The sequence below is a fragment of the Lygodium microphyllum genome, chromosome 27 (assembly GCF_053477565.2).
Source record: "Lygodium microphyllum isolate KBCC chromosome 27, Lygodium_microphyllum_v1.1.10, whole genome shotgun sequence".
NCBI classification, from domain to species: domain Eukaryota; kingdom Viridiplantae; phylum Streptophyta; class Polypodiopsida; order Schizaeales; family Lygodiaceae; genus Lygodium; species Lygodium microphyllum.
The window spans coordinates 90,185,878-90,257,966 of record NC_141161.1 but is presented as its reverse complement, the minus strand read 5'-3'; positions in this window follow the sequence as shown (position 1 = coordinate 90,257,966).

The following is a 72,089-nucleotide window of genomic DNA, read 5'->3' as shown; positions in this document are numbered from 1 at the left end:
GCATCAAAAGACCTGTTTTAGAAGGGAGTTCTAGTGACCCTGTTCTGCTAAGCTTGCTAGGCAGCCGTTCTAGGAGTTCTTATTAGTTGTGAGGCAGTTAGAGAAGCCTGCCAGAAGCTAATAATGATGATGCCAAGAAACTCTGTACATCCTAAAAGATGAATATAAATACGAAGGTGTGTAAAAAGGGGTTCTAACCCCTATCCCAAGAAAAGAAAAGAAATGAAAATATATAAGCAGTTGATCATTGCCTTGCGAAGGCCTGGTAGGTTCCTGGGGAAGAATCAGACCCAGGGCCGATACCTTGTCTTCCTAGGGGTGGCTTCTTGCTGGAACAAAAAATGACAAAACAAGGAAGGTTGGAGCGAAAATAAAAGTGAGCGTTAGAAAAGGATTAAGTGTCGCCTTGCGAGGGCTTGGTAGGTTCTTGGGTGCCGAGACAGGTCCTGAGGCCGATGCCCTGTTCTCCTTGGGTCACTACGCTCAGCTCCCTCCTTTTTACATGCCCAAGTATGTTCATCCAATACAAACCCTAAAAGAAGACATGTACTGAAAGAAAATACTCTTTGATCAGGCTATAGGAGTCCTCGCCTTGTAGGAGCTCCTAGTTGTGTTGTCTTTAGTTGGTAAGTAGTGCAGACTACCACTTAGGGCAACCTCTTTGATAGGTTTTTTTTTAGTTTGGCTGTGTTGTAGCAGCTGGTTAGTGACTCACTTCGGATCTTCTATTAGATGATGCTAGGCCTACTCCTTGTGGATGTCATGCCTTGGTTCTGTCCAGGGGTAGGGGGAGCATTGTGCTAAGTTTTATTATATATTTGTTATGTGCAGATATGTTCGTGGATTCGACGGGCTGAGTCGCCCTATCCCGTGGTCGCCAATGAGAGCGGAATTTAGGTGCCGGAAGGGCTTAAAAATAGCTAAAAATTATGAATATCAAGGGAAAAATATTCAACGTCGAAGGCGGCGGCTCGATCTAGGACGATTTTAAGCGCCAAAGTGCTTTAAAGGTGCTCGAGCGACGCTTGTTGATTTTTCATAAATTTTCAGACTTTCCTACGGGTAAGCAAGAGTTATCGGCCAATGCGGGATGCTAAGCCGGACGCCCAAGATTTTTCAGAGCTCAATTCGGAGTCCGGACGGAAAAATGGCCACAAAATGGTCAAGATATGAAAAGGTGGACACTTGGGAGGCCAAATTTGAGCATGCCTTTTGAGTTTGGACCCCCCCCAAAAATTTTATGCACCTTATGAAGCAAAAAACGTGGAGAGAGAATGAAGAGGGATAGAAAAACGTGGAGGAAGATGGCGCCCGAAAAATGCGCCATGGAGGATGGAGAGGCCACTTGCCTGCTGCAAACAACCCCCCCAATGGATTATGGGGCTTCATTCCCTCCTGAATGCTGACTCTATCGCCGCCCTTCACCCGTCAATTGATGGTCTGAATGCTGAGATAGAAATCTAGTCTTTCTCTCTCCTCCCTCTCTCTCTTCTAAGGGGGAATTCATGTGGGAAGAGGAAGGAAGAAGAAAGAATGATAGAGGCTTGTCTGGCATGGATCGGATTGCTCCACGGGCTGGAAATGGTGATTTGTAATCGTCATGAGCATGAAGTGCTGCTGATTTTCAGATTTGCAGCCATGGACATGAAACCTGAAACACGCAAATAAGCGGTAATTCAATTTTTTCAAAGGAAATTTGAGATTTCATGGTTTTTGATTGATAAAATGTTGTTCATGTGGGCTAAAAATTGTTTATGTTGCTGTTTTCCATGAGTACTTGCTGTTCATAATCAAAAAATCAGAAAAATATGCATCTTGTGACTTAAAATAATACACTAAAACACGTAATATAAAAAATCAAGGAAAAATGATGTTTTTGGGTATAAAAATGGAAGAATGAATAGGAACACCAACTAAATTTTCATTTTTGCTGCAAGAAGGAACTAAGGGCCACAGTCCATAACGTATTTTGAATTTTTAGTAATTAAATAATGCAAAAAAAGGGAAAATACAAGGAAAATAGAGAAAAATCACTAAAAATAGGGGAAAATTGCATTTTGGGTGCGGAAAATTAATGAAAATTAAGAATAATGTTGTGAATGTTTGTGGGGAGTGAAGCATGCGGATTTGCCTCAGTTCAATCCCACCTTCTTGTTCTAGTGTGTTTTTCCCGCTTTCTACACATAAAATGATGGCAAAATGCCCTATAAATCTATACAGCAATACAACTTTTGATCGATGGGAGGGTAGAGTGGTTAAAATGTGTCTAAATGCGAAGTAAAATGATGAAAAGATTGCTGGTTTTTGTTTGCATGCCATATAGGTCGGTGAATAATTATAGAATGAGAGCCTAGTAGCACGAGGGTTTCCTTGGTGCTAGGTTCATGCAACGCCGCATAAGAACGGTAGTTGAAAATCATTGAAAGGATATTTTCCACATGTGCACAATATTGATTTCATATTTGTTTGAGCACTTGGCATCCACAATATGCATAAATCATGGAAATATTTAAAGGTATCAGAAATCCTGGATGCACAGCAATTGTTTTCATTAGGACATTGACCCACGTTGAGTGAGAGACAGGGCACCCTAAGCCATAGACTAGTCGTGGAATCTAGGGAAAAGAGAAGTAAGGACAATGGTACATTCCTGTATACGATTAAATGGTACCTTGAGTGGATTTTGTGCGAAATGTTTATATGTTGAGCGACGCATCGAGGGGCCAATCCCCAAGGTGTAGGAGAGTCGCAGAGGGGTGGCGGCACTCAGCCGTTGGAGGACCCCCTATGTCTGTGCTTTGTGCCATTAGGCAATGTGTAAGGGATTCCCTCTGAGGAGTAGTGGGTGAGAGAAGAGTGGACTACAAACGATGTAATACAAACGCAAGATGTCTAGGAAGGCAATGTATGTGTCATCAACGCTCCTGGCCGCGAGGCCGTGGGGTTGTTGAGCGCGTGAGATAGAGGTCCGGCTAGTGCACGAGCTAGTGCCGGCCCGTTCTAGGTTCCATCATGCATGCATAGATTAGGCCTACTATATATGTTATAGATGATGACTATTCCTATGTATTTATTTTTAATTATGAATATTTTATTGAGATTTATTATTTTGTGCTATATATTGAGGTGCATCAAGTTAAAATGATGCTTGGTTTTCTATGTGCAAGGAAGTAACTTGCTTATCATCTTTATATCTTTAGATATATTTGTGTGTTTTGTCTGTATATGCACAATTGTGCTTATATATGCTTGCTTGTCTATGTGTGGCTTTGTAAATGAATAGGGATCACAAATTCTTATAAAAAAAAGGCTTTAAAAATGTAACCATTTTATTAAGCACATGAAGGAAAGAAAGGAAGAAGGGTGGTGTTCCATGGAATAAGCTATAAGGGGAGTGTGGAAGTGGCCCATTGTGGGCAAAAAGAGAAAAAAAGCTTCAAAAGGGGAGAAGGAAGGTAAGAGTGGTGGGAAGGAGATAAATTGGGATCATACTTCTATAGATGATAGGAGGCCTTAGACTAATGGGGGAAGAGAGCTATAGTGAATTCTAACCACAGATTTATGCATGGGGGCCATATTTCAACGGCAACATCTGGTTCAATCTAGCCAAGGGCCCACCAGGATCCTTGAAGGTTTTTTTTTTTGTAATTGTAAATTGGTGAACCTAGATATGTATGCTCACATGCATGAGTGAAGTGGAAGTAGAATTCAAGTAGGAGCTTGCAAATAGAGTCAAAGGGTCGAGTACTAGAAGGCACAATATCTTTTTTTCCATATTGTGGCTTTATAGGCCTGTAATCAACAATGATCGACACATATGGAGGAACCCATGCCCTCCCATCTTGGCAATGATTGGCCGTATTCTGATCTACAGCGACACACAGAGAGAGAGAGAGAGAGAGAGAGAGAGAGAGAGAGAGAGAGAGAGAGAGAGAGAGAGAGAGAGAGAATCCTCTTGGGCCTGAGATGCCTCTATTCTTCACCCTCCATTGCAAGAATTTGATCAAGAATTGATGCACTGAGCAAAGAGATAAAAAACCAGTATTTCTCTCTTCTCCCTTTCTCTCCCTTGAAGAGGCACTTCATGTGGCAAGAATCAAGAAGAGATCTCCCTACACCCTTCTGTCTCTTACCCTATGATAGACATTTGACCCTACACATTCTGACACTAGTTGAACCCCTCCCCCAAATGACAAGACCCTTGGTGAAAATTATCCTTGGTGTACCATATTTCCAAGAGTTGAAGCCGTGAATTTCCAATGTTGGTACTTCGGTGACAATTTTTTTACGTCTATTGGTCTTTGAACACCACCTTGAAAACCATGGCCTCTTCTTTTCTTCATGAGTAGCCTCTCCTACTCATTCATTTCATATGGCTCAATAGAGGAAGCATACTTCAAGACAACTAATACAGCTCATAGATATGCCCAAGACAAAGGGATATACATATAATTGGGATGATCAGCCAACACAAATGAGACTATGGATCAATAGGCATGCTAATACAAGAATAATCTCTATGGAACATAATCCAAAAGCTATAGGTAACACCTTAAAATCTTCTGCATATATCAATCTACTGATGGTAGATGATAGGGAGTGTGTGTAAGAAGCAAGCTTTTGGAACAAGCTTTAGAGCAAGATTTTTTTAGCAACTCTCATATTTTTATTATGTAGTTCACTTATTCCACATGTTGTTGCTTCCACCCCTTTATAAGTACCTCCAGTTGCATCACCACTACCATCTCCTTCTCCTCCACTAGTACCACTACCATCACAACCACCCCCACCTCCACCTCTATCTCCATATTAGGGAAGATTTGGACTCAAGTTTGGACCTTTTAGTTTTAGAGAGAGGAAGTATCTCAACTAATAGGGAGAGCGCTATTGTTACGGTAAAGTCGGATTTTTCAATTTTGAAGCTTTTATCTCTTTTGTGTATGGAGAAAAAATTTGTGAAGGCACAAAAGACAAGAGGTATTGGTATAATTAAAGACACTAGATGGTGACATTTCTTGTTAGTTTTATAGTCTCCCAGAATTTTTTTTGAATTCTTGAATAATGTACCTATACATTTTCCTTCCATTGTACTATCACTTTCTTTTTCACAAAAATCTCAAATAGTTCGACAAAGTGCATGTTTTCCCTCCATTTTTGCCTAGGATTTGCTATTCTCTCTTTTCACTCAACGTCTTCTTTTGCTTCATCTTCCATCAGAGTAATGGAAGCTTCACATCCTTGACATCCTTCCTCTTCTTTCAAAGCAATCACAATGTATAACAATTTTGATCTTAACAACAATAGATGGATTCCTACTACTATATTTATTTCGATACTTGGGTTATGTTGCAAACAAAGAAGAGGAGAAGATGTGGAAATGAACTCATTGACACTTACAAGGGGTGAGTCAAGGATTGCAAGATCGAAGAATTAGGGAAAAAAGTCAAGGAGATGCTTAAACAAAATGCATATATACACTCAGAACTAGCAAAATTGGCCCATTGACATGCCATGCCATAAACCAATCTGTAAGTTCAAAAAATTTCCATAGCCTTCAAATGGGATTTTATGTTTTAGGAAATCATTGAAGTTTGTTTATGTTTGTAGATATATATCCAAGATTGACAACATATGGAAATGAGAGCAGAATTTAAAGCCCGATAAAGTGCGGGAAAGACGCAAAGAAGAGTAAATTTAAGGCCAGAATTGGACCTCGTCAAAAGCTGTAAACATGGATTCGTCAATTTTTACGAGCCACAGAAGATGCGATTTCAAAGAGGTTTGGAGGAGCACTTGTGGATTTTTTATAAAATTTTCAAATGCGAGATCAAGCTAGAGGGAGTGATCAGCAGTGTGGGACCCTAAGTTAGGCAGTTGGAAATTTTTGGAAGTCGAAACAGAGGTCGATGGGAAGTCAAAAGATGGGAGGCCGGAGAAGACAAAGCAAAAAAGGGTTAAAAATTTTAAAGGATTGGGCATGGACCTTTTGGGGGGGACGCCATTTTTGAAATGGCGTCGTGATATTGTCGCCTCCCTCCATTTGGTAGTGATTAGGATGTGAGGCCCATTGGGGGCTACAAAGAACAGATACAACAGATTACACTCATGATTTTTTGCATTTTCTCACTCCCAATGGCCTTTGACTCGTGCAATGACTGCCAAGTTATTGAGATCAAAACTTAATCTTCCTCTCTCCTCGTCCTCTCTCCTCTAAGGGGCTGATCACACATAGAAAATAAAGAAGAGGATGTGATGAAGGATGCTTATCTATCTAAAAATAAACATTATAGAGATATGTAAAAAGGGGTTCTAACCCCTCAATGAGAAAAAGGAAAAGAAAAAACAAGAAAGTTCCTATAAGCAGTTGCTTATCACCTTGTGAAGGCCTGGTATGTTCTTGGGGATGAGTCAACAGACCTAGGGCCGATGCCTTGTCTCCTAGGGGTGGCATCTAGCTGGAAAAGAAGGAAAGACAAGGAAAGTTGGAGGGAAAATAAAAGTGAGCATTAAAAAAATATTGAGTGTCGCCTCGTGAGAGCTTGTCAGGTTCTTGGGTACCGAATCAGGACCTGGAGACCGATGCCCTAATCTCCTTGGGTCACTCTACGCTCATTTAGCTCCCTCATTTTTACAAGCTGTGTATAAAACCTTGAATGGAAAATGTGTTACAAGAAAAATATGATGACTAGGCTATAGGAGTCCTCGCCTGGTAGGAGGTCTTAGTACTGTTGTCCTAAGTTAGGTAAGTAGTTCAGACAACCACTAGGATGATCTCTTCGATAGGCTTTTTAGCCAGTCCGTGTTAGAGTAGTTGGTTAGAGACTCGCTCTGGATCTATGTCAGATCATGCTAGGCCTATCCCTTGTGGATTTTCATACCTTGATTTTGTCAAGGGGTAGGGTGAGAGTTGTGGAATTTTTTTGTGTATTTTTTTTGTATCATCTTCATGCTCTTTATGGTTATGTATATGCATATTTGTTCGTGGGATTCGACGAGTTGAGTCGCCCGATCCTATGGTCGCCAAATGAGAGCGAAATTTAAAGCTTGGTAAAGTGCCAGAAAGACGCGAAGAAGAGCAAATTTAAGGTGGGAATTGGACCTCGTTGGAAGTGGTAAAGATGGATTTGGCAATTTTTACGAGCCGCGAAAGACGAGATTTCAAAGCGGTTTTGAGCACTTGTGGAGTTTTCATAAATTTTCCAGATGTTAGATCAAGCTAGAGCGAGTGATTGGCAGTGCGGAACCCCGATCGGGGGTAGGCAAACATTTTCAAAAGTCAAAACAGAGGTTGAGAAGCCGAAAGGTGGGAGGCCGGACAAGAGAAAGCAAAAAAGGGTAAAATGTTTTAAAGGATTGGGCACGGACCTTTTGGGGGGACCAAAGGTCCCCTAAAAAAAAAGATTTTTTGGGGGGGAGGAGGGGTGCCATTTTTGAAAGGGCACCGTGATGCTACCGCCCCCTCCATTTGGTGATGATACAACAGATTATACTCATGAATTTTTGCATTTTCTCGCTCCCGATTGCGGCCTTCGGCTCGTGCAATGGCTACTTGGTTGCTGAGATCAAAACTCAGTCTTCCTCTCTCCTCTAAGGGGTTGATCACACGTACAAAATAAAGAAGAGGATGGATGAAGGATGCTTGTCCAACGGGGAGCAGTATGCTCAGTTTTTACAAATAAAATTGCATTGTTTTGATGCTTAATGGCTTTAATGATGTGCACGTGGAAAGAAAATTTGTATGAATCATGTTTTAAGTATATTTGAGGGCTATACATGGAAAATTGTAGAACCTGTAGTCATACATAGTCGTAATTAATAATTTAGAACCCGAATTGCGTCTTTAATGAAGAAAAATGAGAATTTCTTCCATTTTGGGTTGGGAAATGGAATGCATATGGGATAAAAAAATGATAAAAATTAGTGTTGAGTCAACATGATCAGTCAAGTCACATAAGTTAGAAAATACCACATTTTTATGAAGACATAAATGGGGGAAAATAGAAAAAATCAGGGGAAAATTAGTTTTTGCACCTAAAAAAATAGGTGCAAAAAAATCAGGGGAAAATTAGTTTTTGCACCTAAAAAAATAGGTGCCAAAAAATCAGGGGAAAATTAGTTTTTGCACCTAAAAAATTAGGAAAAACTACATTTTATGTTTGTGAACGTATAATAAGGCTCGAGCATGAGGAGTAAGCCTCAATAAAGCCTTGTTTCTATGTTATGGTATGGTTTTATCGAATTTTATATGAAAAAACTGCATAAAAAGGAACCCTAAACCTATCCAACAATGCAAAACATAAACGGTAGGAGGAAAGAGGGTTTGTGAAAGTGGTTAGTTTCTTAAAATGATTCAAATTCTCATGTATTTGGCTATGCATAACATATAGGATGGATTATCATTGGAATTAAGGAGACTAGTATCACAAAGAAATTCGTTGCTAGTCTCTATCAATGCCGCACGTATGATTAGTTTGAAAATCATTGAAGGGTTGTCTTTGCACTTCACCTAGTTGGTTTTTGATGATAAAATGCTTGAGCACCATGGTCATCTGCACTTGCATTGAGCATAACATGGTATCAAACTTGGATGCATTGCAATTGCTTTCCAAGCATTGACCTATGTGGAGTTGTAAGGAAACCCGAGATGTAGAGTAGATGAACGATTTCTTGGGACAAGCTTGGTAAGGAAATATCAAATCTCATGGATGGTTCAAAATATATAAGAGCAGAGTGTGTTCATATGTGCTTTATGTTAGAGCAATGCATCGAGGGGCCAATCCTCTTGGTGTAGAAGAGCTGCAGTGGGGCCATAGCATTCAGTTGGAGGGGTCACCTCCTGTGATTGTGTTACATGGAATATTATACCAAGATGAATGGGATCTCCCTCTAAGGAGTAGGGAAGGGAAATGATTGGACTACATTTCACTACGAATGCGATATCTATAGTAGCAATTAGGGTAGTGTGTCCCTTGGATGCTCTTGGCCATGAGGCCATGTGGGGTTGTCTTGTGAGTGTTAAGAGCGGCCCGATTTTTTAGTGCCTATAGCCAGTATAGGGCCCATTTTTGGTCCCGATAGATGGTGCATTTTTCGGGAGCTGCCTACAAGTGGCAATTTTCGTGCCTTGGTTGATTGGGACCTATTCTTTAGTATATGCCAGAAATTAGTGAGCTAGACTCATAAGACCGACTGTCAAGTGGAGCTCCAAAAGCAAGAAAGGGCTGAATGAGCTAGACGGTGGAATGAGATAAATAAAAGATACTCTCCGCAAAGGAGTGGCCATATAACTTTATAAGGGCGGGGTCTTAATAACCCTAGCTTGACACACAGTCCATTAGGGGGAGGAAGCTCTAGCCCTTCCCCCCCTCCAATTAGTCCCTCCACTTTGAGTGGAGCTATGGTCTCAGTTGTTCGAACCCTTCTAGCAAATCTAGTTGTTACCATGGCGGCACAACCTATTCTATACGGTTGGAATGACAGATTTGCTAGACCTAGGTTTCCCCCTACCCATCTTTAATGGTTTAATGGAGGAAGATGCGGAGCTCTACATTAGAAAGTCTCAAAAGTTGATGTTCAACTGTTGTATCCAAGATGAAGGACATTAAATGATGCTCTTTAACATGACTCTCAAATGAGGAGCTACAATATGGTATCATGGCGTAGAGGCCGGAACCATAACCACTATTGATTTATTTTTCAAAGCCTTTCAAAGGGAGTTTTCCCCTAAAAGGGGTGGTCAATATTGGCTACATGTACTAAATGTGACACGTTAAGAGCCACATGAGGATATCCGAGCATATGCCAAGAAGTTAAAAGAGGTATTTCATAAATTGCAAGCCTCTATCCCTATTCTAGCGGCTGCCCAACTGCAATATTTTTTTCATGGTCTGGATTTCAACAGTCAGGTGCAATTGAGTAGTGTCAGTTTGTTGGATATAGACAGTGCCATTAGACAAGCACAAGAAGTAGAATCCCGACTATAAGTGGCCTATGTCTCTCGAACCAATTTGAACATGGGTCTAGTTTCAGGAAATAATTTGGCATTGATCAATGGCATTGGAAGTCAAGGGATAGCTATAACTAACTCGAACATGAGAGGAAGCATGGTCCACCAGAATGTGCATTTATTGCTAACTCCTCCTAGTGTGACTATGCCTATGGCTAGTCAAATGGCTCCACCAAATGTTGGAGGCCAAGCATTGAACCCTAACATTGTTCCTGTGCGTCAGTAACTAATGCCCAATCAAATTTTCAGGCCAATGGAACGATGGATAGATGATTGTGGCTATGAGTCAATTGCCTTGAATATCCTTGGCGAAGTTAAGGATATGATGAAGCACTATACTGATATGATTAGTGAAAAATATAGACAAATAGCCGTTGATATTAATTTCCTTAAAAAACAACAGAATCTGATAGGAAGTAGATGCCATGAAGAGGGTGCATCCTCAAGATTTAGTTGTAAATGGTGTGGTGGCCAGCACTACCCTAGAAATTGTCCAAATGTTAAATGTGATATTTGTGGGAAGTTTGGCTATTTGTCTACCACCTATTGGAGTAAGATTAGCTCTCTCCAACAAGGTAGTAGACAACTAGGTCCAGTTAACCATCATGTGCAAAGGAACAATCTTCAGCAAGATGATGGATTGAAGAAAATACTTCAAAGAGGTAAGTCTATTGTAGAAGAGGAGCTACCTAGTGGCAGTGGAGTTAGCCGCATTGAGGATGTATGGGTTTATGGCACTGAGGCTTTTGATTTGCGGGCCATTATGAGAGGTCAAAAGGGTAGAGAAGGCAACAAAGGTAATGTAAAACTTATCGATGGAAACCTTAAGCAAGACGAAAAGGGGACACAAGTCCTTGATTTCAACATGGAAGGGGGACCTCTAAAAGAGAGTAAAGTTGACACTAGTAAGGATAAGGAGTTGCCAAGGCAAAAGGAAAAAACTGAGAAGAAAGTACCAAAGCCGATTCAACAACCAAAAGAGAGAATGGTCTGGCGAGAGAAGAGAGCTCTAGCGAATTAACATGAATTCGATTTGGCAAGCTCTCTTTGTGAAGTTAAATGAGACGTGAATCTCTTGCAGCTAATTAAGCTATCTCCATGAGTATGCAAGGAATTTAAAAAGATCATGCGTACTGGGTATATCATGGAAACTTTGGGTATAGCATGAGTAGGAGATGATTGGTGGGAGCATGTTGAAAAGCATTGCCCAAGGGTTGCAGCCTACATTGATGGAATACTAGTGGATCATGCTATCATAGATATAGGATCATTTGTTAACATCATGAGTTCAAAATTGATGGAGAGGCTAGGTCTAGCAATACAAAAAGACACCTCCACAATTATGAAAATGGCTGATGACAATTTAAGACAACCTGAAGGCTGCATTACCAAAGTCCTTGTGACAATTGCTAGAATGGAATGCACTGTGGACTTTAGGGTTATTAGGTTCGTAGGGCAGCCAAGCTATCAAGTATTGTTAGGAAGGCCATTGATCTTGCGATCTGACTATCAGGCTGATATACCTACTAATCGTTTGATATTTGGTAGAGGTTCCAATCGTGTGGTACTAGATGCATATCCTGAGTCTCCTCAAAGTGAGAGAGCTCCTCTATCATCTATAGAATTAGAGACATTATAATATGTATCTACTAGTGACATGTCATCGAGTGATGAATCCAAAGAAGGGTCCACTACAGAGGACATCTATCAAATAACTTTGAATGAGTCAATAGAGCCTTAAGATTAAATAAGAGACACAGATGTGATTGAGCTAGATCTTGGTATGCCAAATGATCCACGACCATTTAAATTAGGATCCATGCTCGGTGTGGAAGAAAGGGAGGGCTATGTGTCCCTTATCCAAGAGTTCCATGACATCTTTTCCTGGAGTAATGACGAGTTGATAGGAATTCCTCCTAGCTTGGCTATTCATACCATTCCTCTAAAGGGAGGTAGTCGTCATGTGCATCAAAAAGTAAGGTGTATGCCTTTCGAAATGGGGGACGGGCTATTTGAGGAGTTACAGAAATTGCGACAAGCTGGCTTGATCTTCCTTGTTCAGTACACTGAATGGTGCTCACATGTTATCATCAAGAAGAAGAAAAATAAAATCACTAAGGTGAGTAAACATCAAAGTACCCTCTTTCATATGCAAATCCATTAGTTTCTTAAGCCAGTAGACTTTGCTTACAGCACTCTTCTGAGCATATGATTCTTCTAGTTGCTTCCAAATGTCATAAGAAGAATCCAACCCTTCAATGTTAAACAACAAGGCATTAGAAATCAATAGCTCAATGGTCAAGTGTGCAAGCTCATTCAGCTCATCCCAATCATCCTTCTCTACATCAGATGGTTTTGTTCCTTTACTTTAATCGGCTTTGCTTGCTTCTTCTGTAACAAGATATTATAGCACTACTTTCTCCAAACTGCAAAGTTGTGTGCTCCTCTTCAAGCTTCTTGATATGCATAAGATGATTGTTACTCTACTGCTAGCCATGATTCATAGCCAAGTAACTATATGATAGTAAATGACAGCTAATGCCAAGCAATGAAAGCTCCAAAATCCACTCCGTAGTATGTTAGGAACTATATGATAGTAAATGACAGCTAATGCCAAGCAATGAAAGCTCCAAACTCCACTCCGTAGTATGTTAGGAATATCCCCTAGTATGTACAGCAAGAACATACATTAGTTCATTGCCCAAAATGCCTCAAAATCATTCAATGATAGTAAACATACCAATTTCCTGACAAAAAAAGAGTGCAGTTCTAAAATTCCTAACACTATAGGTGGATGTCTTGCAATTTAGGAGTACAATCTAGAATTTCTTGACAATAGAGGTGGTTGCAATCCCCCAGAAATTAAGGAAAAATCTGTTCCGAAAATTCAAAACTAAAATAACCTCTTAGACTTGAGCTCCAAAGACCATGCAAAGTTTCTCACAATATCAAATTTCTTGACAGTGAGGTATGCTGTTCTATATATGCAGGAAACTGTCCTGAATGTACCGTACTAGACTTGTAAGTAAAATCTGATCCAAAAAATGACCTTTAATCATTGCTCAAATGTATTTCAAAATCAAATCCAAGCATGTAACATCAACAATAAGCATGAATACATGGTATAGAATGCCCAAGACCAAATTTAGAAGCAAGACATAATGCATATGTAGTCAAAATGTCATTCAGCCTTATTATTCCAACAAGCAAATCTCTATCAAAACTAAGTGAAATCTCAGTCAAAATCAACCCAAATGCACTTCAATACATAGGCATATCATTCCTTAGTGTCTTGACATCACTTGAGTATATATACGCATCAAGATGCATGTCCAAGGACCAATGCCATTAAGGGACACAGAGCTGCCTATAAATTGTAGGCTGTGGACTTGTCTTCTAGCCATAAGAACGTCTACAAACTGAGCCAAATCCTTGCCAAGATTAGCTCAAAATGGCCTCAAGACAATGCCACATGATTCCCAAATCATCCAGCATCAAGATATCCAATAGCCATGAAATGAGCATGATCTGTATGTGCAGACACATAAAGCTATGTGCTGCCCTCTTTATTTTAGATCTGAATACTGTGTATTTCAAACTTGAAGCTAAATGTACATTAGCCCCAAGTGTAATATTAGACTTCAATTCATTAGATGAAAAGTCTAGAGCACAACCATGATGCCAAATGAGGAGGAGCAGTTTTTGCTGTAGGCCCTCAGCATGTTGAAAACTAGATCTGCATACCCATGATGATGACTCCTTCAGCTGCCCTGAAGGGATTAGAATGCTAGTCCAAGTGTTGGAGATGATGGGGAGGGTCCCTAAGTGGCCAATGATGGCTATCAACAAGCTCAAATGAAGAGAAAATTTTCAAGCTTCTAAAAGAAGCTTCAAACCTTGCTGCCTTGCCTGCAGACTCTTCACAGTGAACTCTTCTTTAGCTTCAAGCTCGTGCACCTGAAGAAATGCCAAACTTCAAGCCAGGGGTCCCAACAAGAAAGGGAGTATAGGGGTAGTTATTAGAGATCCCCGATATAGATTCGTGATGAAATTAGCTATTTATCTTGGGGATGGTTTTACCAATAACATGGCCGAATACAAAGCTTTAATCATGGGTCTAAATATTGCTAAGCAGTGCGGTATCCATCAGTTGTTAGTAAAGGGGGATTCCCAATTGATATTTAACCAACTAAATGGGACTTACATAGTACGGAATCCTATTCTTTCTATGTATTATTGCACTGGTATAACCATGCTTGATGGGTTTGGGAGAGTGTCTCTTCAACTGGCTCAATGTTATTGGAATCAGTTTGCACACTCATTAGCAAACTTTGCTTATGAAGAAGACCTTTTCTTCAAGTGTGGTCATGGTTTGGATATCTCTATTAATGATGAGATAGGACCCGATCAATTATGGAACCTTTTATTAGAACATGCCCTATATGGTAGGCAATGGTTTAGTATAGGTGATGTAAAGAGTGGCGAAGATCCATTTGCCTTTGTTATCTTGGACCCATAAGTTGGTCAGATGACATGTTATGCATACACCTCTTGGTATTTATGCAGGAGGCGTAGGTCACAATCTAATGCATTTAACTTAGGGCATGAGGCCTATTTCCTCCTTGGGATGGAGCATCTTGTTGTACATTAGTAAGATTTTACAAGGGGGGATCTATACAAGCTGTTTTGTTTTATTTCATTAGGCCAAGGGGGTTGGTTATTTTTAGGTTTTTAATACTTTATTTCCTTAGGCCAAGAGGGCCTATTTTTGTCGAGTTTAAATGCTTTATTTCTTTTGGCCAAGAGGGCTAGTTTTGTTAGGTGTGCTCTGTGATATTTCCTTAAATCTAGAGGGCCATATGTCTATTTGGTGCATGTATGTTTTTTGGTTTTCTGCTTTAGTGATTGCATCACACAGGTTGAGGAAGTCACTGGAGGAAGCCTTTGCTACGGAGGAGCTTCTTGTAGCCATTCCAGGTGGTATGGTCCCCTTTCTGAGTGTTTCCCTTCAGCAGATAATGTTATATGTGTCTATGGGGGTTAATTTCTTTTCATTTGTTAGGGATCGGCAATCAAGGCATGAAGTCTTAGGGATTGGTTAGGTAAATCTGGGGGAGGTTTGAGTAGTTGTCTACCTCCTATTAGGACATTGTCGGTGGGCGATAAAGACCTGTGCTAGAGGGTAGTCCTTGTGACCCTATCCTTCATGCTTGCTAGGCAACTATCCTAGGAGTCCCTGCTAGTGTGAGGCAATTAGAGAAGCTTTCCTAAATATAAAGTGAAGAGCAAGTTCTGAATCTATCTAAAAATAAACATTATAGACGTGTGTAAAAAGGGGTTCTAACCCCTCAATAAGAAAAAGGAAAAGAAAAAACAAGAAAGTTCCTATAAGCTATTGATTATCGCCTTGTGAAGGCATGGTAGCTTCCTGGTAGACCTTCGATGCCTTGTCTTCTTGGAGGTGGCATCTATTCAGAAAAGAAGGAAAGACAAGGAAGGTTGGAGCAAAAATAAAAGTGAGCATTAGAAAGAGATTAAGTGTTGCCTCGCGAAAGCTTGGCAGGTTCTTGAATACTGAGTCGTCCAGGACCTGAGACCGATGCCCTATTCTCCTTGGGTCACTCTACACTTAGCTCCCTCCTTTTTACATGTCTGTGTATGAAATTTTAAATGGAAAATGTGTTACAAGAAAAATATGATGACCAGGCTATAGGAGTCCTTGCCTAGTAGGAGGTCCTGGTCCAGTTGTTCTAAGTTAGGTAGGTAGTTTAGACCACCACTAGGATGACCTCTTTGATAGGTTTTTTAGCCAGTCCGTGTTAGAGCAGTTGGTTAGAGACTCGCTCTAGATTTTGTTCAGATTATGTTGGGTCTATCCCTTGTGGATTTTCATACCTTGATTTTATCGGGGGGGTAGGGTGAGAGCTATGGAATTTTTTGTTGTGTATTTTTTTGTATAAGCTTGATGCTCTTTATGGTTATACATGCACAAATTTATTCATGGGATTTGACAAGTTGAGTGGCCCTATCCCATGGTCGCCAATGAGAGTGGAATTTAAAACTTGGTAAATTGATTCTTCATCTCTCCTCCTCCTCTCTCCTTTAAGGGGCTGATCACACACAAAAAATGAAGAAGAGGATGCGATGAAGGATGCTTGTTCGATGGATTGCTCCAAGATCGAAAGGAGGATGAGAGGCAATGTCCAGTGTGGTCACAGAACAAAGGATGGGTCTGTTGGCTGCCCAAAATCATTTCATAAAAACACGCAACATGCAAATAAGCGGTATGCTCAATTTTTACAAAGAAAATTACATTGTTTTGATGTTTGATGGCTTTAATGATGTACTCATGGAAAGAAATTTTGTATGAATCATGTTTAAACTATGTTTGAGGACTGTACATGGAAAAATACGGAACTTGTAGTTATATGTAGTCGTAGTTAATAATTTAGAGCCCAAAATGCGTCTTTAATGAAGGAAAATGAGAATTTCTTTCGTTTCGGGTTGGGAAATGGAATGCATATGGGATAAAAAACTAATAAAATCAGTATTCAGTCAACATGATTAGTCAAGACACATAAATTAAAAAATACTAGATTTTATGAAGAAATAAATGGAGAAAAATAGGAAAAATAAGGGAAAAATTAGTTTTTGTGCCTAAAAAATTGGAAAAAATACATTTTATGTTCATGAATGTATGACAAGACTAGAGCATGAGGATTAAGCCTCAATCAAGCCTTGTTTATATGTTATGGTATGGTTTTATCAAATTTTATATGAAAAGACTACATAAAAAGGAAAACTAAACCCATCTGCCGACAATGCAAAACATAAATGGTAGGAGGAAAGAGGGTTTGTGAAAGTGGTTAGTTGCTTGAAATGATTCAAATTTTGATATTTTTGGCTACGCATAACATGTAGGACGGATTATCATTTGAATTAAGGAGACTAGTAGCACGAAGAAATTTAGTGCTAGTCTCTATCAATGCCGCATGTATGATTAGTTAGAAAATAGGTTTTCTTTGCACTTCACCTAGCTGGTTTCTAATGATAAAATTCTTGAGAACCATGATCATCCACACTTACATTGAGTATAACATGGTATCAAACCTGGATGCATTGCAATTGCTTTCTAAGCATTGACTTACGTGGAGTTGTAAGGAAACCCTAGCTATAGGGTAGATGAACGATTTCTTGAGGCAAGCATGGTAAGGAAATATCAAATCTCTTGGATTGTTCAAAATATATAAGAGTGGAGTGTGTTCGTATGTGTTTTATGTTAGAATAGTGCATTGAGGGGCCAATCCTCTCGGTGTAGGAGAGCTGCAATGGGGCCACATCATTTAGTCGGAGGGGTTGCCTCCTATGGTTTTGTTATGTGGAATATTATACCAAGGTGTCTGGGATCTCTCTCTGAGAAGTAGGGAAGGGCAATTGTTGGATTATGTTTCACTACAAATGCGATAGCTACAGTAGCAATTAGGGCAGTGTGTCCCTTGGATGCTCTAGGCCGCGAGGCTGTGTGGGGTTGTCTTATGAGTGTTAAGAGAGGTCCGGCTAGTGCCTATAGCCAGTGTCAAGCCCATTTTTGGTCTCGACAATAGGAAAGCATAGTTGGAATCTTTGATACATTTCATGGCTCTGTTGGTGAGAAATTGCACAAAGAAACCTCAAATAGATCATTGGGTAAGGAAGGGGGTTTCTTAAATTATGATAAATTTTACTAGACATCATTAAGCATGAAAAGATTTAGATTTCTTAGGCCTCTTCCACTCCTAGTTATGGATAGTGTAGAGTGGCCAATGTCAAAATAGAAAACATGTGAATCATTTAGATTAAAGATTTATGCATATATTCAAAGATATGTGTGACCTAATTTAGTGGGTCGACGTGAAGATCACAATCTTCATGCTATTACATGTTTTTGTGGACTTCTTTATGATGAGATAGTTAGAAAAACATATTCAACATTCATATGCAAATCAAAGAAATGCATGGACTTTCTAGGTCAAAGTTGCGATGATACACAAGAAGTTTGTGAGATTACGTCCAAAGTGAAACATAAATCCATTTTTTGTAAATATATGATTGTATCATAAAATTTTATTTTGACTTTCTATTACATGAGATGGCATTATGTGGATGGAAAGATTGTAGCAATTGAGCAAGACTTATAGGATGGCGTTGATAATCCTATGGCAATGTTAGATGTTTGCTTAGAGGATGAGCTCTTAGTGATGCTCAAATTATGTAAGGACAAATGTCTCTTAACATCAAGTGTGAATGGACTTAGCAAACAAGGACATGAATATCCATGTTGCTTATTCATTCAAGTGTAATGGTGACAAGGTAAAGAGAATATGGTCATGTACGAAGATGGATTCATTGGTCATGTAGGTGGCAAACAGAAGGGAGATTTTGGCAAGGACTCTGCCTTGGACCATTATGTCAAAGATCTTACCTTTCCAAAGTTTGTTGTTTTTAATTACAAGTTCTCAAGGGACAATGCATAGTTTCCTCTTTTTACAATGAAAACCCTATCAGGATATCTTGGAGGGTATCTTATTAGGTGGAAAATAGAGAAAATAATGCTTTTGGAGAAATAGGAAGCTCTACAAATTTTTGGTCAAGGCACTAGCATGCATGTACAATGTGGTGAATACCAATTAGTATATGCATCATTTGGCATAATAAGTGGGATCAAGGATCCAAATGTGCTTGTAGAATATGGAAAAAGGTGCCTACTTAGAACTAGATAAATTCCAAAAATTAATCAAGAATATTTAAAAGAACTAGAGTAGAAATTACAAGATAAAGCCAAAGAGGCAATGAGTAGAGGAGTGAGCTTTGAGCATTGATTGTATTGTCACTTTACTTATCATTCAGAAATAGCGATTTTTCCAAGAAAAATGAGATGTATTTTTATTGTGTAAAAAGATCATTCCAAAAATTGATAAGTGTTCCTTTGTGTCAATATTTCTTCAAAAATCTTCTTGTATTTATTTCATTATGTATGGGATTATGAATAAGAAATTGTTGTTTATGGGTATCCTTTCCTTGTCTTTGTCTAGTTTGTCACCACATAGTATGTCTCATTGTTGCTACATTAGAATTCCCCCATGATTCATTTCTTCTTTTTCTCTCCACATGTTGCATTTTTTTGTTAATTCAAATGTTCTTAGTGTTTCTTTTCTATTAACTCTATAGATAAGCTTTCTATAGGTCCATTGGTGTGATTCTTCTAAATTGTTAGCTTTCTCTACTCCTTCACTATGTCTTGTATGGTTGACATAGCTGGTACGAGCTTGATAATGGCTTTTCTCCATACCTTGAGTTGACCATGCTAATAGACTACCATATTCCTTAGCAAACCAAGGGATGTGATTATATATAATGTGCTATCAAAGTATACGAAAGGATGCTAGATTATTGCTATACTTTCATGCTGCACAGATCAGATGCTGTATGCGTACGTAGCGAGCACCGGAAGGTCCCCAAGAACAAAAGAACTCTATTTTTGCACAAAAAAAAAGAGAGAAGACTTGCATGACATGAAGCAAAAGACTAATTGGGTACAATCTCCACCCATGCCTTGTGTGAGCGCTCTACAAAGCATGTATTTGATATATTATTCATCTCCAAGCTCAAAAAATAGCCCAATTTACAATTAGCACGCTTTAGCTTTTGTGTTTGGTTTTGTCCCACTAAAGAATTAAAGAGATTGGGCACCCAAAGAGTCGGGCTGTGCCCAAATACAATGTCCAATAACAAACATTGAAATCGTGCATCCATGCGCATACAAAATAATAAATAAATGTCAGGCACTTCAATAAATAAGCGTGTGAAAATAATAATTTCTTCTAAATAACTTGAATACATGCTATCACCTAGTGCTTCCCAACGCCACTACTGCCTGCTCTACACATCAACTGAAACATTCACAATTGTTAGAAAATAATAAAATTAAACCGACAAAATTGAATACCTAGTAGTCTTCAGCTACAAAATAAATAAATTGGTTAGAACTCGATCCTAACCTTAATTTATTACGAGTGCGCACTCTAAACTCATAAACATCCATTAATTTAAATATGTGTTTTGCGGAATCACCCACTTACACATTAAATTAACAAGACGCCCGAAAAGGACAGGCGTCCCCATTGACTTTTCGCACAATGAATCCACCTTATGTATGAGCCCCAGCAATAAATATAATTTTACGTAATCCATCGCAAAACCTCATGGAGTCCACCGTGGAATATGCCTCCTAGCATCATACCCCCGGGGTGGGATAGCAATTGTCCTTAATTGCTATTAGCCCAATGTGGAGCCAGCAGTGAAGGGTAAGCACTTAGGTCTTGAGCGTGCATCCATTGGGCCTCTTCAACAAGATGATTTTTAAACTTAACCAAATATCTAGAATATCTACGGCCAGTTCTAGTGGTCATAAAGTTAGTATCTAGAATAGTTTTAGGTTCAAGGATTTCAGTTTCTTCTTCTAGAAAAGGAGGGTTTTCATAGATAGGATGTATAGGTAATTGGCCTCTAAAAGGTCGTAATAAACTAATATGAAAAGTGTTGTGGATTTTCCAGTGTTATGGTAATTCTAGTTAAAATGCATTGTCATTGATTTTGTGAATGATCTTGAAAGTTCCATAAAATCTAGGGGCTAAATTTACAATAGGGTGTTTGTCAATACTTTGTAATCTTCACTTTTCAATACGTAACCAAACATAATCATCAACTTTGAAACTCATAGCTTTTCTTTTCTTGTTGGCTTGTTTTGTGTATGATTACTGGGCTTTCACAATCATATATTTAAATTCATAAAAAATAGTAGCATGCATGTTAGCAATATCATCAGTAGCTTGAACTTTGTTTGACAATGATGTAATAGGTGTAGGCAATCTATATCCATAAATAATTTCAAATGGTGCTTTTTGTGTAGCTATATGTCGTGTGTTATTGTATGCAAACTGAAGTAAATGTAAATGTGTATCCCATGTTTGTGGTTTTGAAATTGTGTATGCACGCAAAAGATCTAAAATGGTACTGTTAGTAGCTTCTATTTGCCCATTTGTTTCAGGATGAAATGCAGATGAAAAATAAATCTTTGTTCCTAAATTAGCAAACAAAGTAATCCAAAAATTATTACAGAATCTAGAATCACGGTTAGAAATAATAACTTTTGGCAAACCATGATTAGTGAAAACAGTTCTCAAGAACAATTGAGTAGCTTGAGATGCAGTTAACGTTTTCTTGCATGGAATGAAATATGCTTGTTTGCTAAACCAATTGAAAATAGTCCAAATCATATCATGATTAGCTTTAGTGTTAGGAAAACCAGTGATAAAATCCATTGAAATCTGTTCCGAGGGTCATTTTGGAATTGGTAAAGGCATTAATAAACCACATTGTTTACCATGGTGCCGTTTAACTCTTTGGCAAATTAAACATTCAGATACAAAGTTAGATACATCAAATTCCATGTGTGGCCAATAAAAATCTTCAATCAGTGTACACAAAGTAGAAATAATTCCTCTATGGCCTTGGTATGCGAGACAATGAATTTCATGCAAAACAAATGATCGAAATGGAACAATTACATATAATATTTTTTCATAGAACATAAATCCATCAGTGTAAGATAATGAATCAATTGGAATCCAGTTATTTGAAACTAATTTATTCCAATCAATTTGAAAACTAGGGTCTTGGTCGTAGGTATCTTTCATAGAAAGAAGAGAGTCAAAAGATATCACAGAGATATTATGAATAGTCGATCTTCACTTAAAGCATCGGCAACAACATTCTCTTTTTCGGGTTGATATTGTATGAGTGGATGAAAACTTTGAATAAAAGCATCCCATTTAATGTGTCGGTCAAATATTTGTGGTTGACTAAGGATATGTTTAATGCTTTGTTGGTAAGTTTTGATCATGAATTTAGATCCCATTAAATAGTGTTTCCATTGACGTAAAGCTTGTACTACAGCTAGCAATTCCTTATCATAGATAGAGTACTTAAGTTTAGAGGGTTTAAGTTTGCAGCTAGAGTAGGCTATTGAATGGGAATCTTGCATAAGGACTGCTCCTATTCTAGATCCACTAGCATCAATGACTACTAGGAAAAATGGTCTATTGAAGTTAGGTAATTGCAATGCAGGAGCATGAGTTAAAGCATGTTTCAATAAATCAAAGGACTTTTGTTGATTGTCGGACCAATGATACACAAGTCCTTTTTTTAATAATTTTGTCAAAGATAATGCAAGCAATGAAAAATTTCACACAAATTTTCTGTAAAAGCTAGCAAGACCTAAGAAAGAACGTAATTCGTGAACATTTTTAGGTATCGGCCAATTCAAAATTGCTTCTATCTTTTTAGGGTCAACTTTAATACCTTCAGATGAAACAATATATCCTAGGTATTCAATTTGTGTTTGAAAAAATTCACTCTTTTCAGGATTAGCATATAATTGATTCTCTTTCAATAATTTGGAAACCAAGGATAAATGTTCATAATGCTCATTCTCATTCTTACTGAAAACCAATATATCATCAAAGAAAACAATGACACAATGCTGATGCTTCAAAAATATGCGATTCATCATATGACTAAATGTGGTGGTGCATTGGTTAAACCAAAAGGCATAACAAGGAATTCATAGTGTCCAAATTGTGTTCTAAATGCAGTTTTGAATATATCAGATGTGTCCAATCGTACTTGATGGTATCCAGATTTAAGATCTATCTTGCTAAATATTGCAAATCCTTGTAGTTTGTCCATAAGATCGTCTACCCTAGGAATCAGATATCTATTCTTAACAGTGATCTTATTTAGGGTATGATAATCAATGCACATCCTATAGATATTGTTTTTCTTCTTCACTAATAGGATAGGTGCACCAAATGGAGAACTACTGGGTCTAATGAGTCCTCGGGTTAACAATTCTTCAACTTGGGCTTGAATTTCTTTCTATTCAATTTGGTTATGTCTATATGGTGGTTGTGATCTAGGAATTAAGTCTATTTTGTGATCTTCGGGACGTATGGGTGGTAAGCTAGGTGGTAAGTCAGCAGTAAAACAATCTTGAAATTGGGAAACAAATTGTATATGCTTAGGATTCATTTGATTTTCTTTAACTTCAATCTCATTCACCCATATTAAGTAGGATTTGCTACCTTTTCGTAATGCATGTTTAGCCTGTGTATGACTAAGCAATGGAAAATGATCAAAAGTGTGCATACCATGCAATGTGATTTGTTTCCCATTTGAATGAATCTTCATTGAATGCGTGGAATAATCTATATCGGGATTATACTGATAAAACAGTCTTTTCTTTACCATGCACAAGACATTTCATCGTTAATAAAGAATGGGGATTTGGCATACCTAGTAAAGTATCTGAAGTAGTACCGATATCATCATCGTCTTCCGTGAAATTTGGCATTTCTTCATGTTCTTCATCTTCTGTTGCTCGCAAATAGTTAATGTGAATAGTTTGCTTTTTGGATTGACAATTCGCTGCTAGATGTCCAGGTTGATGACATTTGTAACAGACTATGGGTTGTCAAGATTGTGGGAGAGAAGGAAGGAGTCTCGCTTGAAGCTTTCTTGCTTGCACAATGGGGGAAGACACACAAGGGTGGAGGCTGAAAACAGTTTTCCTCTTCTTAGTTGTGTAAGCCAAAAAAACTCTTGTACAAAGAAATAGAAGAACCCTAGATATGGGTCTCAAAACCAAACTCAACTAACTAAGGTGGCATACTAACTGAGCCACGAACTAGAGTAGATAAGGATAGCTATCATGTAGCTATTATTCAGGGGCGGTGTACCAACCGCATCTGCAACTGACAAGTCGGTGACATAAATACACAACGGTCACCCTGGCGTATCACGAGTGGAGCTCGATATCTCAACACTCCCCCTCGAGCTCAATCCCAATTCCTGCACACCAAGCAGGTCTCTGAACTTGCGCAGCTTCTCTGCGCCCAATGCCTTCGTGAATATGTCAGCTACCTGATCCTCTGTGCTGACATAAACTAGATCAATAAGACCTAGTAAAACCCTCTCTCGCACATAGTGATAATGCACCTCAATGTGCTTTGTTCTAGCATGATAGACTGGGTTATTTGCCAAGTGTATACTACTCATGTTGTCACAATAAATGACAACTGGCCCATCTGTAGACTGATGCATATCATAAAGTAGCTTATGCAACCAAGCTACCTCACATGCAGCCATTGCTGCACCCCTGTACTCAGCCTCTGTGCTCGACAAGGCAACTGTAGGCTGTTTCTTGCTGCTCCAAGTGACTGCAGCACTCCCAAAAGAGAACACATATCCACTAGTAGATCGTCTATCAGAAATACTACCAGCCCAATCAGCATCAGTGTATCCATGCACCTGTACCTGAATCCCAGTCTCATAAAATAGTCCATACTGCAATGTGGACTTCACATACCTGAGTATGCGTCTAGCCGCATCCAAATGTGGTTTCCTTGGAGCCTGCATAAACTGACTTACCAATCCAACAACATAGCTCAAATCTGGCCTGGTAATAGTCATATAAATCAAACTTCCTACTATGCGTCTGTACATAGTAGGGTCTTCTAGAAGCTCACTTGTATCTGTGCTCAGCTTCACATTCTGCTCCAAAGGAATTGAAATAGGCTTACAGCCTGTCATCCCATATTTGGACAGCATGTCCAATCCATACTGCCTCTGCAAGAGCTGTATCCCACTTGGTGATCTAATCACCTCAATGCCCAAGAAATATCGCAGCTCTCCCAAATCCTTCATCTCAAACTTCTGCTTCAATAGCATTTTCACATGAAGGATATCTTCATCACTGTCACCTGTCATAATCAAATCATCAACATAAATGACAAGTAGCATAATACCTTTCTCTGTTTTTCTCACATAAAGTGAGAAATCTGCCTTGGAAATCTGAAAGCCAATAGTGACAAGATACTGTCCTATCTTGTCAGACCATGCTCTAGGTGCTTGCTTCAAGCCATACAAGGCTTTCTTCAACCTGCAAACAAACTCAGGATGAACAGCATGCACATAACCTGGTGGCTGCTCCATATAGACCTCTTCTTGCAAATCACCATGCAAGAAGGCATTCTTTACATCCATCTGATGTAAAGACCATCCCTTTGATGCAGCCATAGCAATGACTGCTCTTACGGTTGCCATCCTTGCAACCGGACTGAATGTTTCTTCATAGTCAATACCATATGTTTGTGCATACCCCTTGACTACTAATCTTGCCTTGTATCTATTCACAGAACCATCTGCATTGTGCTTCACCTTATAAACCCACTTACAGCCAATTGCATTTTTACCTTTAGGCAAAAGTACCAATTCCTATGTAGCGTTTGCTTCCAAGGCATCCATTTCTTCATCCATGGCTTTCTCCCATTTTTCTTTTCCCATGGCTTGCTCAAAAGAAGTGGGTTCTGGTTCCTGTATCACCTTGACCATATATGCATAGTGAATGGCTGTAAATCCATCATATTTCAGCCTATCCACAGGATACCTAGCTCTCGTAGACCTGCGCAAAGTAGGTTCACTCCCAGGTGCTCTCAAAACATCCCTGGTCTTCCTTACTCCAGGTGTAACAATAGAAGGAATACCCAACTCATCATCAATGCTCTGTTCTGAGCCACTGGATTCACCATCCACATAAGAGTGACCTGCATTCACATCAAACATGGGCTGATCAACCTTCTCTTTTCCTTTTTGTGATACCTGCATACCACTATCTGTATTGCTTTGAGAAGATTCTCCTGATCTCAATCTGCCTGTCCATGGCGAAGAATGTGAACCACTGCTAGAGGACGCTCCAGGTCCACTAATATTTTGTGACTGCTGCTGTGAATTCTGTGCAGCATTACCATTTTGTGCATCTACATCATCAATCACATTTACTGGTTTATACCAGCTACTCATCTCATAAAAAACAACATCTCTGCTCACTGTAAACTTACGAGTAGAAGGGTTATAGCATCTATACCCTTTTTGCTGCAGAGAGTAACCAATAAAGATACACTTCTCAGCTTTTGGATCCAACTTGGATCTCAACTCATCTGGCACATGTACATAGGCAATGCAACCAAAAATTTTCAAATGAGAAATATCTGGTTTCCTACCAGTATACCTCTCCTCTGGAGTCATTCCATGTATTGCTGCAGTGGGAGTCCTGTTCATTATGTAGACTGCTGTAGCAACTGCTTCAGCCCAATAAAAATCTGGCACGTCTTTTTCATTGAGCATGGCACGAGACACCTCTCCAATATGTCTGTTTTTTCTTTCTGCAATTCCATTTTGTTGTGGGGTATGACTGCATGAATATTGCTGCTTTATGCCATGCTCCTGCAAGAACCTTGCAAACTCATTTGAGAGGTACTCTCCCCCTCCATCTGACCTTAGGCATTTTATCTGCAGACCTGTTTCTTTTTCAGCCATAGCTTTAAGAGTTTTGAAATGCCCAAAAACTTCACTTTTCTTTTTCATAAAATACACCCAAACTTTTCTGCTATAGTCATCAATAAAAGTGACAAAATAATGACAGCCTCCAAGAGACGTAGCTTTAGTAGTCCACACATCAGAGTGGATTAATTCCAATGGCTTCTCACTCTCTTGAACATGTCTAGGAAATGGTTTCCTTGCCTGTTTTCCAAACTGACAGGCTTCACATACCTTATGCATTTCTGCAACCTTGAATTTTGGCAATCCTGCAACAATATTTTGGGCCTGCATTGATTTAAGTCGCTGTACATTAACATGACCAATGCGTTTATGCCAGATATCAATATCTGCAACTACACCGGTCCCATGTGCAAACATTGCTGCACTCAATTCAGACATGTCTGCATCCAATGTAAACATTCTGCCCTTCTTCTTTCCTTTTGCTATCAAGCGACCTTTATTTTTCATATCCTCAACAAAGCATCCATGAGGATTAAATCTGACCTGCAAGCCCTGCTCAACCATTTGACCAACAGAAACCAGATTCTTGGTGATATTCGGGACATGAAATACATCGGACAGGTATTTCTTTTTCCCATCCTGCATAGACAAGGGAATTTTTCCAATCTGCACAATAGGATGTGCAGTATCATCACCAGTCTCCACAAATCCTGGTTTTTCCATTTTTCTTGCATCCTCCATCCATTCTGCATGACCTGTCATGTGGTTTGATGCACCTGAGTCAACATACCATACATCATTGCTTTCTTCTGCACTTGTCATAGAATTGTTCATGTGCTGCACCATAAACAAGTGCTCATTTCTGTCATCACCCTGTCTACTAGAAGATGCGTAATTCCCTTGTTGCAGTTTTCCATTCATGATGTCATTCTGCTTTTTATAGCGGTCTTTAGCCATATGACCCATTTTACCACAATAGTAGCATTCAACATTACTGTTTGCATTTTGGCCTCTTTGCCATCCACCACGACCTCTTTGGCTCCCCCTGCCTCTAGAGTTACCACGTCCTCCTCCATAGGACTGGTTTTCTTGAGTTTGCTGCATATTCTGATTTCTACCACGGCCTCCATATCGGCCTCCTCTACCTCTGCCTCTACCTCTTCCAGCATTTGAGTAGAAGACAGCTTCTTTTGAAGTTCCTCCTGAAGAAGATGCACCACCATTTCTTTGCTCCTCAGAAATTAGAAGAGCAATCAGCTCCTCAAAATCAGGAAATCTTTCACGAACTGAAATGGATGTCCGAAACTGTGCATAATCCTTTCCTAGACCATTCAAGGTCACAGAAACTAAATCATCATCTTCCACTGGTGACCCAATGGAAGCAAGTGCATCTGCAATCTTCTTCACTTTCATGTGGTAGTCGTTGATGCTCATATTTTCTCTTTGCACATTATGCAACTCTTGCTTGAGCTGCATTTTCCTGGCTTGCGTATTTGTGCTATACATTTTTGACAAAGTATCCCATGCCTCCTTTGGCGTACTTGCATCCTGAATATGCACAATCATAGAGTCTGAAATACTGATAGACAGCCAGTACATAACTTTCCTGGCTCTCTCATGCCATGCTTTGAATGCCTGCATTTGCTGTTGACTGGGAACATCAGGAAGAACTGGTTCTTCTTCATTTCCTGCAACAAATTCCCAATATCCTTTTCCCATAAGGAAATTTGTCATTCTAAACTTCCATGCTTGGAAGTTGTTCTTGTCAAGCTTTTCAGTGACAATCTGTGAGAGAGAATCAGACGCCATTACAGAACACTGCGAAAAATTCTGTCACTGCAAAAACTCAGCTTCACCCTCACAAGGGCAAATCTGCAAAACTGGCGAAAGTGGTATTTAACCACACAGTCACTTCCTAGTGACGATTTTGCATCAACAAGCAACAGGGATGATTCTGTAACTCCCAATGTCTCTGCGCACAAGCATACGATGCGATTTCTACAGTAACTTTTCACTGACCTGTAGAATAGTGGTTGCACAGCATAAAACTGGGCCTTTTTCTGAGTGCGTGCAGAGAACTTCCGCCTCCAAAACAGGCCCCGAAATGGCCTCAAATCAAAAAAACAGGGTCGCCGAGAGCTAAAGCTCTCATCTGCAGCATATACTGCCCTCTTGCTTCACCGCGAAGGGCGTCTCAACCTGAGACAATGCACTCCTGCACTTTCCGGCTGTGCTACCTGCAGAGATCTGCTCCCAAAACAGAAAATGAAAGCAACACTGCTCCTCTTACCAGAACACCGCGAGCTTGGCTTGCTTTCTTGAGCTCCTTACCACGAACAAGGCTCTGATACCATGTCAAGATTGTGGGAGAGAAGGAAGGAGTCTCGCTTGAAGCTTTCTTGCTTGCACAATGGGGGAAGACACACAAGGGTGGAGGCTGAAAACAGTTTTCCTCTTCTTAGTTGTGTAAGCCAAAAAAACTCTTGTACAAAGAAATAGAAGAACCCTAGATATGGGTCTCAAAACCAAACTCGACTAACTAAGGTGGCATACTAACTGAGCCACGAACTAGAGTAGATAAGGATAGCTATCATGTAGCTATTATTCAGGGGCGGTGTACCAACCGCATCTGCAACTGACAAGTCGGTGACATAAATACACAACGGTCACCCTGGCGTATCACGAGTGGAGCTCGATATCTCAACATGGGTTTGGCCTTAGACACATTATTGGTAATAGCTGGAAGTTTAGGAATGTTGGAATTTGGCTTAAAAGATGGGTAAGGATTTGGATTTGTGTTTGATGGTAAAGCAAGGGGTCGTGTCAAAGATTTGCGGAATGAAGATGGAAGGAAACGGTTTTGATTGAATCTTCTAAAATTTGAATTGAATTGTTTTGAACCAAAGTTACCATTATTTGGGAATTATTGTGGTCGCTTCTCTTGTCCTCGAATTTTTTCTTCAACATCATGGGCCAAGGAAATTGCATCTTCGAGAGTTGTTGGCTTGAACATTTTCACCTCCACATAAAAATGTCAAAGTAAGCTAGACATAAACTTGTGTTTATGGGTTGCCTCAGGTACATCTTCGAGCATTCAAAGTTGTAATAAAACATTCCAAAAATGCTCAGTATATTGTGAAATAGGCTCATGATCCCTCTGTTGTAGAAGATCCCATTGTTTGATTGCTTTTTCGTGGAATTGGGGTGGAAGGAAATTCTGCAAAAATTTCTTTTGGAAAGTCTCCCAAGTAGTAGGACAATCAATGCTTTTGCGGACAAGCCTTTAAGCTTTGAAAAAGCTTAATGGGTTAATTTTTTTGTTTCAGGACGGTAGCATGTCCTGGTCACGATTGACGCCATCGAGTGCATGCTGCCACCGTCGTCGTTAAATTTTGTGGGGATTAAGCTTTATAAAAAACTTATTAATCTTGATAGCCACACTAATTGAAAATTTCTTACCTCTTTTTTCTGAGAATAGAAGACTTGATGAAGAAGCTTCCCGCATAGTCCTCCACCTGTAGAGGTTGGTCCTTCACGATCCAAGTGCGTAGTAGGGGGTACTTCACTGCCAGGAACACGCTGGTATTGACGGATTGCCGTGAGACTGTTGACTGTAGAGCACGATTGTTCCATGAGCTCCACCTTCATGTGAGATGGTAAGCGATTGGAAGCCCTCGATCTCAGCTTCGCTCTGATACCACTGCTGCACAGATCGGATGTTGTATGCGTATGTAGTGAGCACCGAAAGTTCCCCAAGAACAAAAGAACTCTATTTTTGCACAAAAAACAAGAGAGAAGACTTGCACGACATGAAGTAAAATACTAATTGGGTACAATCTCCCCTGTGCCTTGTGTGAGCGCTCCACAAAGCATGTATTTGATAGATTATTCATCTCCAAGCTCAAAAAATAGCCCAATTTACAATTAGCACGCTTTAGCTTTTGTGTTTGCTTTTGTCCCACTAAAGAATTAAAGCGATTGAGTGCCCAAAGAGTCGGATTGTGCCCAAATACAATGTCCAATAAAAAATATTTAAATCGTGTGCCCATGCGTATACAAAATAATAAATAAATGTCAGGCACTTCAATAAATAAGCGTATCAAAATAAATATTGGCGCCACGCCCAAGATGCGCGTCCATCAAAATGATAATTTCTTCTAAATAACTTGAATACACGCTATTGCCCAGTGCTTCCCAATGCCACCGCTGCCTGCTCTACACAGCAACTGAAGCATTCACAATTGTTAGAAAATAATAAAATTAAATCGAAAAAAGTGAATACCTTGTAGTCTTCAGCTACAAAATAAATAAATTGGTTAGAACTCAGTCCTAACATTAATTTATTACGAGTGCACACTCTAAACTCATAAACGTCCATTAATTTAAATATGTATTTTGCGAATCATCCGCTATGGAATCACCCACTTGCACATTAAATTAATAATATGCCCGAAACGGACAGGCGTTTCCATCGACTTTTCGCACAAGGAATCCACCTTATGTATGAGCCCCGGCAATAAATATAATTTTATGGAATCCACCACAAAACCTCACAGAATCCACTATGGAATATGCCTCTTGGCATAATTTCAATTAAGCGATTATACTTTATCAAACATTATTGAAAAAATGTACCATATGGTAATGTGCTAATCTATCCATGCGCTAATCATTGACTTTTTAACTCATCCAAGGTTGTTTCAAGGCCCTGATAGTCATGTGAGTTCCATACCCACATGTCACAAAACATAAATATTATATCTAGAGATTTCCAAAAGTTGGCCTTATGCGATCATGCTTCACCACTATCAATGTGGTCCACAACCACATTATGGATGTACTTCCACCTGTTGAATTGAATTCTTTGAGTGGAGTGTATTACTTGACAAGGATTATCTAAGGGTGGTACAAATAAAAATATTCGTGCTTTCACACCTCCAATAGAAAGTTGCTTTGGCATGTCTCTACCATCCTTTGATATTTTCTCATCCTTTTCAATATTTACATTTTGATCATGCAAATGAACCTTTGATAATGCCTTCTCAAGTGTTGCAATTGCCTTGACATGCACAAATCTAGGCCACATTGTCTAGGCAAAACATATATACAAGAAAAATAAAATTTTAATAATTTCGCATAAACCATGCATTATGAAGATATAGACACGAGAAAAAGGAATATCTAAAATTTGGATCTCTAAGGTGCTTATTGGGTGCCTTTTTCCAATTCTTTTTGTTGAGTTCCTTTGCAGCATGCATGCAATGTATGCATGGCCTCTTAGAATTGGCCCCTATTGTGATATTGTACATGCACTTTAGGAACTTCAAATCACCTACTAGATGCTACTCTACTTTGAATCTTTCAAACCCTTCCACATCCAAGATTCCACCATTCCTTTACTCACTAATGATTTGGGGTATATTTGTCCTATGGAAAATCCAATGCAAGGTTTCTCTCAAACATGACCTAAAATACACTCATATTATATGTTACACGCCCATACTATTAGCACAAGTAAACTTTCAATATAAATATATTACTCACCTCTTAGGATCCTAGAGAGAGTATATTATTCTCTAATTGGACACTAAACCATTTTGGATTGTGCTTTGAAAATTTTGGATCGAGTGCCCTATTCATTAGGGTGGTGGTGACTTGTTCTAGCTTTGTATCCTTCATAATCTGACACTCATTAAGCTTGCTTACAAATTTTAGGACACCATCACATTCATTTAGAGTAACCTCAAATAATTGAATAGATTATGACTATAAGGCCTCCAAGCTATAAAATATATTGATGTATTTGTTAAAAAAAAACCATTGCCTCCCCTATTGCTCCATAGTATATATCTTTGATATGTAATGGAGCTCATAGGAGCTATAGAACTTCATCATTCACTTGTTTTTGCATTCCTCTGAGTGGTGTTGGGTTTGGAAATATTGATCCATGTAGCTTGAATTCCTTCATCTTCGATTGAAGAGATTTGTAAATAGCTATATATCCCTTGCTAGATATACCTGCCTCATCCAACAAAGCCCGCATATTGCTTGAGTTAAGTTGGTTCTCTCTCATGAAGGCCTCAATCTTCTGTTGTGTAAGCTTTTGATACGTTGGATCCTTCAAGATCACTTTGATAGCCTCCTTATTAAGAAGCATTTTAATGTGTTCAATTGATGCCTCTATGCTTAAAGCCATTTCTTCATTAGGTTGTAGAATATCTTTGTATTCAGAATCAGAATGTTTAGTTATCATATGGTACATTATAAATACTTTATGAGATGGAGAAAGAAGTCACAAAGAGCTTACTTACTTTAATGTGTGTATCATTTTCCTAATGCCACCGCTTTGTAACTTCATATCTTTAATATTTAGAAATTTTTTGCATCATTTGCAAACCCCCAATACAGTTCCTTTAAGCCTCAATTTATCTCTTTCTTTCTCTAGCTCTAAAAAGTCTCCTTGTTCTACAGTAGTTTGTGCTTATATTTATCTAGTGTTAGCCTCAAAGAGGCATTCTCCTTCTCTAATAAATCTCTTTCTAACTTATGTACATTGCTAATGGCATCGAAATGTTATGTGTATCCTAAGAGGCCATTATAACCATTTCCAACAAAGCTTACTAAGGATGTAATACCCTGAATAGAGGCGTGGAGTTATGAAAGGATCTTTTGGATACAAATTTTCATCACTCCATAGATCTATATTCCTCTTTCCTTGTAACTTACATAGTTCTTTGGATGTGGAAGACATGAGATAAGGTTTGTTTTTCTTACTCAATGGCTCAAACTTGTGATCAACTTGATATGGAGGTGATATGCCTCTCTCCTGTATCTCTTTGATGATGATTCGAGCATCGCTATTACCATTTGTGATGTTGATTCCACCTCAGCCATCTCCATTTGTGATGTTGATTTGGCCCCAACAGCCATCCCTATTGATTCCACCCTAGCCATCTCCATTTGTGATATTCATTCTCGGCTCTAGCCATCCCTATTTATGATGTTTGTGAAGTTGCTTTCAAAAAATGAGAGAGAATACATGGAATGCTTCAAAACATAATGTGGTGGGCACAACTCAAGGCTTCATGTTTTCTTTGGCTCATCCTTTTGACAGAAAGAGACTAATCACTAATCTCAATCAATCTAGATACGAGCCATTAATTTTTGAGCATCGGGCATTTCATTCCAAGAACTGATCTCTAAACTCTTAATTAGGGCTAATTAATAATGTAAATGCTATGGAATAATTTATATACTTTGGAAAAAAGAGAAAATCTTGAGAATTTTTATCATTTTTAATAATTTTTGAATGATCTCTCTCTATGCTAAGGTGAAATTTCTTACAATGTTCAAACTTGAGTCCAAATCTCTCGTAATGCCTCTATCACCACCACTACCATCTCAATATCCTCCTCATTAATACCACCAGTGCCAGCACCACAACCACCTGTCTCTCATTCTCTCCTCCCAACTTTATCAATCTCCAAATCTTTGTCCTCCTCTTCTCTCTCTCCCCTCTCTCTCTCCCTTCCCAATCCTTTTGCCTCTCCTCCCTCTTCACGCGCGCGCGCACACACACACACACACACACACACACACACACACACACACACACACACACACACACACACACACACACACACACTCACTCACTCACTCACTCACTCTCACTCTCACTCTCTCTCTCTCTCTCTCTCTCTCTCTCTCTCTCTCTCAACTAGACTAGAATATAAGTTTATGCATACATACATACATACATACATACATGTGTGTATGTGTAAGTATACTAATACATAATAATATTAATGATAGTTGTATTTTATTATATTAACACATCTTAATATAATAGGGTTGTGATTATTTTAATACATCCATATTACCTATTTAAGAACTATATTTTTAATTAATATATAACTTGATATCAAAATTATATGTCGACATATATATAAATATGCTAATATTGATACATGTTAATCTAATATAAACTACATTAATATATTAATTTTTTCTTGATTAATTATATTATAATATTAATATATTAATATTAGATATATTTAAAGCTATATTACTATTAATATTATTAGTTATAAATATTAATATTATTGCTAATTTTTATATTAATATAATAATTTTATTTTAGTATATATTATAAATTTTTAATACTAATATGCTCCATTCCAATATTAACTATATATATAGCATACTTCATTCCATGTAAGAAAACTTTAACAGCATCACAGGCAGCACAATTGTTTTTGAAAACTGTTTTTACTAACCATGGATTACCCAAAGTTATCATTTCAGATCGTGACTCTAGATTTTGTAACAATTTTTGGATTACCCTGTTTGCTAATCTAGGCACAAAGATTGATTTCTCATCTGAAGCCACAAATAGCACCATTCTAGATCTTTTACGTGCATATACTATCTCTAAACCTCAGACATGGGACACTCATTTGCATTTATTACAGTTTGCATATAACAATACACCGCACTATATATATATATATATATATATATATATATATATATATATATATATATATGCATTATTATTATCTTTATAATAATATAATAAATTTTATTTTTAAATTACATTCTAGTATTAAAATATTGATATTGAATATACTAATATCAAAATTAATATTATTATTTGCATTAATAGATACATATAGTTACTATCATTATAATACTATAGTAATATTAATTATATTAATATCATTATGATACATTTTAATGCTAATGTTATTATAATATTAACATTATTGCATATATCGGTGTGTGTGTGTGTGTGTGTGTGTGTGTGTGCGTGGAAGGATCCTATCACTTTACTAGTCTATAGCCAAAGCATGAATTCATCCACATGGTAGTACATCTCCCGCTTTCACAGTCTATGCCAAATATCCCATGACATCCACCCACTTTGAAATTTCATATCCTCCAGAGGTGCCACATAGGTAGTCCATGGAGATCAAATACCTATATCAACGTCACAAAAACTCTCATGCTTATAAACTTCTTACCACTAGGGTCAAAGCAACTTCTAGGATAGAAGACCCAAATCCTTTTCATCCTCATAAACATATAGCTAAGCCAAGCACTCCCTCATGGAGCATAAGGCATCACAAGCTTAGATATCCGACATAGACTATAACTCTTTCTATCCATCCTTGGCAATGATATCTTAGCAAACCTTTGTATCATCCAAATTTTTGTAAATCCTTTTAGATCATATGGCATCCCAAGACCTAACATTGACTCATATTCCTCTTTCTATTTTTCATATCTCTCAATTTTCTCATCCTTTCCTACGTTCACCACCACTGCATATGCCACTTCTTTATCTCTTTTCTTGCATCCCCTGATCTCTTTCCTACCCTGAACACTTTCAAGTCAGCCAAAATTAACTTTGTCAAAGTTTATGTTAAATGTATCATTTTACAGTCATTAGACTCTATCTTATTTTGATCGAAAATTTGTCTTATAGGACCACCATGTAGAAAATTGCTTGTATTTTCTAAAATATTACTCGGATCACCAAGATTTAAAAAAATTTGTAGCCCCACTCATGATCTAGAACTTTGCTAAATACGCTAGCCTTTTAGACCCTATAACTTCTGCATGCAAATCCACATGCCAACCAGACTTTTTAGGGCCTTCCACAAGTATTAAAGCCCATTCTAGATGGGCCATCCACCATTAATGTGCGTCAAATTAAAATAGTTTTCAATATCTTTGAATTTGCCTAATTTTTCCATTGCAATCTCTTACATCCATTTTGTCCACTTGGGTCTCCAAACCTACACATGGCCTCAATACTTTTGAATTTCCTTGCACTGTTTGCTGTCTATTCCTAAACAAGCAATAAAATAGTTTTTCCTTTTCTTCTAAAAAAAAAAATCCTTTAGACAGCACTGCCATAGCAACCATTTACAGTAGCAATGCCATCTAGAAACCCTTGAATTCTCTAGCATTCAAAGGAACTAGATAATCTCTGAGAGCATCCCTATTATGGTGTTGATTAGCACACATAGTTAAGAAATTAACTACTCTTTTGCCATCTCTACTTCTCACATGAGGATATGACAAACCATCACCAATCACTATAGTTTCCATTCTTGTTGACACAATGAATGGCTACCCCAAAATCACTAGGGATAACTGGAACAATCTTGCACAATAGTGAATGGAACATTCAAGCATGTAGCATAGAGACCTTGGATGAGTGATTTGCAGCCTGCATATGCCAGCACCTAGGATCTACATCTAGTGGCCAACTACCATTCTCATATAAAGTGTGTGCCGCCATAACATTACTTGTAGATCCATGGTTCTATAAAGCAATACATGGTGTATCTTGCTCTCCTACCTTCACAATAGTTTCCATTGTAGCTCTTGCCTTGTGCGTGTGAGAATAATGGCTTATAGGAATGAAGCAAGCTTCTTTTTCCTCATGAGACTACTATTGCATAACTTGTCTTTGTGTATTGCTATTCACCATGACATTTTCAACCATAACATCACTCTTACCACTCTTAATAGACTCATTTTCAGCTTCATCTTGCTTTGTAACAACAATAGATGCATTGATAGATTCCAACATAATCCCTTGTGAATCCATATCATCTTCAACTTGCAATAGTCCTTGAGTAGGCTCTCCAAAAAATGCATTTTTCTCTTAATAATATCAATTATTTCATCATGGAATTGATGCTTAGCAATGGCATAAACCTCGCAAAGGGTAAACTCAACCTTGCTTCCAAGAAAGTGTTCCTCAACTGCTTTCTTGATGTCAATAGTAGTCTCTATATCATGTGGCTGCAACTTATAACTAGGTTTCTTGACTCACTTTTTTCTTTCTTGCTTCTTCTCATGGAGTGCATCTTCCATTACATGTTTAGGATTGGCTTTTTCAATAGCCTTTTGTAGCTCCATTTTGCTCTGTGTAATGTGTTTTGAAGAACTTGTAGTTGCATCATCTCTTCTTCTCCTTTTCTCTACAATTATAGCATTGTTAACCCCTTTCAGGATGAAAGTAGCAAAATAAATAAAATGCGCAATAAAATTATTTGAAGTGCAAGTGAGTCTAGGAGTAAGACTTTGAATTTGACCAAATAAGGAAAATAACTCAAATTGTACGAGCACCAAACTCCCACCTATGCAAGTTGTAAAATTAGAGAGTTCACAATGTCATATAGAATAATTTGTGCTTCGTAAGCTCTGTAAGAATACAAGCTATGTATTGAGAAAGGAACATTGTTGGAACAAAGGGTTGGTGGATGCTAAAAAAAGAGGATATGTATAAAAGCCAAAAAATAAGAGGATCAACTCATTATTACAGTGAGCAAACTTGTGGTTCTCTTCTTGCTCTTATGTGTGAGAGAGAGGGAGAGAGGGATTGAGAGAGAGGGAGAGTGTGAGTGAGAGTGAGGCTAGCTTGCTTCTCTTCTTCTTCTTCTTCTTCTTCTTCTTCTTCTTCTTCTCTTCACGTGACAAGCACAACGGATGGAGCATGAAGACGAAGCTTGCTTGAGTGCATACCTTGGATTGTGGAGCTATTGGTAGATTTGTGAGGCTAGACTACAATGAATGGATCGGCCAGTATGCTCATTACATTCGATTGGAGACTACACATTGGCTATGTGAGAGGTAGCCATAGTTCAATTGCTTCAAACACTTGAATCAATAAGCATTCCATATGCCAGTAGTGCTGCTTGCAAGAGTGCCAACATTTTGGTTCCATTTCTAGGATAAACTAATTCAAGCAACTAGGCATGCGTGTTTTAGGCCGAGTGTCAGAATAGGAGCTCTCACTCCAAAATGTTGCACGGATTAGTGTAGGAAGGTGGACCGACAAGTAATTGGTTTATGTTTGTGTGTTGGATCTTTCATTTTTGTTGTATGGATGATTGGTTGCAAATTGTAGATAGGTTAAGATTGCATGTGAATGTAGAGGTTAGGTAGTAAGGTACTAAAATTAAGGGGGGGGGGAACCAAATAAATTTTAGTCTATGTATATTCCATAGAGCTGCAAGCAAAGGGTTTTCAAGCTAGGGGGTTGAGGTTGAGAGGAGCTACAGTAGGACAAATTCTTGTGCTTTTGTGTTTGCTATTAGCTTGAGTTGTGTAACTCACGTTCAGCTTTTTGCATTTACACTTACATTCTTGTGGAGATTGCAATTTTTCTTTTGCATGTGTATTTTTTAATGAACGTAGGAAGATAGGAGAGGACTTGTAGGGATATATGTAGAGGATGAAAAAGGAGCCAAAATGTGAAATCATGTTTAGAGAAACACCTACTTTGTTTGATCTCTAGTTGAGCATAAAATCTCTTATTGACCATATAGGCACGAATCTCTTGGCATTGAGTTAATTGAATTCTTGGCTTGAGAGCTTTGAATGCTCTCTTTCTTTACCTTATGACAGCTCTTGGACCACAAAGAGGTCCAATCCAAGTGCCACGATAAGCCTTTGAGCCTTTGTTTACATGTGAGGCAAGGCATCCAATTGATATAACAAGGCTTTAATCCTTTGCATTGAAGGGCCATCTGAGTTTCTTATCCCTTAGCCTCCTTAGGCCTTAGCCTTAAGCCCATCGAAGTGATCCAAGGGGCTTAAAGTCTCATTGCTTATTAGTCCAAGTCTAAATTGGTTGAGGCATTAAGCCTTTGAAAATTGAGCCATCTGAATGATCACAAGAATCGAGTGTATGCCATCCAAATGTTATAGGCATTAAGCATTAAATGTTAATCAATATCCAAATTAAATATTCGAGTCTAAAGCAATCAATGTTAGAATTGAACATCTGATCTGAAGCAATCAACATCTGAATTGAATGTCCGATTCTGAAGCAATCAACATCCAAATTGAAGGTAAGTAGAGAGTACTAATAAACAGCTTGTGGAAAATTTATCCAAGACTGTATTTAAAGGTAAGTGGGATTGGGATAAGAAGTTGTATGTGGCTGTCTGGGCTTATAATACAACACTCAAAAGAGCAATAGGCCACACCCCCTTTTAAATTAGTATATGGGAAAGAGTGTGCTCTACCTTTGGACATTGAACTACCTACAATAAGGTTTGCTCTAAATCATTCTTTGGGTGAAGAGGAAGCACTGCAAGAAAGGTTCATTTCCCTTGCACATTTGGACAAGATTAGATTACAACCATGGACACCGTTCTGGCCCGTTAGGCACTTGCAGATGCAGACTGCAGGGACAAAACGCTGAAGTCCGTAGTTGCGCTATGAATCTGCATCAAAAGCGTGGACTGGCCCATACGTACGGTGTGTTTGGAGAAGCACAAAGGGATAAGTGATATGGAGAAGATAGGTAGATGGCGTAGAGGGTGAAAGAGAGTAGATGATGGATAGGGATGGAGAGGATTTGGAGGCCAACAAGTAGGAAAGGATGCTTTACAACTATAATTTTGTTAGACCAAGAGGGTCATTTCTGTTGGATTTAATATTACATTTCGTTAGGAAAAGAGGACCGTTCCTATTGGATTTAATGTTACATTTTGTTGGGGCAAGAGGGCCGTTCTTATTGGATTTAATGTTACATTCCCTTAGGCCAAGAGGACCATTCCTATTGGATTTAATGTTTGATTTTGTTAGGCCAAGAGGGCCATTTGTTTGTTTGGTACATGTGTGACAAATGGTTTTATTTTTAGTGCTGTACTAAAGAAATCTGATGGAGCACCCGGAGAGAGCCTCTTGTTGTGCGGAAGCTTCTTGTGGCTATATTGGAGCAATTGATTAGTGACTAGCTCTAGATCTCTATCAGATTATACTGGGCCTATTCCTCATGGACTTCATTCCTTGTTTTTGTTAGGGGGTAGGGTGAGAGCTCCTCAGCGTGAGGTGGTGAGGGTGGTTTGGTGAGCATAGGAGACCTAGCTAGAGCCCTAGAGCCATTGTTGGGCCCATTTTAAGTCCCAACACCTTCTTACCTATCATATCTCTTTTTAGGTCATAATCACTTTCTTCTTCCCTTAAGGGAATATCAAAAGCATGATAATGTTTCGTAGGTGCTCTCAATTTATTTTTCTTTTTTCACTATTTCTTCTCTCCTTCTTTTAATCTTTCTCCCTCTTTCTTCACTAGCCTTACTAGTCTCGAGCTCATCTCTCTTTACATCTCTCTTCCTTTTAGTAGCTAGCATCACATCAATTGTTTTGTTTTTTTCACTTTGATTTTCAAGAAGGATACAAATAATGGTACTTTTTCCTTTCTCTTCTTCTGTTGGCCTTGGTACTTTGGATGTTGTTATTTGGATTTTTGAAGACTCTTGAGTTTCTTGAAGACTTTTGAAGAAATTGGAAGATTGAAGGGACCTTGAAAGATTTTTGAAAATTGTAATAATTTATTTTGCCTTTGTAACACTACCTTGAGAGCCAGGTTCCCTCTTGTGTGTAATTTGTAACATATGAATGTGAATATGGTTTAATGTGTGCAAGAATGAGAAGACCAATCTTTTGGCCAAAAGATGGGTAGGGTGCACAAGGGAAAAGGGGAAAGCCTAATCCTAAAAATTTGTATAAAAAGGGATGAAAATGATAGACGAGGCTATTTTTGTGTGTGTCAACTTCTTGTTCTACTTTATTGCCTTTTGTAAGCTAACGAGAGAGTGAGAGAGAGAATGTGTGTGCGTGTGTGTGTGGAGAGGAAGTGAGGGACCAAGGATAAAGTCTCCTTCTCTTCTCATGGATACTCTCTCATGTCTAATCTCATGCTTTCATCTTGCATGTGAAGGACCATAAAGGGTGAGGAAGGAAGTGGGGGCTTACTTGAATCGTGGAGTCAACTAGAGCTAACTTCATGCTTGAGGGAAGGCCTAGGGGGCTCAATAGAAAGGTAGGATTGCTTGCCACATGTGGGAGGCTATGTGAGAGCTAGCCTAATGCATCACATGCTCAATCTCTTCAAATAATAAGAGGGTGCCCAAGGTTCCCATCATTGGGCATGGAAGCCCAACATTGGTTCCATTGCCAGGACCAAGGGCACATTGAGCTCGTGGTGGTCACTTGCATGTTCCACAAAGTAGAATAAGAGGGGCACATGTTGCCAACTCCAAAACCATTTGTTGGTTAAAGTGAGCCGCACACTTGAGTGCAATTAGGATTCATTCCTTTTGGTAATGCCTTTAGCATGGGTTTAGCTTGAAATAAGATTTTAATATTGAAAGGATATGATTCTTGGTGCAGTTTCATAGAGGATATTATTCATAAGGCATGCATGTTGGTTTCAGTAAGGTAGTGGTTTTTTTTCTTTCTTTTTCTTAAAGCTTGTTAAGATGTTAGTTGGTAAATTAATAAATTAATATCTTTTGAGTTTGTGTTTTAATTAATGCTTTTGGTGTTAGTGTGCCGATAGATTGATTTTTTATATTAGTAACTTAAGAGTTAGAGTACTTTATTTGCACCTTGTTTTTTTTAAGGGTTAGTTTTTAAAGTTTGTTATTTTTTAAAGTTAATATTGTTAATTTTTTTATTTTTAAAAAGAGCATTAGTTTTCTAACATTGCTTTTAGAAGCTCTAGCTTCTAATCTCGTCATCTCCTTCTCCATCGTTCTCAACTACATCCTCTTCACCGTCATCTCTATCTCCACCCTTTCCCTCTCCATCTTCTACACTACCAAGGTCCTCATGCATGTCGCCTCTCCACTGTACCACTTTCCATCTCCACCATCATCATCAGCTGCAAGAAGTGCAAGACCGCTACCATCGCGACGGTCTACACATAGTTGACCCTGCCTGCACCACTGCGTGCCAAACGAGCAGCACCACCCTCATCTCTACCACGAGCTCCATCATAGTCACCATCTTCTCCAGTGTTGTTGTCTTTCCCTCCATCCTCTTTGCTGATCGTTGCAGTGCTATGGCTCTCACCCATCGTCTTTGTACTCAAGGGTTCCGCCACAACAGCACGGCTGCAACCACTCCTCTTATCCATGCATCTCATCATCATCATCATCTCCAACTTGACTCGTCATAGGAACTCATGACCATTGTCATCATCCTCACCACCATCTACTCGACCGTGACTACCAGAAGCATATGTGGCCGACCATCATATCATCAGTGCCTCGAATTCATGTATGGTAGTAGGCACACACTCAGATATCATCCCGGCATGACCAACAATGCTATCGCCTTCACGGACCCATCATCATACTCACTTGGTGGCTCCTTCATCTCCAGCATTGCCATCGTCTTGACCATAGCACTTCTCAGCTAGAGACATGTAGTGGTAGATTCTTGCAACCCTAACTACCATCATCATCTCTCATCATTACAGATATTATCACTTTATCACACCCATCATTCCTACTATTACCCCTACCCTCGTCTTAGCCATCATCATCATCACCATCCTTCTCATCACCTACACCCACATCAGCTCCTAAACCCTCAACCAATATCATAACCACTATCAGAAGGAGAAAGAAACTAGATAAGAGAAGAAGAAACATGTCGTAGAGGAGGAGCTTTCATCGACCACAAGCTGTCATCGACCGCCACTTCAGTGAGAGAGACCACCACTGTGACTGCCATGGCAACACAACAAGAGCAACATGTAAGGCACTTAATCCAACAGTAGTAACATGTAAGGCACTTAATCCAATCCTTATAAGTATTTATGGGTGCATGGCTTGGTATTGTGATTCAGAGCCTACCTCCTCTTTGCGACTCTCACACCACTCAATGGGGGGTACTCACCAAAGTGATAGGGGCATCACAGCACTCAATGGGGGGTACTCACCAAAGTGATAGGGGCATGGGGGGTACTCACCAAAGTGATAGGGGCATCAATTAACAGCTTGGCACACAATAATTAATTATGGTGGGCACACAAGCTTGAATTTTGATAAATCCTTGGCATTTGCACTCCAATATTTAGCATACGCACAACAAGCAAGAAAGATAGATTGCATGCATAGAGCGAATATCTTGTGTTTTAATGTTAATGAATGTTCTAAGAAGAGGCCGCTAACACTTGTATTTCATAAAGAGGAGGATTTTTTCTGAGGTATAATCCTCTTGAGTGGGGTCTACTAGGGTGCAACATAGGGTAGCACTAAGCATCCACTGGCTCACCCTACCATCTATCCCACATAGTTGGAAGGATTCATAGGTAACCTAGTGGATACTATGTGCAACACAGGTGTATCCCAGTGACACATAAGGCATGTGGTTTGAAAAGTATTCTTCTTATTTCTTGTTAAAAAGTGGTTTTGAAATTATCTTATTATATCTTCATGAACCTACCTACAATTAGTCAGGTGACACACATGTTGTGATCGACCTGACACCTCTCTCTTTCCCCATGACTCACCTTTGTTGAGATATTTGCAATCACACCTACTTCAGTCCCTTTGTGAGAAGCAGTGAGGGCTCAGGACCAGAATCCCATATGCACAGTAGGAAAAAGTACCACTACTCAATTCCTATAAAGCATTGTACTTGCACTCTTTTTCTAATGCAATGATAGTACTCTTTTCTTTCCAGTAAAGTGCCATGTCACTATCAATACACAAGATTGTGTTTATGATTCCAAGTCTCAATATTGGAACCTAATTCACTTGTGTAACAATTTGTCCTAGTTAGAGTCAATGTCTACATGAGTTCCTTTTTCCTCTTTTAACCTCTATAGCTTCCACATCTGCCATGCTCCAGATCCCTCGTATTTCACATGGTATCAGAGCTAAGCTGAGCATGGCTTAGCATGTCTCAGGTCTCCTCTCTACTCCTTTAGCTCCTTTTCATCCCTGAATAGCTCAAGATCAGTGTGTGACTCATTTTCTCAGCTTCACCTTCAGTCAAGCTTGTGGCAGCCATAGCCAAACAGCATATAGCTCTGATTGAGCTCTTAGATCTTGCAATAGAGGCATTTCTTCTACATGCTTCCTTCTAAGGAATTGTCCCTAACTTCAAGGCACTTCATCGTGTCACGACAAATGTCAGCATTATGCGCCATAGCACCCGTCATTGCAAAGATTGCACCTCGCTGGCAGAAAGATGACTGGAGGCTGTCATACAGTCGAAACCTCCTGTCTGCAATGTGGAATGCCCTGCAACCATAGGGCTTTGGAAGCTAGGGTTATAAGCTTCCTCTTCACCAAAGTATTCGTGCCATTGCTGCCTATACGAGCTGTTGTAAAAGAAAAACTAGTCACCTCTTTATCAGAAACCCTAGTCCTCCATAGCCATAAGCACCAAAAGCTCATAATTATCATCATCTCTTTATTCTCCTTAGTCCAAGAAACTTACTGTCATTGTGGTTTACTATCGCATTCAAAACCCAACAAGATTCACCACTCAAATCAGCAAGAAAGGGAAGGTGTGAAGATTTTTTTTGAAGATCATCAAGTCAAACTCAAGCAACAAACATCAAAGTTCAAACTAGTATCTTTTGATACTACACTGCCATTGCTTGTGTCTTTTGACACATTAAAAATCAACTCTACTACTTAAAAATTTCAGAGTTTCAAGTTTGATTCTCGATGGAAATTATGAAGACTAAGGTTTGAAAGATCTTGAAGGATTTTTTGAAAGGTTCAAGGACATAGTGTCCATTGACACTCACCTAGTGCTTCTTGGCGCTTATACTCAAATACTTTGCTGCTGAAATCTAGTGATGATCTGCTGTTGCTCCAGCCTTCTAACATGGGAAAAGACTCTCCAACTGCTCACTTCAAATGAGTTGGGTGTCACATCTGGCAGACCCGCATCAAACTCATCCTGATGAAGAAAGGCCTTTGGGCCATTACCACTAGAAAAGAAAAGAAGCCTCGTGATGCGGATCTTGCTGTCACTTGGCAAAAGAATAATGATAAGGATCAGGCCATTATCAAACTGGAGCTAGACGACAGCTATATCCACTATGTGGATAACTGTGAGACCTCACAAGATACATGGAAGAGACTTGACACTCTGTTCAGTGCACAGTCTAAATCATCAAAGTATGGTCTGCTCTGCTGATAGAGTTTTTCAGGCTTGAAATGAAGTCGAGCACATCACTTGCTACACATCTAAATTATATGGAAGGACTTCTAACCCAACTTGCAGGAATCAACATTAAAATAGAAGAAGATGTTTGCGTCGGTGTTCTACTTAAGAGTTTGCCTCTTGAATATAATAATGTATCAATAACCCTAATTAATATGCCAAACCCTAAACTTGTTGATATCCAGGCATCACTGTTAGAGGAGGAAAATAAGCTAAAAACTAAGGAAGAACCTAGCACCTCTAGAGATGAACATGCATTATATGTTGGCAATAGGTACAAAGGCAATAAGGATCAGCTCTTTTGTGACTTCTGCAAAAGGACCGAACACACCGAGAAGTTTTACCATGCCAGAAAGAGGTCCCAAAAGGCCTATCTAGTTGCAGTCAAAGAAGAAGAAGAAAACGGAGCAAAGGAAGAAGAAGAAGAAGAAGACCACCAGGAGAAGGACAAACCTCATCAGTCCTTCTATTTAGATAGACTTTTTTAGTGTTGTATTTCCTAGCCCTAATGCCTCAAACATAAACTTGTAAACTCCTCAGTTATCCTTGTACTGCAGCCTTTGTACACTTTGTGAGGCCCCTGCTACAACCTCAGACACGTAGTGGGGGCACACTTTAGAAAACACGTCAGATCACCCTCCTTTTCCTTTTGTTGATGTAATGTGACACACAAGGCCACATAGGAACACACTTTGCCTCTATCATCTACCCCCAACCTGTCAAGGAATGGTCGTGTGGTGGGGAGGAGGGGAGAAGGTCACCATGTGTCCATGTGTGTTGCTTGCAGAATAGATGCAACACATAACCATCTTTGCACACATATGTAATATGAGGTGAAAACACCTTACCCACACAAGGAAACTCCTCATAGTTAGTGTGTATTAACCAACCTTTTTACACATTCTGACCTTCAATCCAACCAATGGGAGGATAGCAGGAAGAGGCAAAGGAGGTATGATAGGTTGCATTAGTGTGAAGCGTATACCTTCACGTGTGAAAGGGTTCCTTAAACCATGTGTTGGAGTACACACGTAGCACACCAACTAGTGTTGCACACACTCACACTTGTACTTGCACACTTACCTATGCACACACTATAGGCCACCACATTGCACTCCTTGCAAACTCAAGCACAATAAGAAACACGTGTCACATCAAAGCGGGACATTGTGTAATATGAAAATTTATTAACAAGGAAATAAAAAAACAAACAATGATGAGGAAAAGGACTAAGAGTGCATGAATTTAAGGAGTGACCATGAGCTTCGTACTCTGACCACTATTAGTAGAGGCCTAAGCCCTAATCAAACCCTTGAACTTGAGACTACACGTGTACAGGACCTCATAGACTAAATTGTTGACTTGACCAACCAAGAAACCTTAGATACCATACTAGACACGATGGATAGGATGACTTCCAAACCACCATAGAAAGCTTCAAGTAGGCCACACATTTTGATGCCTCCACCATGACCCCTAAAGCTATGTAGCAAAAAACTAGTTGAACTAAGAGGGGAAGGACAAATCGCTGTCAATCACTTGATGGACATTAATAAAGACACCAAGTTTTCGCTTGCTACTATGCAGACAAAGATGGATGATATCCACAGAATGCTATTTAATGTAGGAGCAACGTGCATGTTGCAAGACTCACTCTTTGATCTTCTGCAATGCCCATTGTTTGACCAAACAAATATCCTACAAATAGGGACCCATATTGCACAGACCATACTAGCATGCATGGGCAATACACGTGCTCAAAGAGACTAGTCTAAGATTCCTTTAGTGGCAAAGAAACTTGATAAATATAGGGCTGGTGACTATCCTTATAGTTTTCTAGAACAGTTTGAGCAAGTTTGTGAGGCAAACAACCTCACAGGGCGATGCATGAAGAGCGCAAGCTTCTATACTTTGCCTAGAAGAAAAAGGATGCATGTGGTTCACTAGTTTAGAACCCACCGAGAAGAAATCCTATGTGATAATGAAAGACTTATTCATCAAACGCTTTGTTGAAGCATGCTATGGGGACAATCTTGTCATTTTCTTAACGAACATCAAATAGCACGAAGGAGAGACCATGGGGGACTATGTCTCCAAGATCAAGAGCCTATTTAATTGAATATTGATGAACAAACAACCCATGCCTAAGGTGGTCACAAAAGCCTTCATCAAGGGTACCCATGATCAAAGGATATACGAAACCTTAGATGGGAATTCCGAACTAAACCACTCTGCCATAAAGGATGTACTGGTTGAGGCCATTCCTATATATGAACTACACAAGGAATGCAGCAAGGATAAGCAATGTGTTGGTTCTCATCATGAAAATTGTGTAGGGTAGACTTCTTTAGAAAATAAAGACACCCTAGAACTAATTGCCAATGTTAAGAAAAAACATTAGGATTGGCTTAGATTGATCGAGTCACTTAAAAACACTCGACCCTATCACCAAAATATGTAGGGTATACACTATGTCAAATATTACCTCCCTTTAGAGGCCACCTCGAGTATGTGCTAATTGTGGATATTTTTCCCACAAAGCTGCCCTTTGCAGAGCCCTCATCAACAACTTCACACTCCTAACATTGCATATCCAAAATACAACTGAAGCTTCAATTATCCTAGGCCACTCTCGTAGGGACAACCATTGGCACTACTTGCTCCTCTTGATCCTAGAACTGCAGCTCAGTGAGTAGGAAGAAACCCTTCAGGAATTCTTAGGTCTCTAATTTTCATGCACCCACACAATTATTCTCTAGTCCAGTTCATTAAGGAACCCATTGAGGAGGAGGAATACACCAACCCCTTCATCTATTGCTATGATGAAGAGGGTCAAACAATCCTCATGGAATACAGGCCAAATCCAATCTTGATGTTAGGATGAGGCCGCAGGAGGGGGCACCCCTTGCAAGAGATCCACTTTCATGTTGGACTTGTGGAGAGCCAGTAGGACATGTTTCATCTAGGTGCCCATAGAGGCAAGACCCATTCTAAGCTGACCAATGCTATTCGAAATATGGAATCAAGCACATTCTAAGCCAAACAAAGCTGACCCATTCTAAGCCAAACAAAGCTGAACAACGCTATTCGGAATGTGGAATCAAGCACATGTATTCTGATTGCCCACAACGTAAGGAAAATAGTGGCAAGGAAATTGTGCCCTCAGTCCCTTGAGCCTATTCACTATGGGAACAATAAAAGACAAAGAAGCAATCCCCATTCCTATGCATGCCATAACTTGTGCTGCCCAAAGAAAGGGCGAAGGAATTAGTCTTGGAGAACCCACAACCCTGAATGGATCAATTGCTGGTAAGATTAAAAGTGCTAAAAAATGAAGAAAAAGAGTTGAGCTTAAGCTGAAAAGTGAGGGTCTCTCCTCAACACAACCAATAGTCCATGTCTCTAGTATTGAAAGTGCCACTACTACACCACCCATAGAAAAAGAGACACTCACAAAAGATCACACTTATCTAGACCCTATTCGCTCGTAGCTTGCTGCTATAAAGAAGGTCAAAGAGTGGGTCCAAACCACTTAGAATGAACTAAAATATCATTCCATTGATGAGATAATGAGCTTACCCTAGTCTATCACACTTTCCCAACCAACACGCCTACCTAATGAGCTCACCACATAACTCATCAATGAGTGACCAATGGAATAGGAAATATCTCCTCCCCTTGAGGCAAGCCAATTGCAATATCTCTATCAAATCATTGAGCCATACTTAATTACTGCATTAGCATCAACCCAAGTTAAAATCCCACTTGGAACCTACTCAAAGCTAGCTCGACAATTTGGCAAGGATTGAAAGCTTGGGTAGAAGGCTTGAATATTAACCGGTCACATCATGCTTCGAACTTCACCAAGGATATACACCCGACCTTGAATGCATTGGGAGTCAACACATTTTGGGAAGGTGCCTAGAGGCATGCAGTCCTCCTCTTGGAGGTCCTCGGAGATATTACATGTCGTGGATTTCTGGATATTGTTGCTCGTGTAAGCATAGTTAACCACAATGTTCGTCAAGCTTGGGGCAATCCACCCATAGAACCAGTCCACTTTAATATAATGGTTGTAGATGAATATAAAATTCACCCCTTAGGATTTCTTCATGATTGGCTGGTCAAGATTGCTAGAGTCTTGCTCAAGGTTAGCTTTGTTATAGTGAAAGGAGTGGAATATGACGTGTTACTTAGCCAACCATGGATGTGTAACACACGACTAATCAAAGATTGGGGCAATGGTCTAGACTTCTTAGGAAATCACAAAGAGGAAATCTGCATTGAAATGGAATCTTGGAAAAAAAACCATGTTGATTTTGATGCTATTTTGGCACTACTAAAAGTAGACTCTATAAATCCTCTGACCAACCAACCCTTGACTAGATATATTCCCTACCGTGAGGATGAGCATGATTGAATGCACATTCTCACCACATTAGAGCTCTTGTTCTTAGAGGAGTTGGAGTATCAATCTGCTCATGAATGTATGAGCTAGAAAGATGCACTTGGATAGACTTGAGTTGAGGAAGATCTTTAGTTAGTGGATACCATGCTTCTATGGACACCCAAATGCGAATCTAACAATCTTTGAGGAGCTTTTGGTTAACACCCATTGGCAATGGATTGAAATACACCAAGTCTTCTTTGACTTCCACAAACATCTCTTTGCTATGCTAATGCGAAAGCAAGGCATAGACATTGAAGAGGCTAGTGACTTGGAAAAACTTTGTGGGGAAGATTCATAATTTGATTCAATTGACTATGACACTGATGGCCATACCATTGAATAGATTTTCTTAGACCCTAAGCCATCACAACCTCAAAAATTACTCATTTGATGCAAGAGTTGTAAGGGTTGCATTTGAGTTGAAGTGATTGGATTACATCAAGGTTCTTGACTATGATCAAGCTGAGCCTTCATGATGCGTCTTGACTCAAAGATCTTGCTAGTTGAACAAAATTAGGTTTGTGACACTACAACCAATTCTAACTTGGAGGAAGATGATGACAAGGATTTTGACTCCGAAATAGCTCCACCATCCCAATCTAAAAGTGCCAAAGCTAAACTTCCAATCCATATATGGAGGATAAGGAGGATGAAGCATGGCTTATCAAGCTGCTCAAGGAATATCCAGATGTATCTACATGGAACTACTTAGACCTAAAGAGAGTTCCACCACAAGTCCTTACTCACACAATTCCACTCAAATCAAATGCCAAACCCGTGAAGCAGAGGCCATATCCTATGAATCCTCACTACGCACATAACATGGAGGAGGAAATTGAGAAACTCTAGAAAGCTAGATTCATATATAAGATTAAACATACCGAGTAGGTCTCTCCAAATGTTGTTGTGCTCAAGAAAAATGGTAAGATTCTGATATGAATTAATTATAAAAAGCTGGATGTAGCAACAATGTGAGATCACTATCCCCTGCCATACATTGATCATATGATTGAGAGGATAGCAGGACAGACAGCTTCTAGCTTCTTAGGTAGATTTTCAGGGTACAATCAAGTCGAGGTTCATCATGAAGACATACCAAAAATTGCTTTTGCAATAGAATGGGGAGTCTTTGCCTACATAGTTATGCTATTCTTTGGCTAACTAATGCATTGAATACATTCCAAAGAGTCATGTGTACAATCTTCAAGGACATGCTTCAAGAGTGGCTTGAGGTGTTTGTTGATGACTTATGCATTCATTCTATTTAGAAAGATCACCTAAAGAAACTTTGGCTTGTTTTTGAAAGATGTCGACAGTACCAATTATCCCAGAATCCCCTTAAATGCCAATTTTGGGTTTACCATGGCATCATTTTGGGCCACATTGCATCCAAAAATTGTATTGCTACAAATAGTGCCAAGATAAAGATCATTGTGAAATTTCCACTTTTCAAACACTAAAGGAGTACAATGTTTCCTTGGACACACTAGGTATTATTGATTTTCATGCTTAACTATGCCGCTATCACTCGACCCTAGTACAAGCTATTAGTGGTCTCGGAGTGGACTAATGAGTACCAGGCTTCCTATGAGGCACTAAATCAAGCTCTAATCACTGCAACCCTTCTATGAGCCCTAGACTAGTCAATCACTTTCCATGTGCATATAGATGCCTCCCAAATTGCGACTGGAGTAGTAGTATGCCAGTCTAGTGAACTCTCGCGAGTCGCCAACTCACTAAGGAAAAAATGAATTATTCCACTATTGAAAGGGAAGGCTTGGCTATGGTATATTCTGTTACTTGGAAATTTCACCATTATTTACTAGCTATGCCCTTCACATTTTTTAAAGACCATCAAGCCTTGTTGTATCTTGTAAACAAGCCATGTGCAGCAACCAGAAGCATTGCTAGATGGCTCTTTCTATTGTTAGAATTGGAAATTTTAGTAGTGGTGAGGAAAGGGAAAAAAAACTTATTGCTAATCATCTTTCACAAGTGACAAGTGGAGAGAAAGCCATAGGAGTTGACAATCAACTTCTGATGCTCATTTTTTCCAATTATAGCAAGAAACCTAGCTCTTTAAGGCTAATCTCACACCCCATTGGACTGCCGATATTGTACACATACACAAGAAAGGTCTACCATATTGACCAATTGAGAAGGCTCAACACAGCTGCCTCTTAATTAAGACTAGGCCATACCACGTGATCACCAGTCAACTATATCAAATAGGACAGGATGGTATTCTCAGATGATTTGTATGTGAACAAGAAGTTGAAGATGTCTTGTAGGAGGCACACGGTGGTATTGTTGGAGGTCATTTTTATGCCACTACTACTACTAGGAAAGTACTTCAAGGTCGCTTTGTGAGATACTGTGATGAGTGCTAGCGCACCAAAGTACCTAGTATTTTGCAAAGACGAAATGGAGCTCACGTATTTGATTGCTCACCAACCCTTTGAGAAATGGCAAATATATTTCATGGGATTCATTAGCCCTGCCACACAGTACTCAAAGACTCGATACATTTTCGTTGCCACCCATAGGCTATATGACTAAATGGACGGAGGCCAGAGAAACCTGCAAGAATGATAAAAAGACCACTGCACAATTTCTTTGGGAGCAAGTGATTTCATGATTTGGCTGCCCCATCAAAATTGTTAGCGATCAAGGTATTCACTTCCTCAACTAAGTGATACATCATCTGTTATCTACCTTTCTAGTCATCCATCACAAATCAAGCCCCTACTATCCTCAAGCAAATGGCCAGCAGGCTGAAGCCACGTACAAAGTCCTCATCAATGTCTTGATCAAAACAGTTTTAGCATTATGATTTGACTAGGATCACAAGCTTATGGCAACACTTTGGGCTTATCAAATGGCCTACAAGTTTGCTACATGACAAACCTTGTTCCATCTAACATATGGCACTAATGCTATAATGCCAATAGAATTTCTAATTCCCAACCTGCGTACCACTATCCAAGAATGCTGGGAAGGCACTAAAGCATGGCAACATTGACTAGTAGAGCTAGAATGCTAGATTGAAATGCGGCTACTTGCCATGCATGCCCTACTCACTTATTGAGAAGTCTAGAAGAAAGGCCTAGTTTGACAAGCATGCCAAACAATGTGATAGGGAGGATTTAGTCCTTCTTTCAATTAAAGGGCACAAGAAAAAACTTAAGTTACGTGGCCTTAGTCCGTAAAATCAGCAGGATGTGAATGTTGTGTTAGAATCATTAGAGGGCTAGTCTATTGGTCACTTCAATGGTAGTCGAATAAAAAAAATTTATCCATTTGGACATGCCTTGCATGAACCCCCTATGGTGTGTGTAGAAAGTCTCGTACCACATATTGAACAAATGTTCTATGAAAAATTTGAATAGAACCAACACATGCCCACATGTGTAAATGTACATGTTGTAACCATGAGCAATATAGAACTTGATGATGATGAGCCTTTGATCCCAATTGTGTTAAATGATGCGGATCTAGGACATGATACAAGCTATGGTGGATCAAAGACGAAGATCAAGTTCATAATGACATGGACAAGTAGAGATAAACTATTACACAAGTGAATTAGGTTCCAAGACAGATTAGCTTGGACTCATAAACACAATCTTGTGTAGAATTGACAATGACAGACACTTAACTGAAAGTACAAAGCATCATGATATTGTATTCATTTCATAGTCAAGTACAATGCTTTATAGGCTTTGAGTTGTTCCACTCTCCTCATTGTGCATATGGGATTCAGGACAGCTCCTCTTGGAGCATACATCATTTGTCTATTTCTCAACACCCCCCCTCAAATGATGAGTCCCTACACTTGCTGGCTTTTGCCCCCCCTACATGATAACATGGCCTGGAAGACTAGCTCATAGGCAGCCTAGTCAAGTTAAAGCTTGAGACTTTACATCTTGGCAAGGGTTTTACAAATCAAATCCACTAAGGAAAAAACATATGAAAGATACAATGAAAGTTCTTCAAAACAATCTGTCAGAGTTGTTGATGGTAGCGGAAGCATATTCTTCTTCTTCTTCTTCTTCCATGAAGTGGTTCTGGTGATGATCACTTTGCAATTGTTGGGCTCTTTTCTTGTGGAAACATTCACTGGCTACATGGCCAGTCTTACCACAATAGTGACATGTAAGCCGATCCTTGTTGTTGTTGTTGATGAATCCTCGACCTCTTCCTTTAGGTCCAGCAGCTCCTTTGGTGTACAAAAGATTGTCCCTAGATGATGAGACATTGTCTTTTGCATTCTTGGTTTTTACTTTGCCTTCTTCATCGAGTAGTGAGTTCTCAATATCTTTAAGTGTGAGGCTTGGAACATTACTCAAAGTGGACACAAGATTTTCATATGGATCCTTGTTTACACTTGCAAGCAGTACGGCTATTGCTTCATCTTCCTCAATATTCTTTTTAAGAGATGCAAGCTGAGTTTTTAAACTCTTAAACTTATTAATGTGTATGGTCATAGAAGCACTGTCTTTGATATCCAGTTTATAAAACTGCATGAGAAGTTTTACCTTTGAATTCTTTGCTTGAGTACCAAACATTTTATCAAGTTCCTCCCAGGCGGTTCCAGCATTTCTAATGCCAGATATATGATGTAACACATCATCACTTAATCCCTAGGCAATGATGCCTAGTGCCTTATTATTCATCTTCTTCCATTCTTTGGATTTAAACTCGTCTTCTTCAACAAACCCGTCTTCATCATCTTCCTTCTTGTTATCTGCATCATCTTCAAACAGGTCCCACAATTCTTTCCGCATTAGGTGATACATGGTCTTTTCCTTCCAGGCATGGAAGCCTTCTCCATTGAACTTTGCTATGTGCTCAAGCTCTGCCATGTTGCTAATCTTCAGTTAACCAGCAAAAAATTGTATTTTAATGTGTCAAGAGACACAAGAGAATCAGTGTCAATTGACACTAGTTGAGTGTTAATGGATACTAGTCGGTACTTGATCTGCTTCCTCTCAGGAACTTCGTGGGTGGCTTCTGAGCTTCCTTGGACACTTCCAGACTAGTAATGAGCTTCAGAGATTATTCCTCAGTGATCAAAATCACTGTTGATGATGGTAACGAGAAAAAGAACAAGGTTACCAAGCTTTTCAAATTTCTGGATATGGCTTCCTCTAGGGTTTCAGACAGCCGACTGTTCTTTCAGTTCATGCATCTCAACGAGTTCACCATTGCCCAAGATATTGTATGCGGAGTAGGCTTGCATAGTGAGCTTCAAAAGCCCTATGCTCACAGGGTCGATTTTGATCCGTACGATTCGCGTCAGCAGTACGACCGTGGACAGGCACAGACAGGACAACACGTTTCGATTTGTGTAATGCTGGAGCTAGGAAGCAGTAATGTCATTGATTGAAGTGCGAGGATGAAGCGTCTTGAGCAAGGGAAGATACCTCCAGAAGGAATCACCTAAAGATATGGCCCGTAGAGAGAGATCCAAGAGCTCCAAGGTGGGTAGGTGCAGTCTGGCTATGGTTGCCACAAGGTCCAACTGAGATTTGAAGTTGAAGCTGAAGATGTGAGCTGAATGTGAGCTGGTTAGAGATCACCAGAGGTGAAGGGATACTAGAGATTCAGAGTATGAGCTATGCCATGCCCAACTGGGCTCTGATACCATGTTAAATGAAGCGGATCTAGGACATGACACAAGCTATGGTGGATCAAAGATGAAGACCAAGTTCATAATGACATGGACAAGTAGAGATAAACTATTACACAAGTGAATTAGGTTCCAAGATAGATTAGCTTGGACTCATAAACACAATCTTGTGTAGAATTGACAATGAAAGACACTTAACTGAAAGTACAAAGCATCATGATATTGTATTCATTTCATAGTCAAGTACAATGCTTTATAGGCTTTGAGTTGTTCCACTCTCCTCACTGTGCATATGGGATTCAGGACAGCTCCTCTTGGAGCATACATCATTTGTCTATTTCTCAACAAATTGTGTATCTTTGCATCCATCTTATAGAAGCTAGGTCAGTGTAAGCCAATACTCTCATCAATGAGGGAATCAAACTCAACCCTTTATGGAGGTGGTTGGCTGCAACCTTTATTACAGCCAACCATACTTAAACTCAATCCTTATGGAGGACGACTACACACATTGTTGAGTCGATGCAAGCTCACAATGACAATTGAGACAAAAAGCATGCCACTCTTCTTCTATATTCTTACCAATATCAAAAGTGTAGGGAAAGAGATCCACGTGGGACATACCTTCAAATATCTTACCCAATGCAATATCAATTATGTTGACAAAAGGATTGAGCTATAGCTACTTGACACCCATATCATCACTGCCTTTGCATCCAAACAAGGGCAACCTAATTCCACCATTTTACCCCTCCCTTGCCCCATTCCCTCAAAAGCCAAAATAGTATAAGTGAAAACCCTTCCACAATGGTAAGCAAACTCGCCACAACACATGCCCTTCGGAGCATTGGATCCACAAGAGACTATTAGAAGCCCAAGGCTACTATGAAGGAATTTGCAAGGTGTGGTTTCCCAAGTTGTCCAACCTTTCGAGTACACTAGCCACCGCCACCCCCTGTCAATTCTCCCAACCCCGTCTCACAGAGTCCTTGACTAACATTCCAAAGATTGAACCGGACTCTCCCACTATCCCCAAATTTCCATTACTCGAATCAATCCAATTAGCTCTACTTGAGAATCTCAACGAAAGTTAGTAGCTAACGGAAGAGACTCTCCTCATAGATACCTATACCTCAGTCCCCTATAGGATCAACTCTTATCGACGTACTATCCCCAACCATCTCAAAAGGTCACCCCCATGCCATTCAATCTATCATATGGCAGAGGACTTAGCAAACCAAACCCACAAATCTATTGCGGAGTGTTTTACTCTCTTGGACACCTTTTTTGGCACATTTGCCAAATTATTAACCGCTATTGACTTAGGAATGGCCAACAATGATATGACTGCATTAGTCTCTCAATGGAATCCTACCTGGGAAGAACATGAACACCTCTTTTGAAAAAGCATTTCTATTATGGAAAAACTTGCAGAGGAGATCCCACAGGACCAATTAAAGAAGTGAGAAATACTTCCATCTCATCTGAACACAACACTTCTTGCAGATCCTTATGTTACTAACAATCTTCAACAACTATGTAGCTCTTCCAATGGCTTCTTGCACAAATGGTTCACAATGTGCCATGAAGCTGCTACACTTGGTAGTAAAGTGGTCAGCACCATGGAGCATCAAAGAATGGTCGGCTTCTTTAAAACACAACCCAACATAATGTGAATCAACTTCTCTCCAAGAAATCATTGAAGCTCGATCATTAACTCCACCTAAAAAGCTGTTGCACTATCCCCTTCTCCTTGACAAATTGTTGTGATAGAACAAGAGCTCTATGCCGCTAGTCATTTCAATGGCCTTACACCCTATATGACCTTACATCATATCTCTGTGAGATCCTTGTCCAACCTAATGACCTAGATGCTCTAGCCGACTTCAAATACAACCCGAACTTCTATGGTTGGTGGATTTTGGACCCTTCTTCCCTTGTATAAACTAAATAAAACCATTCCTTTCCTTATATATATAATAAAATTTTCTTTAAAAAATTTGTAGCACACATTTGAACCCCTCTCTGAAGCTAGGAAGCTTGATTCACTTTTGCAAGAGGAAGGGAAAGTCGATGCCGATGATCATGACTAAATCATGATCAAAGATCGATGCAAGACAATGACTATGACCAATTCCAATGGGTGACCAACAAAAAGCTTACCAACCATAAACTATGAAACAAATAATTCCTTTTGTAACAAGATGGAAATGGAAGCCTACAAATCAATCTTGATAATAGATACAATAAAACCATATTTACCGCTCAAAAAGGTGCTGAACTTCGGTATCAAAGTGGAGATGCACAAGATGGGCCATCTAGATTACCACACAAGAAGCTGTGTGGAGGGATTGATAGCCCAATATCTCTAGCTTGGTCATCTCCTAACTGAATGTGGGCTAAGGCAACACATTTGATGCACTGCAACCCTAGTGCATTATATAGCATGTGCATCAGCCATTTGCAATTATTAGCCAGAAAGAAAAGCTTTCACACTGAAGTATCATTGGCAAGATGGCGACCAATGGAAGGAGGAAGAGGCGCTTATTCAAATCACTCTTGAAGTGGTTGAGAAGATGCTAGGAATCAAAGAGAAATCAAGAAGACACATCAAAATTGCAAGATTAGTGGAAGTGTCCAAACATTAGGATGATCTAGTTGTCCTGTCTCAAAAGGGACTACAATCTACACACCCAAATCACTCAACACAGCCTCGTGTGGCTAGGAGCTTCTAAGGGTAAGGACCTCATGTCTTAGCCTTATTATATATTCACAAACACAAATGCTATTTTTTCCTATTTTTCGGATGTAAAAAAATCCTATTTTCCTCCATTTTCTCTATTTATTTATTGGCTAAATATTGATATTTTTTTATTTACTGATCTAGACTGATTGAGTTACTCTGATTTATTTTCCTATCACATTCCATCCCATTCAAACACCATATGCACAACAAAACCCCAAAAATGCATGATTTTCCTTAAAACCGCAATGTTGTGGGTTTTGCATGTTTATAAAGAAATTATTAAACAACTGATTTTTCTTGATTTCCTTTATATTTATGATAGAACATAGCATTGACAACCAAATACAACCATTTCCAACCATTTATCAATGGAATTTATCATAAAATAATTAGATTTACGACTTACTCATAAAACCATGCTTTATAACATATGTATCTCGTGATTAGAGGCCCGTTGACGCTTCCCAACAACTGATGATGATCCTTCCAACCTCAATATACACTCCCTCATGCTCCAACATCATCCCACGATTAAAATCTTGCATCCCAGCCCAACCCCTTCTCTCATAGAATCAACCATCGAAATACACAACAAGAGCAGAGAAGAGAGAAAGACTAAAATCAGTTCTCTCCATAGAATCCATCATTTTCTGATCTGATTGAAGCAATACATGGTGAGAAAATTCTTCACCTTGCTGCTCTCTTACCTCCCCTTGATAGCAACAGCCACCAAAATCCAAAATTTTATGCAAAAATGGGTGCAAAAAATAATAATTCCTTCCCCTTCCCCCACGGTTCAAATTTTCTGTGTTTTTCCTTCTATATGCAAGTGGTTTTTTGCTGAACGGAGGCCCAGATGAACTCCCATTAGCGAACAAACTGGAAAATTAGATTTTGTGGCATGGAAATCTATCAACTTGGCCTCCATCATGCACTTTTCAGCTCCTAGATCACATAGCTACTTTATAATGCAAAAGCTTACTTGGATAAAATGGGGTCAAACTCCAATCAACGAATTGAGATGTTCATGGCAGGGAACTCTATCTAGGAAAACTCCATCTCATCAGTTCACTACCATTTCATTTTCCATGAAAATTTGGTCTCATTGGCAATCATGGAATAGAGTGACTTAGTGCGTCGAATCCAAGGAATTGATCTACATAGAGCAACAACCATAAAAAGCATCAAGCTAATACAAGACAAAATACACAACAAAGCACAAGAACAACTCTCACCCTATCCCCCTTACAGAATCAAGGCATAAAAATCCTTAAGTGATAGGCCCATCATAATTTGATAAAAGTCCCCAAAGCAAGTTGCTATCCAACTGCTCCAACATAGAATGGCTAAAAAGAACCATCAAAGAAGTCATTCTAGGTGGTGGCTTGTACTACCTACCTAACTTACGACAACTAGACCAAGAACTCCTACTAGGCGAGGACTCGTATAGCTTCATAGTCATAAAATTTCTTTTAACACATTTTTCTTTCAAAGGTTCCATACTTGAGCATATAAAAAGGAGGGAGCTATACGTTGAGTGACCCAAGGAGAACATGGCATCGTCCTAACTCGGTACCCAAGAACCTACCAAGCTCTCGCAAGAAGACAACACTCACCAAATTTTTATTTTCACTCACTTTTATTTTCGCTTTAACCTTCCTTAGTTTTTTTTAAAAGCTAGATGCCATCCCTAGGAAGGCAAGGCATCAGCCCCAAGTTTGACTCCTCCCTTGGAACCTACCAAGCCTTTGCAAGGCGATAATCAACTACTCTTAAGAGTTTTCTTTCTTTTCTTTTCTATTTTAGGGGGGTTAGAACCCCTTTTTATACACCTCTATATTTTTATATATTTCAAGTATATTAAAAAATTTCTCTTCTTTTTAGTTTGACAGGCTTGCCTAACTACCTCACACTAGCAAAAACTCATAGAATAGCTGCGTATAGGCTAGTATAATAGGGTCACTAAGACTACCTTCTAAAAATATGTATTTCAATGCCTAACAATGTCTTTATAGGAGGTAGACAACTACTCAAATCTTCCTCGGATATACTTAACCTAACCCTAGGACTTCATGCCTTGATTTTCGATCCCCAACAAAAGAACAATTCTCCTCAAGTACATAAACACATATAGTATAAAAAGAAAAGTATTCATAAAGGAAGAACATCACCTTGACTTGGCCATGAGAAGCTTCTACACAGTAAGAGGCTCCCTCCAAGCTATGCTAAATCTGTCTAGCACAGCACTAAAATAAAAAACCAATTAACCGCACTTGCACTAATAGACACATGGCCCTCTTGGCCGAATGAAATAAATGATATTGTGACAAAAGAAATGACCCTCTTGGCCTAAAAAAAAGGATCATTTTGTTTTAGCCAAATATGGTCTACTTGGCATGTAAAATTGTGTCTTATCAGACTAAGTGAGCTAAACGAAGGTGATATAAAGGGTGAGGTCTAGCCTTGTACCAAATATGCATGCCAACTCATTGAGTTTTAATCTTGGATTGTTTGTATATCCACAAGTCCAAGCATTCCCACTGATAGAACATCAACATGGGCTATTCCTTTTTATGTGCTATTAGCTAAATGAATGACCTCCTTAGGCTCATCCAAATAGATTGGTTGTTCCATCTTCCCAAAGGCATCTCCTATAGAGAGATCCTTGTATTTCAACTCATTTAACCCTTCCCTATTTGAATTTTTGAATGTGTCATTGTTACTACCCAAATTAGATAGGGCTTCAATCCTAGGCCCATCACATTGATGCATCCTAGAGCCATGTATATTGTTAGATATATCATTATGACCTCTAGTCTCATCCACTTGGAAATTGACCCTGGTATATCCATTTGGAACTCTTTTATTTTCATCTAACACACCAACCATACTTTAAGAGATTTTGGGCCTCCAAACCCATCTCCTTTTAATCTTTGCATGCCTTGATTGGCTACCACCACTCCTATTTTTATATTCTTTCATGATGACTGAGCTACCTTGGCTCGCTTGTTGCCTATCACTTTCTCTAAATCAGATCCTTTGGCTCGCTTGTTGCCTATCACTTTCTCTAAATCAGATCCTTTGACTAGATCCAACTCTAAAATGGGTATTTACCATGATAAACACAAGGTTCCCTATCACCTTGGCTCTCTATAGTTGAGACAGTCTCCACACGGTAGCATATATCAGCTATGTTTTGGGGCATCATCTCATTGACATGATTTGGTTTCAAACTTAGACCATTGAGGGGTTGCTTAGCCACTCAAATTTTCTTTGCATTAGGTCTACACCAATTTCCATCTAGCTCATGGTTTTGAAGCATGGGCCAATTGGCTGCACTCACTAGGAGGCCAAGGTTCCTAGGCCTTAGGATCTTTATAGTTAATGCTAGGTTCCCTAGTATACTTGTCATTTGCACTTCCAACATGGCTAGCATTCAGTAAATGTTGCCAATCCTTATGGATTTCAAGGGTGTGGGGAAAACTCTAGTGGCTCTCCCAACACCTTCGAACATATCTCTCATAATCATTTGCTTGATCCTTTGTCTCCTTGAGTGACTTAGGTTTTCTCATCCTAGCTTGGAACTACCTATTTATTTCTAAGACATTGACAAAGAGTTCACCAAGAACATCTTCTAGTAAATCACTAACTTTCTTTGGCCAAACCTTCAAGATGTCATTAAAGGCTCTTGTGTACTCCTTCACGAAGGTATATCACTCCCTCCAAATATGTATAAACTATCCCAAGACCAGAGTCATGGGAACCTTCTTTTCATATTCATCCAAAAATCTATCACATAATTCCTTAAATGATTTGATTGACCCTTGTTGGGAGGATCCAATACCATTTTCTAGCCTCTCCCTTTAGGGTACTCGAGAATGCAAGCATCCGATGTAGATCATCAAACCCACTTGCAAGGCAAGTTAGGCCATATTCTTTGAAGCATAGCATCAAATCCTTATCTAATAGCCCATAAAATACTGGGAGATTCCTATAAGGAGAAGTGCATTCAGTTCTCCTCTTTGGGATCAAGACTGGGTCCTCTAGATCTTCATATTCATCTTAACCTAATCCCATCGTCTCATACCTCTTATCTCTTTCGTTTCCACCGTTATTGGTGTAGGAAGATTACTTGCTCCATGAACTTTTCTATCTACCAATACATAGAGTGGTCTAGGGAGTCCTATGACTTTTTGCATATCATTTCGATTCTTCCTCAAAGGATCTTCCATACCCTACCCATTCAAAGGCCATTCCATAATGGATTTATGTAGGAGCTTTTTTGCTTCATCTAAAGCAAATATATCAATATTATTTAGAACTTGAGGGTTGGGTCGTTTGAGAAATGGCTTTCCCTTAACGACTAAGGCTTCCAATATCCTTGTGAGGTCTAATATTTCAGTATGGTGACCCACCACATGGGATGTTTCAGCCAAAACTAGATTCCATTATATGTCGGTACTTTTCCATGGCGTTACGGTTTTATCATGATTGTTGGTCAATGCCATGACTACCACACGGGTTCCAACATGTTTGTTGCATATCGTCTAGGTTGATGGATGGTTGCATATAGTGGTTCTTGAATAGAGACTGCATCAAGGCGGAACCTCGACCCATGCCATCATATTAGAGAACGCACTACAAGCAAGGTGTTTCCTGTCCATGTTACATAAATAATCTCTCATAGAGAATTCAATATCTACGTAATTGATTAGGTCCATTAGGAGTCTTCGAATAGGGAAAGTCAAGTGTTTGAGACCTTGGGCAAGCCCCATTTTTCAAATACTTTAGCACAATCCTAATGGACATGATTATAAATTTTAAGTCCCTTTTTGGCCAAGGTTCGAAAACTACCACTTATTATACAACTCTTGACAGACGCACCACCTCTCAAGACCTAAACGGGATCAACATTGGCTCTATGGCACTAGCTTGTTGGCCTCTACTACACACCCAAACCACCCCACACAATCTCATGGTAGGAGTGTCTAAGGGGTCTACTATACTAACCTCTAATGTAGAACTTCACGTTTGTATGGATTGTAATCCAATAGATAGGCCTTCTCCCATTCAAAGGAAGTCCCTACACATATTTGTGTAATACACTATGCAATCATAGACAATGGGAGTGCCCCTTGGCTAATTGTTGTACCCCCACTACGACTCTTCTACACCTCGAGGATTGGCCCCAAGATGCGCCATTTATACATAGAATGCATTCGATACATGCTCCACTCTTTTAATTAGTTGTTCTAAGAGATGTAATATATTTCTCACTCCCCAAAGGAAACAAACCACTAACTCTACATCTTAGGGTACCTCACGTCCTCAGTGTAGGTCATTGTTCATGAAAACAATTGCCATGCATCTAGGATGATACCATGTATTGCATGCAATGCAATTGTGTATGATTTATAGTGCTCAAACATTTCCTTCATCAACAACCAGCATTGTGAAGATGCAAAAACATTTCTTCTCATGCATTTCCTCTAAACGAAATTGCCGCATTGCCTAGAGCTACCACAACACCGAGCATGCTCGTGCTACTCAACCCTCTTAAGTTTCAAAACCACATGTTCTATATGCCATGCATTAAAAAAACATCAAAATTTAGCATATTATCAACCCTTAACAGCCCTCTTCTCCCTACCACTTAAGATTGTGCATTCGGGTGGTAGGTCGAGAGAGCATTTTTAATGTATTTTTTCTTCATAAAAGCAATAATTATGCACTTTAACATAAAGGTGGGTTGAACTGAGATAAATCTCATGCCTCAATATTATCATACATTCACAAAAACAAATATTCATATTTTTCTATTTTTCGAATGTAAAAAACCCATTTTTTCTCATTTTCTCTATTTATTTATTGATAAATATCCATATTTTTTGATTTATTGATCTAGATTGACTAAGATTGATAATAAATATTTTTTTGTCACATTCCATCCTATGTGAATACAAAACTCCAAAAGCACATGATTTCCCTTAAAATTGCAATGTTGTGGGTTTTGTGTGTTTATAAAGAAATTATTAAACAACTGATTTTTCTTGATTTCCTTAAAATTTTTGATAGATCACAACATTTACAACCAAATACAGCCATTTCCAACCATTTACCAATAGAATTTATAATAAAATGATTAAATTTACGACTTACTCATAAAACTGTGCTTTGATAATATACGTATCTCATGATTGGAGGCCCACTGATGCTTCCTAATAATCGTTAATGATCCTTCCAACCTTGATCTATGCTTCTTTGTGCTCTAACATCATCTCACAATTAAAATCTTACATCTTAGCCCACCCTCTTCTCTCATAGAATCAACCATGGAAACACACAACAAGAGGAGAGAGGAGAGAGAAGAGAGAAAGACTAAAATCAGTTCTCTTCAAAGAATCCATCATTTTTTTATTTGATTGAAGTGATGGATGGTGAGGAAATTTTTCATCTTGCTGCCCTCTTTCGTCCCCCTGATACCAACAGATACCAAAATCAAAATTTTTATGCAAAAATGGGTGCAAAAAAAAAAGACCCCCTCTCCCTTCAGTTTTTGCGTGTTTTACCTTTTAATTCAGGCCTAACATTAAAATATCTAGTTCAATTTTAGAGTTTTCACACTACGTACAAGTGGTTTTTTTCCAAATGGAGGCCCAAATGAGCTTCCATTCATATGAATAGACAGGATGGTTAGCTTTGTGGCATCAAAATCTATCAAGCTAGCCTTTGTCATGCACTTTCCGACTCTCGTTTCACATAGCTACTTTATAATGCGAAACCTTGTGGGGATTAAATGGGGGGTCAAATAGACTTTGATCGATGAACTGAGACTTGCATTGGATTCCTAGCATCGAACTCTATCTCGAAAAACTCTAGCTCATTGATCTACATCCATTTCATTTTCCATGAAAAATTGATCTTTTATGCCTCCCAGGCTCCTTTTTGCTTCAAAAACAGGCTTTAAAAAGGGGCTCTCACACAAGTATTCCACCACCTCTTCTGGAATTATAAACCTTCCACATTATAGAACAGAATACCCAAGTGACTCATGGAGGACATACTGACCAATAATTTGGTCAAACATGACTTAAACTGGTGCACAGATCGGATGCCGTAAGCACGTATAGTGAGTGTGAGAAGGTCCCCAAGAACAAAAGAACTCTACTTTTTGCACAAAAATCAATTTAGAAGACTTGCACGACATGAACAAAAGACCAATTGGGTGTAATCTCCCCCCATGTCTTGTGTGAGCACTCCACAAAGCATGTATTTTATGTATTAATCATCTTCAAGCTCAAATAATAGCCCAAATCACAAAATAGCATGCTTTTGGCTTTTGAGTTTGCTTTAGTGCCAAGTAGAAATAAAGCTAATGGGCGGGCGTCCAAGTAGTCAGGCATACCCAATACAATGTCCAAATACAAATATCTAAACCGTGTGCCCATGTGCATACAAAAATAATAAATAAATATCAAACGCCTTGATAAATAGGCACGACAAAATATAGGTGCCATGCTTAAGGTATGCGCCCATCAAAATATAGATGATAACTCAAATACACGCTATTCTCCAATGCTTTCCTCCGCCAGTGCTGCAATCTCTACACATCAACTGAAGCATTCACAATCATTAGTAAAATAATACAATTAAACGGACAAAAGTGAATACCTAGCAGTCTTCAGCTACATAAATAAATCAATTGGTTAGAAATCAATCCTAACCTTAATTTATCACGAGTGCGCACTCTAAACTTATAAACGTTTATTAATTTAATATGTATTTTGCGGAATCACCCGCTATGGAATCACCCATGTACACACTAAATTAACGAAGCGCCTGAAAAGGATAGGCATCCCCATCAACTTCTCGCACAAAGAATCCACTTTGTGTATGAGCCTCGATAATAAAAGTTTACGGAATCCATCGTAAAACCTCACGGAATCCACCGTGGCACGGAATCCACCGTGAAATATGCCTCCTGGCATCATACTCCCGGGATGGGATAGCAATTGTCCTCAATTGCTATTAGCTCAATGTGGAGCTAACAGAGTGGGAAAAGCATTTAAGTCTCTAGCATGCATCCATTGGGCCTCTTCAACATGATGATTTTTAAACTTGACCAAATATCTAGAATATCTACGGCCAGTTCTAGTGGTCATAAAGTTAGTATCTATAATAGCTTCAGGTTCAAGTATTTCAGTCTCTTCATCTAACAAAGGTGGGTTTTCATAGATAGGGTGTACAGGTAATTGGCCTCTAAAGGGTTGTAATAAACTAATATGAAAGGTGTTGTGGATTTTCCAATGTGGTGATAGTTCTAATTTAAATGCATTGTCATTGATTTTGTGTATGATCTTGAATGGTCCATAGAATCTAGGTGCTAATTTCACAACTGGGTATTTATCTACACTTTGTAATCTACATTTTTCTATTCTTAACCAAACATAGTCATCAATTTTAAAATTCATGGCCTGTCTTTTCTTATTGGCTTGTTTTGTATATGATTGCTGGGCTTTGGCAATCATATCTTTAACTTCATCAAAAATAGTAGCGTGCATGTTAGCAATATCATCAGCACTCTGAATTTTATTTGATAAAGATGCAACAGGTGTAGGCAATCTATAACCATAAATAACTTCAAATGGTGCTTTCTTTGTAGCTGTATGTGGAGTATTGTTATATGCAAACAGAAGTAAATGTAGATATGTATCCCATGTGTGTGGTTTAGAAATAGTGTAAGCACGTAAAAGATCTAAGATAGTATTGTTAGTAGCTTCTGTTTGACCATTAGTTTCAAGATGAAATGCAGATGAAAAATCAATCTTTGTTCCTAAGTTAGCAAACAAAGTAATCCAAAAATTATTACAAAATCTAGAATCACGATCAGAAATAATAACTTTTGGTAAACCATGATTAGTAAAAACAGTTTTCAAAAACAATTGAGCTGCTTGAGATGCAGTTAAAGTTTTCTTGCATGGAATGAAATATGCTTGTTTGCTAAACCTGTCTACAACAGTCCAAATCATATCATGATTAGCTTTAGTGTTAGGTAAACTAGTAATAAAATCCATAGAAATCTGTTGTCATGGTCGTGATAGAATAGATAATGGCGTAAGTAAACCATACTATTTACCATGATGTCTCTTAACTCTTTGACAAACTAAACATTCAGAAACAAAGTTAGATACATCAGTATCCATATGTGGCCAATAAAAATCTTCAGTCAATGTACGCAAAGTAGATATAATACCTCTATGACCTTGATATGGAGGACAATGAATCTCATTCAAAACAAAAGATCTAAATGGAACTGTAACACATATTCTCTTTTCATAAAACATGAATCCATTATTGTAAGACAGTGAATCAATAGGAATCCAGTTATTTGTAACTAATTTATTCCAATCAGCTTGAAAAGTAATATCCAGATGATAAGTATCTTTCATAGGGATAAGGGAATCAAATGATATCACAGAAATATTATGAATTGTTGGTCTTCTATTTAAAGCATCAGCTACTACATTCTCTTTTCTTGGTTGATATTGTATAAGGGGATGAAAACTCTGAATGAAAGCTACCCATTTGATATGTCGGTCAGATATTTGGGGTTGACTAAGGAGATGTCTAATGCTTTGTTGGTCAGTCTTGATCATAAATTCAGAACCCATTAAGTAATGTTTCCATTGACGTAAAGTTTGTACTACAGCTAGCAATTCTTTATCATAAATTGAATATTTAAGTTCAGATGGTTTCAGTTTACAGCTAGAATAGGCTATGGGATGATTATCTTGCATAAGTACGGCTCCTATTCGAGATCCGCTAGCATCAGTAACTACTAAAAAGAATGGTCTATTGAAATCAGGTAGTTGTAATACAGGAGCATGTGTTAATGCATGCTTCAATAAATCAAAAGATTTTTGTTGATTATCAGTCCAGTTATAAATAATACCCTTCTTTAAAAGTTTAGTCAAAGGCAAGGCAAGTAATGAAAAATTTCGCACAAAATTTCTGTAAAAACTAGCAAGACCTAGAAAAGAACGTAACTCAAGCACATTTTTGGGTACGGGTCAATTCAATATTGCTTCTATCTTTTTAGGGTCAACCTTAATACCTTCTGATGAAACAATATGACCTAGATATTCAATTTTTGTTTGAAAGAATTCACTCTTTTCTGGATTAGCATACAATTGATTATCTTTCAACAACTTGAAAACTAAAGACAGATGTTCATAATACTCATTCTTATTTTTACTGAATACCAATATATCATCAAAGAATACTATAACACAATGTTGATATTTCAAGAATATGTGATTTATCATTCGACTAAATGTAGCAGGTGCATTAGTTAAACCAAAAGGCATCACTAGAAATTCATAATGTCCAAATTGTGTTCTAAATGCAGTTTTGAATATATCAGATTTATCCAATCTCACTTGATGATAACCAGATTTAAGATCTATCTTATTGAATATGGTAGAACCTTGTAGTTTATCCATAAGATCATCTACCCTAGGAATTGGATATCTATTCTTTACAGTAATTTTATTTAGGGCACGATAATCAATGCACATGTGATAAGTATTATTATTCTTCTTTACTAATAAAACAGGTGCGCAAAATGGAGAACTACTAGGTCTAATTAATCCTCTGTTAAGCAATTCTTCTACTTGATTTTGTATTTCTTTCTGTTCAATTTGATTATGTCTATATGGTGCTTTACATGGTGGTTGTATACCAAGAATTAAATCTATTTTGTGATCTTAAGGACGTGAAGGTGGTAGTCCAGGTTGTAAATCATCAACAAAACAATCTTTAAATTGAGCAAGAAATTGTTTATGTCTAGGATGCATATATTTTTCTTTAGCTTGAAGTTCATTTACCCAAATTAGATAAGATTTACTACTTTTACGTAATGCACGTTTAGCTTGAGTATGAGTAAGCAGTGGAAAATTATTAGATGCGTGTATACCATGCAATGTAATTTGTTTTCCTTGAAAATAAATTTTAATTGAATGCGTGGAATAATTTGTGTCAGGATTATACTGATGACGCCAAGGCATACCTATGATAATATCACTAGACTGCAAAGGTACAACTAGGAAATTCCTTCGTTCAGTGTATTCACCAATTTTAATTTCTAAGTTATGCACCTCTTGTGTTCCATTCTATCTTGTGCCTAATAATGCCGCTTTAATGCGATAATGTGTAGAAACAGTTTGTAATTTCAATTCTTTCACTAACTTTGCAGAAATAAAATCATGTGTGCTACCATCATCATGCAAAATAATCTTTTATTTACCATGCACTAAATATCTCATTGTCAACAAAGAATGTGGAGTTGGCATACCTGGTAAAGTGTCTGAAGGAGTAGCAATGTCGTCCTCATCTTCTGTAAAGTCAAGCATTTCCTCATGCTCTTCTTCATCCATTGCTCCAAGATAATTGATTTGGACAGGTGGTTTCTTCGATTGGAAATTGGCTGCTAGATGTCCAGGTTGATGGCATTTGTAACACACTATAGGTTTGGCTTTAGATACATTGTTGGCAATGGCAGGAAGTCTAGGAATATTGGGATTTGGCTGTGAGGATGGCTTAGGGTTTTGATTGGTATTTGATGGCAAAGCAGGTGGTCATGTCCAAGACTTACAGAAAGATGATAAAGGAAAACGACTTTGATTGAATCTTCTAAAATTTAAATTGAATTGCTTGGAACCATAGTTACCATTTGCTTGAAATTGTTGTGGACGCTTGTCTCTTCCTCGAATCTTGTCTTCAGTGTCATGAGCCAAAGAAATTGCATCTTCCAGGGTTGTAGGCTTGAACATATTAACTTCAGCATAGTAATGTCCAAGTAAGCCAGACATAAACTTGCGTTTGTGAGTCGCTTCAGGTACATATTCAAGCATGCGTAGTTGTAGAAGGGCATTCCAAAAACGTTCAGTGTATTGGGAAATAGGCTCACAATCTCTTTGATGTAGAAGATCCCATTGCTTTATGGCTTTTTCATGGAATTGAGGAGGAAGGAAATTCTGCAGAAACTTCTTTTTGAAACTCTCCCAGGTAGTGGGACAATCAATGCTCTTGCAAACCACAGTCCACCAAAGAGATGCTCGATCGACTAAATGATTAGTGACACATTTAATTTTGTCTTTTTCAGTATATGTCTCTTCATGAAAGTAATCATCAAACTGATTGATAAATGCAAGTACAGTCTTTCCATCTCGAGTTCCATTGAAAGTATGAAATTTGAAATTTCTTTTACTTATCTTTGTTTCTTTGCGGATGGATTGAGCTTTGAGCATCGCATCGATGGTACGTCGGATAAGATCTTCGGGTTGTGGTCCATCTTTGTCGGTAGTAGATCGTTGCAAATTGGCCAATTGAACTTGCAAAGCTTGTCGGGCTCTTCGTTCTTCATCAAGCTGCATCATAATTAAATCCAATTTTTGTTCCATCGTAGGTTCGGGAAGATCGCCTTCAGCCATTAAATCGTCCATGTTTTGCTCTGTCATCCTGAAAAAATCCAAAAGACCTCACCTTCTCGAAATCTAATTAGCGGGATGAGCGTAGCTCAAAGTTGGGTATACAAGGCTTATATATTTTTGTTTAGCTTTTACGGTCTTTGTCTTTTACGGTTGCGGGATTTGTAGTCTTCGTAGAAACTACGTGTGACCTTTTGCGTGTGCTGAAATTGGTTCAGCAAGTCTACATATATGAACAGAGTCTTCTAGGAAACAATTTTGTAGTTCTGTGCTTCTGCGCAGGAACAACCTTTATGGGGATAGTTGGAGTTAGTTTGTGGTGACTTGATTAACCCTTTGTGATTTGCAGAACTTGCAGAGTAATAAGACTTGCAAAACTTGAGTGATTAGCCTTAGTAGACTTTGAGAACTAAGAAGCTTTAAGCTTCTGAACCTATCGTCGATTTTTGAGGGGGGGTAGTAGCCGTTTTTTGCGCTGATTTTGACGTTGATGAGTACGTCTTCTTGCCGCTTGATGAGGAATTTGTAGGATGAAGCTTTTTAAGCTTCTTATAAAGCTTATGACTAAGGCTTAATAAACTTTGAAGTAAGATTTTTAACTTAGTAGCTATGGAGCTTAGTGTTGATTGTGGAAAAAAAAACGTGTTGAAGAAGGAGATGTAGAAGTGGTCCTCCGCCTCCTCAGGCCAGTCCTTCACAGTCAAAGGCTGCAAACAGAGGTTCTTGACCACCAGGAATCCACCCGTATCGACCGTTCGCGATGAAACTGACTGTAGAGCTCGATCGTTCTAGGAGCTCCACCTTCATGCAAGATGGGTAGCGATTGGAAGCTCTCGATCTCGGCTTCACTCTGGTACCACTGGTGCACAGATTGGATGCCGTAAGCATGCGTAGTGAGCGTCAGAAGGTCCCCAAGAACAAAAGAACTCTACTTTTTGCACAAAACTCAATGTAGAAGACTTGCACGACATGAACAAAAGACCAATTGGGTACAATCTCCCCCCATGCCTTGTGTGTGTTGAGATATCGAGCTCCACTCGTGATACGCCAGGGTGACCGTTGTGTATTTATGTCACCGACTTGTCAGTTGCAGACGCGGTTGGTACACCGCCCATGAATAATAGCTACATGATAGCTATCCTTATCTATTCTAGTTCGTGGCTCAGTTAGTATGCCACCTTAGTTAGTTGAGTTTGGTTTGAGACCCATATAGAGGGTTCTTCTATTTCTTTGTACTCGAGTTCTTTTGGCTTACACAACTAAGAAGAGGAAAACTGTTTTCAGCCTCCACCCTTGTGTGTCTTCCCCCATTGTGCAAGCAAG